General features: G+C 41.3%; 1 protein-coding gene and 1 long non-coding RNA gene across 5 annotated transcripts; one reads left to right on the top strand and one right to left on the bottom strand.

Annotated features, from left to right (window-relative positions):
- Window positions 1–26,792: 26,792 nt before the first annotated feature.
- Window positions 26,793–71,612, bottom strand: RHOH (ras homolog family member H). Of its 3 annotated transcripts, none has more exons than XM_047090966.1 (3): window positions 71,393–71,612; window positions 28,497–28,610; window positions 26,793–28,187 (listed from the first exon to the last, which is right to left on the bottom strand). In XM_047090966.1, exon 3 carries the CDS (start codon window positions 27,990–27,992, stop codon window positions 27,417–27,419), a length of 576 nt encoding a protein of 191 aa, XP_046946922.1. In that variant the 5' UTR covers window positions 27,993–28,187; window positions 28,497–28,610; window positions 71,393–71,612; the 3' UTR covers window positions 26,793–27,416. The 3 variants fall into 3 exon arrangements, with proteins under 3 accessions (XP_046946922.1, XP_046946921.1, XP_046946923.1); XM_047090965.1 differs by lacking the exon at window positions 71,393–71,612 and adding an exon at window positions 65,811–66,125; XM_047090967.1 differs by lacking the exon at window positions 71,393–71,612 and adding an exon at window positions 62,370–62,388.
- On the top strand, window positions 28,556–33,506 carry LOC124520235 (uncharacterized). Of its 2 annotated transcripts, none has more exons than XR_006964287.1 (3): window positions 28,556–28,642; window positions 28,767–28,950; window positions 32,043–33,506. It is a non-coding gene; the product is annotated as an uncharacterized LOC124520235 (long non-coding RNA). The 2 variants fall into 2 exon arrangements; XR_006964286.1 differs by having other exon boundaries at window positions 32,751–33,501.
- Window positions 71,613–72,089: the final 477 nt, after the last annotated feature.

The raw sequence follows: 72,089 nt of genomic DNA, 5'->3' as shown, positions 1-72,089 counted from the left end.
TGGCTGTGAAGATGGAGAAGAGAGCTACTATAGTTGAATTGTGTCCCAGGCTGACACTTTTTAAATGCATAAAATAAATATGGAGGATTAAAAAAGAAATTAAATGTATTGAAATAGTTACCAAAATCTTTTTAAATTGTGATATAGTAACATGTCTGTTTATTATTGCATTAAATAACAAAATCTAGCAGTGGGCCTAAGTAATACTATAACTTCCTGTTAGTGAGCAGCACAAATGATAGTTCTTTTTTTCTAATTTTTTATTTTTTTTTTATTTTTATTTTATTTTTTTTTTTTAATTTTTTTTTTCAACGTTTATTTATTTTTGGGACAGAGAGAGACAGAGCATGAACGGGGGAGGGGCAGAGAGAGAAGGAGACACAGAATCGGAAACAGGCTCCAGGCTCTGAGCCATCAGCCCAGAGCCTGACGCGGGGCTCGAACTCACAGACCGTGAGATCGTGACCTGGCTGAAGTCGGACGCTCAACCGACTGCGCCACCCAGGCGCCCCTTTTCTAATTTTTTAAATGTCTATTTATATTTGAGAGAGAGAGAGCGTGTGCAAGTGGGGGAGGGGCAAAGAGAGACGGAGACAGAATCTGAAGCAGGCTCCAAGCTCTGAGCTGTCAGTACAGAGCTTGACGTGAGGCTCAAACTCATAAGACGTGAAATCGTGACCTGAGCCTAAGTCAGATGCTTAACCGACTGAGCCACCCAGGCACCCCACAAATTATATTTCAAGATATCTGCAAAAGGATAGTGTGTGACAAAGTCTCAAGTACAGTTCATACCACTGTGGTTTGTTGCTTACACTCACAGTGGAAGGAAATGCTAAATTTCAGTTAGGTGTTAGCGAAAATTAAGGTGTCATATTTTTCTATCCAAATTCATAGAGCGCAAATTCTATCCACAGACTCCAGAGGGTCCCCAAGATCAGGTTAAATCTGGGGGATATAGTAGGAAACACAGGAGCTTACGTTCTACTTGGGGGAGGTTTCAGATTGTTGTTGAGTTGTTTAAAGACAATAAAATAATTTCAGATTATAATGAATTGTTTAAGAAAAATCAATAAAGTGATAGAGATTAACTAGCAATTAGGGTGGTTGATGAGAGTGATTGGAAAAGGCCTTCCTTTTCAGCTGAACCCCAAAGGAAGAAAAGCAGCTGATCTCATGAGAAGCCAGGGAAGAGTTCCACAAAGAGAGCCTACAGTGAGAGGCCGGCCGGCTCGGCAGCTAAGGGAGATGAAGGCAGAGAGGCATGCACACATCAGTCTTACAGGCCAGCTTAGGAAGTCCTTGAGCCCCCGCTTCAATCCCTCCCTTGAAAATCAAGATGGCACTGAGACCAGCATCTGGGAGTTATTCCAGGAGCCCTTGAGATAACGTGAGTAGAAGGACCTGGTGGACCAGCACAACCTGGAAGCTTCCCACAGGCCTCACATTTTCTCACTCAGTCCTGTGAGTGCCTGCAGTTGGGGTCCCCATTGCTCTGAGAGGTTGGTTAGATCATGTGCTCAAGGTCCCGTAGGTGGTTTATGATGAAGCTGGGATTCAGATGAAGCTATCCGACCTTTTTCTACCTTCTGTCTATGGAGAAAGCCTAAGTTCTTTCATAGCCACCTCCCCAGTGGCTCCCAGGATGCACCTGTCTGTGATCTTCCCCCACTCCCCCGCCCTTGCCAAGCAGCATCTCCCAGGAGGAGAAATTAAAAATCCAAATGCAGCAGCTAAAAGCTGCCAGACCTGAGGGAAGCCACTTAGCCCTAATTTCCTCACTGTTAAAACCAGCATAACCATGGCAACCCACTGCAGGGTTTTTATTAAAGAGTCTAACCGTGAAAATCAGCCTACGTCAATGTGAGGAAGAATGGTGCTTCATTCTCTCCATGCACCCATCAGCCACAGCACCCTGGGTGCTAAAAGCATGCCCCCTGCCGAGGGGGTGCCCAACCCACTGGGGCTTCCCATCCTTTTGTAAGAGCAAAAGCCCCAATGAGCACTTCCCAAGAGAAGTTTCTCTCCCAAAGTAGATAAGGGTCCAAATAAGGGTCAGGCGTGTGCCGTATTCACCTTCCTAAACATCCCAAATGCAGCCTGGTAGCTAGCTGTCCGGTTTCAAGAAGGTGAGAAAAAAAAGGGAGAGAATCAAGCAAAGAGAGAGTGAGGATTAAGTCAAACTTCCTCTGTTTTCATTCTCTTGTTTTCCTCTCTGTTTTGTCATTTCTCCAACAACTTGACCTCAGAGCCTTCCTCTCATGATACGTCTTGAGATCTCTTTCTGCTTGGTGTTTTGGCCTAAAGGGCTTGGAAAACACGTTCTTCTTGCTTCATCCAGGTGTGTCAGGACAGTGGGAACCCTGTCCCCACCTGCTGCCTCTGGGACGAGAAAAGACATCAGCAGCTCTGTGCCCTAGTTTGTTTTTAAGGTCTTCATCCAGTTCAGTGAGACCTTGCTGGACTGGGGAATGTTCCAGTGTCCTGTGGAGGACAAGTGCATTCCATGCACCTTGGGCAACCTAGTTTACACCAATAGGTGCATCTTCTCATCCCTTTTATTTCACTGTCATCAGCAAGCCAGGGAGTGCCCCAGAAATGACAGAGGTGAACTTTTTACTGAGTCTTCATATGGCCCACCCATGTACTAAGTTCATTACCTCATTTAAATTTAATTTCATTATGAGGTGGGTACTATTATTATCTCATCCAGGACAGACAGCTGATATTAGAAAGTTTAATAACTTGGGGCGACTGGGTGGCTCAATCGGTTAAGTGTCCTACTCTTGATCTCCGCTCAGGTCATGATCTCACGATTTTGTGAGTTCGAGCCCCACATCAGGCTCTGTGCTGACAGCATGGAGGCTGCCTGGGATTCCCTCTCACCTGTCTCTCTGCCCCTCCTCAAATTGTGCTGTACCCCCCCCAAATAAATATTTTTTAAAAAGGAAGTTTAATAGTTTGCCCAACGTCACTCAGGATTTTAAACTCAGATCATCTGACTCCATGGTTTTTACTTCCCCAGATATCGTTCCCTGGTCAAAGAATGGGACTAGATCATTACATGGTGATCAGACCAAAGTTTACTTTGGACCTAGCATTGATATGTCAACCCTAGATGACATGGGTAATGTTGTGTCATGGGGACTCTTACACATATACTGTAAAATGGTCACAGATACCTTGGTGAATGGAAAATATTAACTGCCCCTTAGCTTGCTACAGCACCTCATGGAAATGAAGGCTGTGACTGACTCATACGTACTGGAGATACCTAATGGTGGCAGCAGTCTCCTCTTTTGATGTGGCTTTCCTCTCAAACTTATCTTGCCACACTGCTAGAGAGACATAAAATTCCTTTCATGGACTAGATTTCTACTCATCTTGGCTGCAGCACACAGGGAGGAGGGAAAGCAAAGAATTTCAAAAGAGAGCAAGTGGGTGAGTTTGTAGCTGTAGCTCACAAGGAAGCTGGGCTTCCCCAACCCGCACAACCTGACAATCTGCCTCTTATGTTCAACAGATGGAAAATATGTGATGAGTTGAATGGTTCCCCTCAAGCTGTCTTCACAACACAACAGACCCTGAGCCCTACCAGGAAAAAAAGAAACACTATGAAATAAGAAATTTGTCAGAGTTTGCTTTCTCGGCCTCTCACTGAGGACCTCAGGACCTGAAGTTTTCCTCAGCCTTGGGCCCTTGGCTGCTCACTTCCCTCTCTTGGCTTCCTGTTTCCCTCAGAGATGCCAGCTCCCCATTCCCAACTCCCACCCCAGGGCAGGGATGCAGCGTCCCTTTCTGTTGTTTCCTCTGTACTCAGCACAGCACCCACCACCTAGTGGGCACCCAGGACCCTTTTGGTGCGTAAACTCCTGAAATTTTGAGACCCAGAATGCAGCCTAAGGAGTCCTTTGAAATCAAACCCATTTTCTCCTGGGAAACATAGGCCCCAGCTTAAGAAAGTACAGGTGCTGTAATGTGGGAACAGAAGCTACAGTCTGATCAGAGAAGATGATATCGAGAGAGAGGTTCCTGAAAGAAAATGTAGGTGTCAAAATATAATGGGGAATTTTGTAATGTGATAGAATGTCTTGCTTCACATTATCAACACCAGCTTTTACTTGGGTTAAGAACATTTCTGTCTCCTTTGCTTAACTATGAGACATACACCCCCACTTAGGCACACTCAGACTCAAGCCTGAGTTCTGGGAGGCAGCGTGTCGAGGTCAGGTGCTCACAGCACTGTGTGTGTGTGCGTGTGTATGTGTACAGAAGGCTGTATGCATGCATATGTGTATACTCTAATCATAATCACAGCACTGTTGAGGCCGCTGAGGCTGTTCGACAATAAATAACATTTCTCTTCCATAACCAGGCTCTGAACAAAGTTAAGAAATAAAGTAGAAGAGAAAGCCAGAGGCCAAGAGTTCACCTTTATTACTGATAAAGCTAGATAGGAAGACATAGGTTGATATGAGAGCTAAGTGGGCTTGCTTCCTGAAGCCCAGAATCAGGTATGTTTCCTATCCTTTCTCAGTGGTGCTCACCATGGGCAGGGGGTGAGAAAGGCCAGCACGGAAAGGCCTGCTCTGGCAGGCCTTCTGGCATGAAATATCAGTGAAGAACATGCTGTCCTTGGTGAGGCCTGGCCCCAAAAGAATAGAGAGAGACCCGGAGTTACACTGATCAAGTTTTCTTTACAGGAAGGGAGCATCAGGAGTGGGCAAGAAGTGTTCCCCACTAAGAAGCATCTGTAGCTTTTTATCACATGAGCTAAATGGTTTTTTACATTTTGTCTCCCTCTTGGGACCATAAGCCCCTTAAGGGAAGGGATCGTATTTGATTTATCTTCCTTTGTGGAAGCCTTATACTTAGAAGGCACACAAATGTTTGCTGGTCGAATAAGGACCTGGAGTCCAAATAGCCCTATGTGCAAATTTCCTTTTCATCCAATTATTGTGGAACCTGAGCAGATTTCTTACCCAGAAGTTGCAAACTGATGGCCCACATACTACTATGTCTAACAGCTTAGACATGAGCTGTTTGGCCAATACAGTGTTGGTCCACCAGTGTCTTAAAAGTTCATAAATTATAGTGAACAATACTTAAAACTCAGGAGATTTCATATAGACAGCTGGATTTCTGGCTTCTCCTAAAAACTTGGAAGACTTGATGTGGTAGATTGATTGCAAAAATGGCCTCAATTCTTCACCCCTCCTCTTGTCTACACATTTTTCAGTGTCACTTTTAGTTCTTCCCATAAAGAGCTGGAGTCTATATCCCCACACTTTTTTTCTGGATTAGCCTTGTGACTTACCTTGGTCATAGAATATAGCAGAAATGACAGTGTACCAGTTCTGAGTTTGGACCTAAAAGGACCTGTTTATTGCTTTTTCTTGGAAACCTGCTAAGACCACACGTGAACAAGCTTGGGCCAGCCTAGTGGAGTATGAGCAATCATACTGAACAAAGACAAGTTGTCTCAGTTGCCCCAGCCAAGACCCAAGAATGGAGACAGCCTATCCAAGGTCAGCAAAGCCAGCCCACAGCTAACCCTCCAGCTGACTGATATACATGAGTGACCCCAGCCAAGACTAGAAGAACCACCCACCTGATCCATAGATTGTGGACAATAATAAATGCTTATTATTTTAAGGTACAGAGTTTTGGAGTCCTTTGTTATATAGCAATAGCTAACTGGTATACCCGGCCACATTGGGCCTGTTGTCCCTCACGGCAACATTTGACTGGGGTGAGCAAGCCCTTAAATGAAGCACGAGTTTTGCAGCTCCCCACTGTTCCTGCCACTGTTCTTTACTGTCTCTCTGACCCAGTAGCTGAGTGATAGATGACATTAATTATCATTCTTGAGGGGTTGTTTTTCTCGTAATTGTGATAAGAGCAAACTAACATAGTTCCTACAATCATGACTATCAATAGAGATGGAGAGAGCTATATATTCTAAGCAAAATGAGAGAATAGAGAACAAAATATCCACCAACTCCATATATGAACCTCTCAGTGTAAGCCCTTCTTAACCCCTCTTGGCCTCTGTGTTCTCTGTTAAATGGAATTAAGTACTCTTGCCTCAGAGGATTCTTTAAGAATTGAGTTCAGTTTAGCAGAACAGTATAGTGGTTTAGTGCATAAACTCTGGAGCTATATTGCCAGGGTTTAAATCCCAGATTTCCCACTTACTAACTAAATCCTTGCATAGTGCCCAGATGGATGCAAAATACTTCTGACAGATACAGATAAAGCTACTTTAGTCCCTTTCCCCTGTAAAAATTATGTCTAATCTGTACAATGTTCTAGAAAGTTCCTACCAAAGAAAGCCAATTATAGAGGAGATTTTTACTTTAGAACTACCCTGAGAACTGATAGGGACCAAAACAATGTCAATTTGTGAAGTACTAAATAACAACTTTTGTCAGAATTATGAAATATTTATGCCTTTTGATCAAAGTATAAACGCCTTCTGAAAATATCCCAGAGAAATATAATGTAAAGACAAAAACACTTACATATTTACAGCATCCATTTATACAATGGAGTATTTAGCCACAGAATAAATATCACCATGGGAAAACATGGAAATTTGTTCAGAAAATTATGTTAAGTAAAAAATATATGTACACAAAATAGTATATACACATTAATTACAACTCTACAAAAATATAACTATACATTGAAAATAACTGGAAAAGAATATCGGATAAGTGCCATCCCATGTTCATAAGATTTTAACAATAATTAATCATTTTAATTACTTGTTAAAAATTAGCAAGTATACTATAATTTTTAATTTTGGAAAATGTAGATCTTTATACTACACTGTCATAAAAACTGTAAGTATTTGTAAGCCATTACTCAAGATGAAACACAATATATTATTATATTGGTATTTATCAACAAATTTAAATGATTGTTGGTAGACATAAGAACAAGTTATTATATAAGCAAATAATTTTGTTTTCTTAAAACCTGCAATCTGAATGCTTAGACTCAGGGTATTTCCCTTACTCTTACTTCCAAACCCACACTCATCCCTCATCGTTAAAAACCAAACAGAACAAAACACAATGCCAACACTTCTAGCTCCAGATCAGATTGTATCAGGGGAAATAAACACAGGTTTCATCCTTGACCCTTACTCTGCAGTGAGGGCAGGATGGTGTGTTCACCCAACCAGGCAGAACAGGATAACCCCAGTTGTCCTGGTTCTGAGTTGTGGGATAGAATATTCACAGCCAGCGTGTCTAGTCACAGTCAGCTCCCAGCATATCCCACCCTGGCTCATGTGGAAAGGAAGATCTCCCTCTTTCTGGATGCTACCATTGAGTAGAAGCCCCTCCATGCACTCTGAAATTCTTCCAAAGGAGGTTTAGAATGCTTTTGTGGTTTAACGTTATTAACTAATGGAGAAAGGAGCTACTGACTAAAGACAGCTTCATTGACGAGCTTAGTGGGACTCAGTTCTCGTCCTATATCTTGCCAGTTGCATATGAACTCTGGTTTCCCTACCTGTAAAAGAGGTTGATATTTTTTTGCCCTTTGCTACTTCACAGGTGGTGGAAGTGATGGTGGGGAGAGCGGCTAATGAATGCCTACTATGACCCAGACCCTATGCTAAGCTCTTAACACTCATTATCTCAATCCCCACAAAAACTCTTAAGAAATGTATTTGCATAACCCCAATTTATATTTGAAAAAAGAACAGGGATTCTGAGAAGCTACATAATTTGCCTTTGGTCAATAAGCTAACAAATAGCCATGAGAGAACTTAAACTCAGATCTGATGATGCTAAAACCTGGCTTTTAACTTCTATACATATGCCCTTGATGTAAATTTATAAAACATCAGACTCATAAATAGAGTCTGATAAACTCAGAACTGGTGAGTGCCAAAAGGGTGTTGGGTGGGGGATGAACAAAATAAATGAAGGGGATTAAGAGGTACAAACTTACAGTTATGAAACACAGAAGTCACAGGGCCATCTGGGTGGCTCAGTCGGTTAAGTGTCCAACTCTTGATTTTGTCTCAGGTCATGATCTCACACAATTCATGGGACTGAGTCCCACATCAGGTTCTGCACTGACAGGGGGGAGCCTGCTTGGGATTCTCTCTCTTCCTCTCTCTCTGCCACTCCACTGCTCTCTCTCTCTCTCTCAAAATAAATAAATAAACTTGAAAAAATACAGAAGTCACAGAGATGGAAAGTCCAGCATAAAGAATATAGCCAATTATATTGTAATAACATCGTATGGTGATTATACTTAATTGTGGTGAGTTTTGAATTGTGTATAGAATTGTTGGATTGGGGGCACCTGGGTGGCTTTGTTGGTTAAGCACCTGACTCTTGATTTTGGCTCAGGTCCTGAACTCAGGGTGGTGAGATCAAGTCCTGTGTGGGGCTCCAAGTTGATAGCATGCAACCTGCTTGAGAGTCTCTCTCTCTCTCTCTCTCTCTCTCTCTCTGTGCCTCCCTCACTCATTCTCTCTAAATAAACAAATAAATAAATAAACTTTAAAAAAAATCTTTAAAAATAAAGAATTATTGAATCAATATTGTACAACTGAAACTAATATCACATTGTATATCAACTATACTTCAATAGTAAAAATTTAAATATCATAGAATATCATGTTAAATATTCAAAAAGCCTAGAAGAAACATATTAGAAGAGCAATGAAAACACAGTTTCATGTTATTATCCTTTGAATGTAGTATTGGGCTCCAAAATAAACTTCACTTCTGAAATCTTCTTTCCTTCTTGTGGAGAAGAAAAACAAAAAAGGCTTAAAAAAAAAATAACTGTTCTTGGGGCACCTGGATGGCTCAGTCGGTTGAATGCCCGACTTCAGCTCAGGTCATGATCTTGCGGTTTGTGAGTTCAAGCCCCCATCCGGCTTGCTGCTGTCAGCGTGGAGCCCGCTTTTGGATCTTCCGTCTCCCTCTTTCTGCCCTCCCCCCCCCCCCCGACTTGTGCTCTCTCAAAACTAAGTAAACATTAAAAAAAAAAAAAAAGTAGTTCTCAACCCATGCAGTGGTATGATACCAGCTCAGAGCACCAGAAGGGACCTTCACCATTATGGAGACCATCACTTTATAATTGAAGACACTGCAGCTGGGAGAGCAGAGGGTCACGGCAAGGCCACATGGGGCTCCAGTTCAAGCCCAATTTTGCCTCACTCAGTTCTTCCCTGGCCCCTTCCACAGAGCTTTAATCTCTGTTCAGATAGTTCTTGGAAGCACTAAAAAATTCACCTGTCCTCTCTCCCTCCTGGTTACCCTCCCTTTCCCCCCCTACCCACCACCAACCACATCCTCAGGCCCTCGGTCATCTCAAGCCGTCTGTACTCACGGGGCTGCCTGTTTTCACAGAGCTCTGCAGGCAGGTGCAGGAAGGGCTGCAGGTGTGAGCTTTGATTACATGGTGAGAGACTCCCCCAGACCCCAGTTATTCTTAGCTCCCCACACTCAAGGCAGTCTTATCACTTTGCCACAGAGTGCTCCCCCCATATGAAGAGAACCGCATCTCCAGCCTTTGCCTAGATTCATGCAGTAGCAAAGGACAGAACTATAATTGAATAAAAATAGACATCTATGGAAATATAGCTGAAGAAGGCCCCATTCTTTAGCATTTCAGCTAGACCCAAATGGAAAATCCTCTATGGAACACACTCTAGTCAAGCTTTTGCCAACACCCTTTGGATGAAACTGCTCTTAATAAGGTCACTACTACATTAATACATCCAATGGACAATTGTCAGTTCTTTTCCACTCGAATATCAGTAGCATTTGAAACAACTGAAGAAGGATCAGTACCCAGATAATTATGTCGTTTGTCTGAGAGATTCATCAATGCCCTAATGACAAAGGTTTGGTAGTTAATGCCAAAGTAGAACAGCATTCTTTGAACCTGTTGAATATATATTTGTGGGTTTTTTTTAATTTTCTTTTGTGTTTATTTATTTCTGAGAGAGAGAGAGAGAGAGAGAGAGAGAGCAGGGGAGGAGCAGGGAGAGAGGCAAACATAGAATCCAAAGCAGGCTCCAGGCTCCGAGCTGTCAGCACAGACCCTGATGTTGGGCTCATACTCACGAACCATAAGACCATGACCTGAGTCAATGTTGGATGCTCAACTGACTGAGCCATCTGGGCACCCATATGTTTTAAAGTTAACTGTGTATAGGTTCCTCTATGAAATTGGTTTTGTTCCTCTCAACTTACCTTTTTTTAAAAAAAAAATTTATTTTTAAGTGATCTCTACACCCAACGTGAGGCTTGAAACTCACAACCCTGAGATCAAGAGTTGCACACTCTACCAACTGAGCCAGCCAGGTACCCCTCAGCTTAGCTTTTTTATTGTCTTTAGTAAGTACCAAATCTGTCAAATCTGTATAAATCTGTCAGAAAGCCGTTAGCCCTAAGAGGATGTAATATTATCAACTGCTGTCCACATCCCTGCCACTTGGTGGGTCCACTATGCAGCAGGAATTGCATAATCTAGTGGTTAAGGTTACAGACTTACTGGAGCCTTTTGGCAGTAAGTCACTGACCAGGTTCAAATTCTGGCTTTGAGGCTTCCAGCTTAGAAAACAAGAGAAATAGAAGACATGCAAAGCTATCAGGAGCAATCGTGTAAGTTTCTCATTGCATGAAAGTGCTCAGCTGAGTGAGGAGTGGCTGCAATTCTGCCCGTGCAGCTCTCACCAAGCCCTGTGTCCAAGGCAGGGTTACGTTCACCTGAAGGAAGGCACTCTACTTGCAGAAGTGTGTGCCCAAGACATGCGTCTTTTCAGAGCGAGTGACTTTTTCTAATTTGTACAAAGACGCCAAATGGCCCCACATCAGCCCTGAAACTGGATTCTCTAGAGGCAACTCTGAAATTGAGCCTCTGCCTTCAATATAATTTGGTCATGAGATCAGTTAGATGCAGAACCCCAATGCTTAGAACACCACCTGGCACATAGCACTCAATAAGTATTTGTCAAGTAAATGAATATAAAGCAATCTGAGATCAAGATATGAATGCTGCACGTTATGGAATATAGCAGTGTTTCTCAAAATGTGGTCTAGGAAGCCCAGGAGCTTTCCAAGGCACTTTCAGGGGACCAGGAGGTCAAAACTGTTTTCATAATACTACTAAAGCCTTACTTGCCTATTTCACACATTCTTTATAAGTGTACAGAGTTCACTGATATGGTTTCAGATTTCACATTGCAACTAACCTTTAAGAAACTATGACATCCATTTTTAGAGGACTACCAAAGGAAAATATCCACAGTTATCTAAAAAGGCTAGTAAAGTACTTCCCTTTATTCTAACCTCATATATGTGTGAGGCTGAATTTTTTGCATACAATGCATCCAAAGTTACACATTGCAAATTGCACCAGACTGAATGCAGAAGCTGATACGAAATCTAGTCAAGTTAGACATTAGAGCCATTTTCAAAACGGTAAAACAATGGTACTCTCCTCATTACAATTTTTTTTTAGGAAAATATAGTGAGTTTTCATTTAAGAATGTGTCGTTTACAAAGTTAACATTTAATGTATATGTTATTTTTACTTTGAATGAATTAATAAATGTTTTGTCATTTATCCATTATAATTTTAATTTGGTTAATATTAATAGCTACCACTCACATCAACAAAAACTCTTTTGGTTTTTCAATGATTTTTAAGAGTGTAAAATGGTCCTAAGGCCAGAAAGTTTGAGAACTGCAGATATAAAGCAAACTAGATTATCAGAATCACTTGAGGAAATTTGTGAAAATACAGATTCTAGGCTCAAGCCTCCTAGATTCTGATTCAGCTAAGTTGGGAAAGAGCTCTGGGAATCTGTATTTTGTAAGAACTTCCCTGGTAATTGTGATCACTGTCACTGGTGGAAATAATACACAGAATAGAAGTTTGGGGAAATACGGCCCCTTGGCTGGGTCTGTGCAACAGTTGTCAGAAAAGGCTCCAGTTATCCATCAAACATTTATCTAGCACACGTCAGATTCCAGGCAACATTGGGAACATTGGCCGGACACAGGTCCTGTCCTGAAGAAACTCATGAACCAGTGGGGGAGACAGACAGGGCAGGGAGGAGTCCCGGCACACAATCATGGAGTTTATGATGGGGCGAATGGGGTACTGTGACAGGAACACGGAGGCAAAGCACTCCCCTTCAGAGAGCTAACCTTCCATGTTGGAAAGGTTCTGGAAAACTGGGGGGAAAAGGTGAAAAGGATCTAGATTATGAGTGATGATCTGGAGGCAGATGGTGATAATGCCAATGTGGTGGGGCAGGAAGTTGACCAGCATGGCTGGTTTGAGGGCTAATTAAAGAACAGAGCAAGATGAGGTCAGAGAGTTTGGTTGGGCCAGACAATGGAGAAGGTTAACCCCAATTTGCCGCTTGGAGTCTGGTGAGAGATGACGCAAGACAGGCTTTAGGATTACAACTCTGGTGACATCATGGAGGGTGAGGGACTGGAGAATGGCATGCCTGCTAGTTGACAATTAGAATAATGTGATTCTGGGGCCATCCAAGCCAAGAAAAATAAGCAACAGTGCTCATGACCATGGTCCCAAAGAAATTAGATAATTCGCTGAAAATCAGACAGTGGAATGAAGTAAGTTCAATAAACCCTCCCTGAACATTCTCTGCCCTTTTTGTTTGGATTTCATGAATCATCTTATAACAGCAGCTCTTGAAATTTTAGGGTCATGGACTCTTTTTCAAATATGATGAAAGCGTTAGACATTCTCCAGGTAGAAAAAAATGAAATAAAGCAAAAAAATGCATGTGACTAAGCAGGATTTTCTCTACTCTCATGTTTCTTTACCCTCTCGTTTTCTCCTTCTTTCTAAAAATAGCTGTCATTTGGTAAGAGGAAAAAAAGAATGCTTTCATCAGAATAAGGCACCAGAGCTTTCCTCAAAGAGGTAGTGAACAGTAGCAGCAGGAGGCTAGGGGTAGAAATTCCACTCTGAAGTCCAGGGAGCCTCCTCCTGGGGAGCCCAAAGGAAGCAATCCAGGGGGAAACAGGGATAGAGTCCAAGCTTGGTGGAAGAGGAGGGGCTGAACAAGGTCATGCAGTGTTTGACCAATGGCTCAATGGAGAAAGTGAAGAGCCATACTCAATGAGTAGGAGTGGTTGCCTAGAAATAAGGCTTTCTTTCTGGAAATGCACTCTACCTTTACACCCACCAGATATTGTAACCATTACCAAGTGCAGGTTTTGGTTTCACTTATCTCAGTTCCTTGTGAGCCCTCACCTTCCACACCACTGGGACTGGTCTTCCCACCATCAGGGCTGCTCGTCACAGTTGTGAAGCCTGTTCACTGAACAAGGCTCTAGGCAAAGGAGATAGGAGAGACAGAAACCAGCCTGTGCTGAGCTTGCCGGGCTCTGTGGGCTGGCACGGGTCCATGTGCACCCAGAGCAAGAGCTGTTTCTAATTCTCACAAGGGTGCCCTCCAGGCTATCAGCACTTTCTATTCTTCTGCTTCCTCCTCTTCCCTTTACTGTAGAGGCCATGGCAGAGAACTGTTAGTTATTGTCTCCACAATATAATGTGAGCTGGGAGCACAGACTCCTTTCTCCCCTCCTCCTTCTCCTTACTCTGCTCCTCCATCCCTCCCTTACCTGTCTCCCAGAGCCTCTTACACATGGACTTCACTTGCTCAAGAAAGTAGATTGAGGTAGAAGGAGAAAAATGACTCACTACTTGACAAGTGTGTTTCCACCAAGCACAGAAAGAAGAAAATCGACCCAGACAGAATACAGCAGCCTCCCTCCTCCCCTTGGCCAAAGCCTTGAGCTAAGAGAAGAGTTGTGAAAAAAAGGCAGCCCGTAAATGGTACCTGAGTAACAGCCACAGAATTGAAACCACAGAAGAGCTCTGTGTTCTCCCACTGCTGTGGGGTGAACACACTTGGCTGGGTTCCAGATCACACACCTGCTGTGGGGTAAGTTTCTTGGCTGGAATCAGCCCCAAGCTCAGCATAGCTTAATTCCCTCCCCTCTATCTTGGGGAGGGGGGGAGCTTTGAAAGTGTGGGAAATGCAAATGTTACTCCACATGCAAGCCCAGATGACTTACCCACTTCAGGCAGCCCTTTCCTCCTCCCAGGGGACTAGGCTCCTGCTGCCACAGATGGTCCCTTTCCTGAGGCCCATAGTGGCTCTGCTCCTCCTCCTCTCATTCCTGTGGGAGCAAGCCAAGACCCGGAGCTTGATTTGGAGCCAAGAAGTAACCTGGTCTTACAAAGCTTTTCACTTCAAGCCTTGACCAAGGTCCATAGTCATCATCATAATAACGGTGAGTATTTATGGTGCACATATTACGTACCAAGCCTTTTCCTTTCCATTCCATCCCTCACCTAGTTTACAGGAATTATTCTTTCCATTTCATAGATGAGAAAACTGAGACTCAGAAATATTGTAAAGTTTGCAAGGGTCACTAGCTCCCACACACTCTACCAATCCAACCAAAATGGGACCTCCTCCTTCCTCTTTAGATATAGACATCTGTCAAACTGTATTGCAGCCTTTCTCCAAAGGCCAGGGCCATTTCAAAGATCTACACTTGATAAAATGGCCAGATAACCATTATTAGACTAGACACAAAGAAAAGAATGTCTGGTTAAAAGTCAACTAGACTGTTGTCTGACAGTCAACTGGGGATGGAAGGGGAGGGTATACAAGAGTGACTGGTTTCTCAGAACAAGTCAATTCCATTAGAACTCCATCAGAAAATTGCATAAGTGTTTTATCATGAGTACCTATTTTCTTTCCAGGAGGAGGCTTTGAATTACATCACACACAGAAAGGGTCTTGGACATGGTCTGGGACAATTTTTCTTTCAATGCTCTTATGGTGAACATCACATTATATTGATTTGGTACATGACTGCTGCAATCTAATTATGTAGTAATAACACATAAGCATGATGTCACAGTAATCTCAAAAAAGCATCAACCTGTGTGCCTGGCTTATAACTGGCACTTACTGAGTGTTTATTCAGAGAATGAATAAGTGAAAGAATGAACTTTTGCAAACAGAGAATAAATTAGTGAACTAAATCAACCCTGCTCAAAGTGTAATCCAAAGACCAGGCAGGGTAGGTCTACAAACTATTACCAGACCATGGCCAGATAAGCACAGAAATCCAGATGACATATTCAAGGGGTATCTGGGTGGCTCAGTCCATTAAGCCTCTGACTCTTGGTTTCAGCTCAGGCCATGATCTTAAGGTTTGTGGGATTGAGCCCCACATCAAGCCCCACGTTGAGCCACATGCTAACAGCATGTAGCCTGCTTGGGATTCTCTCTCTCTCTCTCTCTCTCTCTCTGTGTCCCCCCCCCCACTCACTTGTGCCCACATTCTCTCTCTCTCTCTCTCAAAATAGATAAATAAACTTAAAAAAAAAAAGAAAGAGGATATATTTGAAGTTTTTTTAGCAATTGGATAATGTCTATTGAATCTAATAATAAAAAATGGGACTTACATTTTATATGTCCCTTTATGTTTCATTTTTTCCTATTAATTCTTTGTCTTTTCTTCTAGGAATTCAATGTGCTTTTAAACATTATTGGTCTGCAACGATTGGAAGTTTAAAAAATAGTAATAGAGATCTTTTACTACAGCAGTTTAATCAGACGATCACAGACAGACCCGTTGGAAAAGCCAGATGACTCTATCACATGATAAGTTCCATTCTGAAAAAAATACCCTGGCAGAGAAAGAGACCATGAGTCTGCCTTACACAAACCTTCAGCCAGTGAGGTCTAACATCAGCCTTAACTAAGATGACTAGTCATTTTTTGGAGAGAGAGAAATAGAAGTGTCATTCTACCTCCTCAACTACAGCTTCTTAGAGCCATGCCATAGCATGGCGACTCAGCAGCGATCACTGTCTCCTCCTTACCCTACCCCCAAACTTCAGACCCAACCAGGGAGAATCAGAGACATTAGCATCAAAGCAGAGCAAAATCGGAGACTCTGTGTTGTGGCAGGATGGGGGTTTTCTTCCTCCACCCCACCTCCCTCTTTTCCTTCCTCTCTAGTCCCCCTCCAGCCCTTCCTGGGCAGAAGTCTGGTGAAATAGAGGAAAGTGACCATGAAAGCCTGACAATGTATACAGGTTCTGTCTGATGGGTGTCAATACTAACAATAGAAATGTGTGTTTGTTTCATAGCTCTTCTGCTCTGAAGGGGTTAAGCCACCTCCAGAGAGCTTCTACATGGATCTCAGCCCTGTGGGAAGGGCAAAGAAGATATAAAAAATTGAGGGACACTGGGAGGAAAATACAGGAGAAAAGACCAGAGAGAGAAGAACTGGATGGATGCCTGTTAATAACAAGACTGTGATGAACTAGACAGGTGACTCTCTAGGAAAGAAATCTCTGGAATTCACATCTGTCATACCAAGACTTTTCTTTTTGGTTCCAGGTGTTCCCATAGGCCTTTCCAGGTATGTGACCTAAGAGCTAGAGTGTGGAACCACTGTTGAAAGTGAGGTGGTCGGGAGATGGGCTAGAGCCAGATGCCTGGACTGAAGCTTAACTCAGTGTCTGACCTTGGGTAAGTTTCCTTATCTGTAAATGGAAATAATAACAGTGACTTTATCTTGGTTATTTACAAGTAAATAAATTAATATATGTAAAGCACATAGGGCTGGATATATCTGTGGTTGTTACTATGACATTACCCACCCCCCCCAACACACACACATACTCACACTCTCTTACCTTTCCAGTGCAAAGTTCAAAAGACAACCACAGATGCAATGAACAAGCATGTGGTTATAGGTTCCTCGGAAAAATCTGGGATAGTTAACACACTGCCTTTATACACAACGTAGGAGTATGTATATTCATTAGTATGCTGACACTGAAAGCTGTTTGCAATATAGTAAGTGCAAAAAAGCAGATTGGAAATCCGATTATACCATACAATCCTTGTATGGTAAAAATACACACATATGTGTGTAAGAAAAATTCTGGAAGGATAAATATAAAAGATGATGTAATGCTGATTATCAGAGTGATTTTTATTATTGCCTTTTTGCTTTGCTGGTTTTTTTTAATCTTTTCAACAGTAGGCATACATTTGTGGGGGAATATATATAATATTCATATAGAATATATATAATAATATTTTTTTACATTTATTTTTATTTGTTTGGAGAGAGATAGAGAGCAAGCAGGGGAGGGGCAGAGAAAGAGAGAAGGGGAGAGAGAATCCCAAGTAGGCTCCATGCTGTCAGCACAGAGTCCAATGCAGGGCCCCAACTCAGGAACCATGACATCATGACCTGAGCTGAAGTCAAGAGATGCTTAACTGACTGAGCCACCCAGATGCCCCTATAATAATCTTTATATATATTCCATTATATCTAAATAGATAGATAGATAAACAGATGTAAAGAATTTGTTTCCTTTATGTTCCTTTAACCTGCCCCAGCCAGCAGGCTGGCTTGCAGATTGCCCTTCTGAGCTTTTGTGTAGAGGGTTGGGAGAACACCTTCAGGTTTCCCCTGAACCCTTCAAGCCTCAGCCCTGAATTGTGGGCCTGTATTTCTGGCTGTTGATCTTGTTAATAACAAGCAAGACAGTGCTGCTGGCAGGTTGTTGTGTCCTGTGTCTTCCTGCTTCTATTGTTGCTGGTTTCATGGCGGTGGGGAGGCTCTCTGTCTCTGACCTTTTCTTTTTTTTTTTTTAATCACCTGCCAATGCCCCTGACATTTAAAATAAAGGGTAAATCTTTAAATGTCCATAATTGCGACCTGAAACAAATAGACACAGAGTCCATAGCTCAAAGGTAGAGGCTGGAAGGTCGGAGGCCTGACAGAAGAGGCACAAGCTCCCAGGACCAAGTACTCAAGCCCCAACTTTGCCTGAAACAAGTTGTATATCCTTGGACAACTAGGAGAGTCAGTCTCCTCAACTGTAAAGTGATGAAGTTGGGCTCACTCCTCCCTGACATCCCTTTCAACTCCAAAAGTGTGAGTCTGATAATATAACAATAGTAATACTATATAACATAATATATTACAAATATTACATAAATAGTATAATATATACTATATAATAACATATATTACATTATATATTATTATATATTATATTATATATTATATATTAATATATTATATATTATATTATATGTATTATACACACACACACACACACACACACACATATGTAAGGCCCGGACACATCCTCACCTTCCTGGGCCTCATCTCTCTCACGTCTACTTTACAGAGTCACCTTGAGCCCCAGATGAAAGCCTGCTAGAGTGGAAAATGGGAAGTTTGTGACAAGAGACCTAAGTACAATTCCGATTCTGCCAAGCATCAGTTAAGTGTGTGTAGATGAGGCATTAGCTTTCCCAAACCTTAGCTTCTTTGTCTATAAAATGAGCCCAGCAATAACCCACGGCATTGCTGTGAGGTCATGCGAGACAATGTCCACAAGGTACTTAATAACCTATAAAGTGCTAGGTAAATACTGGTGATTATTACTGTTAAGATATGGGAAAGCAGCCTGGACGCTTTTTAAGCGCTACGTGAATGAATATGTGAGATAATGGCAGTGAGGACTGACCCACTCAAGGAATGGAATTCAGTCTCCTATGGCCATGGCACCGTTCCAGATGCTGGAGCACTCAGGGATGGGAGGCGGGTACCCGGCTGCAGAGAGAAAATGACGAAGGGGAGGAGGAGGAAGAGAAGAGAAAGGGGATGTATTCTAGAAGTACATCTGAACAGTGATTATTGGGACTCTGTGAAACCTTTTTTGAAAAACATGTTCAGTCAAAACCCTCAGTGAATCTCCAGTTCCCTGAGACCACAGCTCTACCATCTAACAACTGTAGGTCGTGGGTTAACTCCGGTGAGTCACTGGTAAATTGTACCCTTGCCTGTTTGCATCAGTGTAGTAGCTCCACAGGCAGGTTGGGGCACCTGACTCTGTTCTTTCTAAAAGGGCAATCACGTGCGGCTGTATCAGCAGATGGGCTCCGGTGTGCTGGGACCTTGCTGCTTCTCAGGCCCATGCTGCGTGTACATGCAGATTCTTGGAATCGCTCCAAAGGGCCCCGCAGGAAGGCTCTAGGCTCTACTTTGAGTCCTATCTACACCCTGCGGTCTAGTCATTTCCTTCCTTGTTTTCAGGATCTGTGGGAAACTTCTTGCCTGTGTAAGCCCCAACACTACCCCGCTTCTGTAAATCATGTCATTTTCCGTTCCAGCCTATGTGCCAATCCAGCCCTTGGAACAGTCCTAAGCCAACAGGCGATGGTCTGGAATCCCCAGCGAAGTCAGTCACTTCTGAAGAAAGCTGGGTAGTGAACACTGATTATTGTGAAAAGCATGTGCGTCCCTTTCTTGGGGACAGCAGAGAAAAAGTGAAGTCTGCTTCCTTTTTCAGAGGAATCGTTTATCGTTAAATGATGTGGTATGTCTATATCATCCTGGCTTCTTCTCGATTAAAAACATAGACTACTGAATATTCTCTCTCCCTCTTCCTAATTTATTTTATTTATAGCACCGATTGCCCATCCAATTTACCTGATTTGTTTACATAATAATTATCCACACATACATACCTATCCCTACCCAGCTAGATTCTAAACTCCACAAAAGCAGGAACTTGGGCTGTTTGCAGTCGTGGTGCTAAGAAGGTCATGGTCCAATGGGAGGTTGGAAACATAAACATGTAATTATGAAACATGGTGACTCCAGTGATGGAGGTGTGCTTGGCCGTTACCTCCTTTAGTGACTGAGTCCACCACTTCCTGTGAATCACCCCCAACAGAGAGCCTAAGGAGTTTAGTAAATGCTGAATGAATAAATAAATGAAGAGAGATCTGTTTCCACTTGGGGAACTGAGCTTCTGTTGATCCCTTCTGTAAGACTCGAAAGGCGCCTGCTTTGTGTTGAGAAATAATACTACCAATTATTAAGTACCGGAAACCCGGATTGAAAAGCAAACTTACAAAAAGTAAACAGGTGAAAAAACAAAACAAAACAAAACAAACTCTCTACTCATGAAGCTTAGAAAAAGAGTACCCAAAAGGGTGGTAGGAAGAGTGAGGTGATCTGGTGGTCTGGGTTTGCCACCAATTTGTGGAGCTTTGGCAAGTCACTTAACCGTCCCAAGATCTTAGTGTCTTCATCCGCAAAACAGCAGCGTCGTCCCAGCTCTAAAGTATATAATGTGACAGTTAAATGATACAGCTGTCCTTCGCTGAGCATTTACTATGTGCCACACATTGTACAGCCTTTACCCATATTTTTTTTTAGTAATGTTTTGTTTATTTAAGTAATCTCTAGGCCCCATGTGGGGCTCATACTCACAACCCCAAGATAAAGAGTCGGATGCTCTTCTGACTAAGCCAGCCAGGTGCCCTCAGCATTTACCTATATTAATTCCTTTAATCCTCCCTACCTTAAGATACTATTGTCTCCATTTTACAGATGAGGAAACTGATGTCCAGACAGGTTAGTTAACTTGCAGGTGGCTGGGAAGCTGGTGAGTGGCAGAACTGGAATTCAAGTACAAGCAATTTGTAGAATCTGAACTTTTAAAAAACTTTTTAAAAATTATTTTTGAAGCTTATTTATTTATTTTGAGAGACAGAGATCACAAGCAGGGGAGGGGCAGAAAAAGAGGGGGAGAGAAGATCGTAAGCAGGTTCTACACTGTCAGCATGGAGCCCAACATGGGGCTCGAACCCACAAACCGTGAGATCATGACCTGAGCCAAAACCTAGAGTTGGATATTCAACTGACTGAGGCACCCAGGCACCCCTAAAAAACTTTTTAAATTATGAATAATATCAGGCACACAAAACAGTGTGTAAAACACATAAGAATATTTTTTGAAGATTAAATAAAAGAAAAAATTTAATGATCACTCATGTACCAACTTCTCAGACTTAAGAAATGGAACATTACTGGGGCGCCTGGGTGGCGCAGTCGGTTAAGTGTCCGACTTCAGCCAGGTCACGATCTCGCGGTCCGTGAGTTCGAGCCCCGCGTCGGGCTCTGGGCTGATGGCTCGGAGCCTGGAGCCTGTTTCCGATTCTGTGTTTCCCTCTCTCTCTGCCCCTCCCCCGTTCATGCTCTGTCTCTCTCTGTCCCAAAAATAAATAAACGTTGAAAAAAAAATTAAAAAAAAAAAAGAAATTAAAAAAAAAAAAAAAAGAAATGGAACATCACTAATGCCTGTGACACTCCTGGATGATGCTGCTCAACTGTGTTTCCTACCCTGCCCAGAAGAGGTAACCACTTATTTAAATGCTGTGTTAATCATTCCCACGCTTTAAATTTGTTTTTCACTTTAAAGATTATACTGTTAAGTTTTGCTTGCATTTGAATTTCACTAAATGGAACCATATTGTATATATTATTTTGCTGCTTGCTTTTTTTCAACATTCATCAATATTGATGAATTGATGAATTTCTATATTCATCAATATTGATATATACACCTACAGTTCATTCATTTTTATTGTTGCATAGTATTCTGCGTGTGATATACCAAAATTTTATTTAGCCACTTTCTGTTGATGACATTGGGTTATTTCTAGTTTTTGCTATTACCTACAGTAATAAGAACATTCTCATACATGCTTCCCAGGAAATCTAAGCATGTGTATTTTTAGGGCATGGAATTTCTGGGTCAAGGATACAGGCTATGCATCACTACTGAGTGTTGCCAAATGTTATACCAATTGACACCCCCACGAACATCATATAAGATTTCCAATAGTTTCATATCCCTGCCAGGCTTAATACTGATACTTTTCAGTTATTTGTCAATGTAGTGGTATGAAAATGATATCTCAATGTGGATTTTGTTTTCATTTCCCTGACTACTCATGAAACTTAACACCTTTTCTATTGTTTATTGGTCATATCATGCATGTTTCCTCTTCTGAGAAATGCCCATTTTTACATTAGGCTGTTTTTCTTATTGATTTGTAGTAGTTTTTTATATATTGTGGATAATAGCAGGGCTTCTTAAATGTAAATATGTCATTAGAAGACACACAATCCTTGAACATTGCTATCTCAAAACTATTCTTTTGCTTATTCAGATTAGTCAACATACTTTTTGTTTCTCTTTCAAGCAAATAGATGTTGAGAGTGATATTTCCTGGGCTTTGAGGCTTACGACAGGGCAGTTAGCCAGCTACCAAATCCATACCCTTCAGTAGAGGTTTCAGTACTCTATGTTAGAACATACAGATGACTTAAAATTTAGTGAGTGTATATTAGAATCCCACAGGAAACCAAATTTATCCCAGGTCATTCAGATGAAGAAACTTGAATGAGGCATAACTTGCAGGTCTGAGTTAAAAGAACATAACGGACGATGTTGCTGCATCCTCAAACTAGCACCAGCAGGAAGCCATTACTTCCTTTAGGGCTGAGAGGCAAAGTGAGGAAATGTTGTCTTGGAGCCCACTGAAAGCTGGAAATGTGGAGGAGAGGCTGCCCAGAGCTGTAGCCATGAAAGGACTTACAGCTATTGACAAGTATCACCGAAGCTGGAAAGGAGCAGGGGAAAGAAAACATCCAACCACTTTTTCCTCCTATCCTCTGAGTTCCAACCAGAGTCTCCCGTTGGCCACATCCAAGTGGAAGCCAGTCAGGAAGAGGTCCTGGGTTATACAGTCCAAAGGGTTAGCCTTCAGGCTCAGAGGAGGGCAACAAGAATGGAAAATGGAACTGGGGGGAGTAAAGACAGCCAACAGCAACCACCAGGACGGTGGGATATAAACCACCTGAGACTTTGTCACAGGAAAAATGACAAAAGGAAGCTCACACAGAAAGGCAGCAGAGTCCTAATCATCAGTGTGCCCCTACAGTGTGTAACAGGGATCATTCTCACTGTCTTAGCTAAATTAACAAGTGTAATGGACATTAAATACAGTTTATCATAACTGGTTGAGTTTAACACACCAAAATTACATGGTAAAACTGAGACATTTTGAAAAGTAACTGTACAAGGGAAATGTCTCCATATATCTGTCTGAGCCTCAGGTTCTTGTCAACAGAAAGAGAATAATACCTAATATGAGCGTTGGATGAGGATTAAATGAGATGATGCATGTAAAGTGCCTAGCTCAGGGCCTGGAACCAGTAGGCATTCAAATGTAGTTTGTTGCTTTTATCATCGTGTGTCATTTACTCATCTTGCTCTAGTTAACATTGCTACAAATGGCTCCTAATTCTGCATAGCTTTCCCATCATGTGACCCACTATTGACAAGTTCTAGAATATTCTAATCTGATCTAGAATATTCAGCCTATGTATCTGCATAGGAATCCACCAAAAACATAATGACACCACCATGTGAACAATAGTTTACAACATAAAGCACTTCCACAATCACTGTTGTGTTAGTTCTTAAAGTAACCCAGGAATAAATATCTTTTTTAAGACAAGGAAACTGAGACTGAAAGACACATGATGCAGACTTTCTAACTCCAAAATAAGTCTGGCTTCTTACTCCCTCCCAATGGCTCTTTATCTACCATTAAGTATTAAGTTCCACGTTAGGATATATTTTAGAATCAACCAAAAAAGTTAATGTGGACTTTAGGTTGAATCAAGTACTTTTAATGAACTTATATCACAAGTAAATTCTAGCGTTCATTTGATCTCTAATGGTGAAAAGCTACTCAACATCTTGATTATGTTTTACTGTAGTAGCAGGAGAGATACAGCCTGAGCAAAAATAAGGCCCTACCCTTGAGTTGTTCTGATGTGACTCAACCAATAGGGTTGTCTTCTTGGCAGTGAGGATGAATACTCACAGATACCCTGTCCCCTATGTCCTATCATAACCCTACAGATCTCATGCTGGATAGATGCCCTTCCTTGGTACCAAATCCTTAAAAGGAAAGAACCAGGCTTTCCAAATTAACAATGAAATTATCCTTAAAAACCAAGAATTGGAGCAGGGACCTTTTTGTGAATGACGGTGCTCTGTGACTTTGGGGGATCTCGTTCTCATTAGCAGAAAGAAAGATAAAAAGGGAGGAGTAAGATCAGATTGCAATATTTTATTAAAAAGAATTTTTAAAATATAAGCCGCTAGACTGGTGGGGGTGGGGTCTACAAGGCTGCCTGAGATCGGATGTGGCAAAACCATACATACAACTGGGCTGCTCTGAGAGGAAGTGGAGCACAGTGGTTTTGAGCAGAGCTTTGGAGTCATACAGACCTGCTCAAGACTCCTGGTGTTGGCACTCACCTGCGGTCTGACCTAAGATTTGTCACATCAGCAGGCTGAGCCTGGTTCCTCGTGCAAGATGTACTTACTAGTGTGCTTACTAGTGTCGACATCTACACACACCATGCGGTAAGATAATGCACACTCAAGTGCTTAGCGCAGTGCGTGGACATCCGGGCACTCCGTGAACTTTAACCATTAGGATGCTTTGGGCTTTCTCATTGCTCAGCCTCAGTTCATCACACTAGATTCTGCTGCCCCATTCAGATAGTCAGTATTAAGTAAGACTGAATGGGATGAATTACTCAAGCACTCAAATCAATTCTTTAATATAAACAAGAGCATACTTAATGTTGCTACTTAGAATAGCTAAGGATCAACATACAGTAGTCTACCAAATGGTACCATGAGTTTTGAAATGCAAGAAACATATGCCTGAATTTAGGCAGGCAAAACAAATATACACACACATAGAACATACACTGCAGGGACTCCAACAAAATGACCTATTTTCACTTCTTACCCCCTAGGCTAGCAAGGATCTGCTTCCTTCTCATAACCACCTTGCACCATAGCAACCCAATTCTTGTCTCTCTTTCCAAGTCAGCTCAACACAACCTTGTTTAGCGACGGTTCCTCCCCTGTGCTGGGCCCTGGGGATACTAAGATGCAGAGGAGTTCCCTCTGCCTTCAAGAACTCACAGTCTAGCAGGGAAGACAGACACTAATTGGCTTCAAGTTCTGCCAGCTCTCTGGGGAGGGCTTATACATGGATTCCTGTTCTCAAGTGTGAGCATACCCACAGGGAGCCCTTGAGCTTGGTTCCTGCCAATAGGCAGAGGGCTTATTATCTGTGCATGTGCCCGGGTGAAGGCAAAGCCATCTGAGTGCCGTCTCTGACTTTCCCTTCTTCCTCCCCTTCCACCATGGAATCACCTCCTCTTCCTTCACTTGGCATCAGGTACCTGGGCCCTCCCATTTTCAGACAACCCTCCCACCTCCCTTCAACAAGAAAAAAATGAAAAGCCTGGGGACAGCCAATCTTAGGGAGTAGAAATTCATTCCTGCTAACATGTTAAATACCCCTTTACCCTAAAGCCTGTCCCTGAAAAAACACCTGAATGAGTGATTTTAAACTGTTTGTATGTTGGAGGTGCCTGGGTGGCTCAGTTGGTTAAGTATCTGACTCTTGATTTCAGCTTAGGTCATGATCAGCTCAGTCATGATCAGGTTGAGAGACCGAACCAGCATCAGGCTCTGCACTGAGCATGGAGCCTGCTTGGGATTCTCTCTCTCCTTCTCTCTCTCTCTAAAAAAAAATAAAAAATAAAAAATACTGTTTGTATGTTGGAGGAGAGGGTCAGAATCAACAGGGAAATCAGAGGTGAGCTGTGCTCGTCTTCCCTGCCCTAGTCAGCTTTCAAGCACTCCAACCCTCTGGACACACAGTGCAGAGAGCTGGATATAGGTGCTCTCAAGCCAGGCACACGGGAGACACAGAGGTGAGGACAAGCCACAGGACTGGAGGACTGGGGATGTCTGGGTGAAGACAGACCAGGGAACTCCGGTCTCCAGAGACTAAGCTCCAGGTCCTGGGCCTTTCCTGGATGTGAATGAGAGAAGAGAAGGAGAAAGGAATCTGGGGACGAGCACAAACCTGATTTTGGTACTGAGCATAGCCGCAGAGGACTGAGCACATAAGGAAACCAGAAGGTTAGGTTGGGTATACCAATATAAGTTAATCATAGTCATTTATGTCAACTCTCTTACCGTTTGTATGCAGTGGCCATGTTGTACTAAAACAATGGTGTACTTTAACAAACGTGGTTAGGTGAGCAAATGATATACCTGGGTGTCTGCAGTCACAAGTTCTCTCTCAAGTTACATAGACCTCTATTCCCAACTTCAACAGCCGAATGAGATCATTGCTTTTAAGCCGTTAGATAGAATGGGGAGTGGGGGTGGGGTGGGGAAGTATCCTCCTGTATTCAGTACTTCCCCTGATAACTTTTTATTATCGTAACAATTGCTATGCAGTTTGTTCCCTATGCTTGGATTCTGCAAATTTTTTTTTTCACACGGGTGCTTCATATTCATGAAATAGTAAAAATTATAAGTTCTTCCATTTTTCCCCTTACCCACATGCACATATAGGTCAACACCTTCCCAATTGCTTGGATTGGGTCCTAAAATTAATACATGATGTTGCCATGCCACCTCACGTTAGCACTCAAATAACGAATTTGCAAAATTACCATCACACGGAAATTTGGGCCTGCTCTTCTTCCCAAGACCTACAGCCAGCTAGGAACCATGGTGTTGGAAAAAGCAGGCACCAGTTCCTGAAACGAAAGTGTGATTTCCTCACTTCTGCTCCATGTGAGCCGTCTGATTCCCTACCTGGAAGGTTTTCCTCCCACCTCTTTTGGCAAATGAGGGAGGAATGCTTAGTGCATAACTGGAGTTCTTTGGGTGAAAGGTAGTATCATAAATAAGAAATGCTTTTTTATATAATTACAGAGAAATCGAGTGACAGCTACTTCAAATGTTAATTTTTAATTAGGCAGTATTGAAGAATCTTATGTTATTGAACGGTATTTTATACACAACGCTGAGTGGATGGAAAATTAATCGCAAGGATAAGGCTATGGTCACTTCAAAATTTGATTACCTGGTAATATCCAGCAGGCAAGTGGTGTTAACAAAATTACTACTTCAGGTGAAAACACTACAGACCTTTGGCAGAGCCCCATAGGGTTACAATTGTGTGTGGGAGCACGTAGGGAAAGACTTTCCAAACGTAAAAACTAATTATACACAAGAGATATACATTTTACTATTATTTAAATAGAATGTGTCTTTAAATATGGAATTCTTTGAAAAACTCACTTCATTGTCCAAAATTATGGAGGCTATTTTGGCTTTTTAATCGAAGAGAGAGTCTTCATTATAGGACCTTCTATTTGGACTGGGCAAGCGGTCCATTTCTAGAGTGTATTTCATAAAAACAGCCAGTGGCCAAGTCTCATCAACAACTGTATCCGAAAGGAAGTGCTGTGCAGTATGTATCTAGAAAGAGCATCAGTCCTTGCCGGCTTGTCTGCTCTCCCTGTCCCTTTAGTCTTTGGGGTGAGTAAATGAGTGTGGGCGAAGTCTCCGGGAAGTTAGAAAATCTTGCACTCATTAATGGAGAAGAACCTCCTTCTGTTGCGTCTCCTGGCTTGGTTGACAGCAGTTCGGACAGCACACTCAAATACCTGCTGAACCCCTCGGTTGCTAAGGGCTGAGCACTCTAGATAGCCCTTTGCTCTCACTTCCTGGGCCAGTTTCTTTCCTTCTATGGCATTGACGCAGGAGGCCCTGTGGGGCCCCATCTCACGCTGGTCAGTCTGAGTAGCCACCACCAGCACAGGTGTGCAGGGCAAGTTGCTCCTGATTTCACCAATCCACTTGTTCTTCAGGTTCAGGAAAGACGTATGGTTGGCTACAGAATAGCACATCAGCACCACGTCTGCCTGCTGGTAGGACAGGGGACGGATGCTTCTGAAGGCATCGTTGCCCGCTGTGTCCCAAAGGCCCAGGCTTATCTGGATGCCATCCATGAAGACGTCCACACCTGTGTTCTCATACACCGTGGGCTTGTAGGCCTCCGGGAAGGTCTCTGAAGTGAAGCGCACCAGCAGAGAAGTTTTCCCCACAGCAGAATCTCCCACCAACACACACTTGATGGAACTCAGCATCTTCCCAGCCTGGATTCTGGGTTACAAGTTCAGAATCCCAAGTAAAAGGGCCCTCAGTGGGCTGCTGAAGCAAATGCCATTCAACACAAGGAATGAAAACCAGATGGGGTTTCTCAGGACCCCTGACAGCAATTCTCCTCGTCCATCCGAGGGAGACACAATCTACGTTGAAAACCTTCAACGGCTAGTCTTCAACTGCAACAGAGAAAACAAGGGGGGGGGGGTGAGGGGTGGAGGGAATTGAGTCTTTCTTTTTCCCTTTTCAATGACGGGGAACTTCCTCATTGGCAAACTGATTAAACACGCCCACCTCCGTGTAGCCAGTCCAACCCACTGTCCACTCACTCTTCCCTTTGGCAAGAAAAGCTGGGCACATACCCCAGCACAGACACCCACAACCCCACCCAGTAAGAAGCAGAAGCTGATTTTATCTCTAAATCAGGCTAATGATAAAAATACCAGCAACTGCTCCGATATCAACACGAAAAAGACCTCAATAGCAACCTGATGTGTGAACGTGGCGTCTTCAAACAGCTCTCTCTTGGCTTCTGCTCCAAGAAGTGGAGAAGGCAGCAGACAGCAGCTTCAGTTTCTAACGGACCCCAGCCACTTGGGGAACTACAAGAAAGAGAAATGTAATGAGTGACAATGTAGGCACTTCTCTTCATTTATTGATTAATCCGCCAGTCCTTGGTTTACGTGGGAATTCATGCTGAGGTCAGAGAAAAGAAATCCACCAGAACTCTAAAATTTTGCTGTGGTTCTTCTTTTCAGGTTTTGTCAAAAACTGGCTACAGATGTAATAGAGAGAGCACTGTCCTTGGCGTTTTCTGCATCTGAAATCAAGCTCCGTAACCAATACGACGACATAGCTTTGAGCATGTGACTTCATCTCCAAGCCTCTGTGTACACATCTGCAAGAATGCGATAAACTGAGGAACCACTTCTCAGAGATGTGGTGAGGATTAAATTAGTTCTTTCTTTCCAACGTTTCGAAACAGCTACGTATGCACCAGGAACACCACTGGGCCCTAGTCATATAAAATAACTGGCTTAAAAGCAAACATATTCAGTGCCTGTCTCTTAAACAGGACTGTACAAATATGACAGCATCTGAATTTCGAGAAAGGGTCAAATAAATTCTCATTCACTGCAGGTGTAAGAGCTCCAGACAATGAGATCAGCTTTGGAGACGGTGTCCCTTCTGCTCAGGGACATCATCACAGGACAGACCAGCTTCAGACGAAGGAAAAATCTTTCAGACCAAAATTCAGACTAAAGGTTATTAATGCAATATGGGCTTATAACCTCCCCCACAGGCTGTCTTCCTGACTTGTTATATGTAAAGCAATGTAAAACAGACCCATAGGTCTGCTTCAAAACGTAACTTTTTTTCTTAATTTTTTTTTTACATTTATTTATTTTTGAGAAACAGTGAGACAAAGCTTGAGCGGGGGAGGGGCAGAGAGTGAAGGAGACACAGAATCTGAAGCAGGCTCCAGGCTCTGAGCAAGCGGTCAGCACAGAGCCTGATGCAGGGCTCAAACCCACGAACTGTGAGATCATGACCTGAGCCAAAGTCGGACGCTCAACCGACTGAGCCCCCCAGGCACCCCAAAACATAATTTTTAAAAAAATCACTCCTCTAAATCCTGACATTCCCTTCCGGGAAATTTTTGTTCTTATCAACCCGTAGTTTCTGTTTGTTTCATTAGACATAACAGCATTTGCAAATAAGTTAATCAAATACATAATTCACATGATTTTCGCATTTTCACTTTTTTAACGATATGTGAGCTGGGTGACCTTGGCCAAATTACTTAAACTCTCAGAGTCCTGGTTTCTTCATAAAAATGAGAATAAGAAAATTACCTCTTCATGAAATTATTGTGAGTATGCAGTTTGTGGAGAGGCTGTCTTAGCATAGAACCTGGCATGTGGGACCTATAGGGAACCGTCATGTTATGTATTTCCACTACAATTTATTTAAAATGCCAAATATTGAATGTCTGTGGCATGGGGACTGGGATGTCAAATGTTCAGCTGGACTCTGTCTGAAGACTCACACTGGGTCACTCATGCACTATGGTCCTTGACCTCTTTGTCACCAGACCTTTGAGCAAAGTCTCCCCTGGGGGGCTCTCTGTCAGGTCTCAGACCTTAGCTCTTTAGAACTATAGATGACTTAAATATACGCGTTTGTGATCCTCTCATTACTTGGTCCAGAGCCAAGACCTTTTAAGACATTTTTGAGTTTCATTTTGATGCCAATGAAGCAGAACTGGAGCTAGGAAAAAATGTGCATGTGTCAGGCTTTTGGTTATTAAATAAAATCTTTCTGATAGATTGATTGAGTAAAAGCCAAATTTCCTAAGTAAGTATCTGCAAAAAGAAGTAGATGAGGCGAAATTGTTGAGAACACCACTTTAAAGTTGGGCGGATCTGGAGTTGAATCCGAGCTCCCAACTGACCACCCATGCAACAACTTTAGCAGCGTTTCTTAATGTCCCTCAGCCTCCATTTCCTCCTCTGAAAATTGTTGTAATAATATCTACATCATGGGGTTGCTGAAAGAATTAAGTGTGCTTAGATGTATACACTCCTTAGCACAGAGCAGGACTCCTGGGTGGAGGTTGAGTGTCTGACTCCAGATTTTGACTCAGGTCATGATATCACAGTTTATGAGATCGAGCCCCACCTTGGGCTTTGTGCTAATTGCAAGGAACCTGTTGGGATTCTCTCTTTCCCTCTCTCTCTGCTCCTCCCCTACTTGAGCTTTCTCTCTCTCTCTCTCAAAATAAATAAGCATTTGAAAGAATCCTTAGCAGGGGCGCCTGGGTGGCTCAGTCGGTTAAGTGGCCGACTTCGGCTCAGGTCACGATCTCGCAGCCCGTGGGTTCGAGCCCCGCGTCGGGCTCTGGGCTGACCACTCAGAACCTGGAGCCTGTTTCGGATTCTGTGTCTCCCTCTCTCTGACCCTCCCCCATTCATGCTCTGTCTCAAAAATAAATAAACGTTAAAAAATTAAAAAAAAAAAAAAAGAATCCTTAGCAAATGTAAACATATTATATGTACATAGTCAACACATAGCAAACATACAATAAGTAGTCCTTACTACTAATAGCATTGTTAAATAATAATTACTAAATGTAATGCTAAACAAATATTAATTATAAGTGAGGAATTTGAAGTGGCACTATAGAGTTTTCTCTGCCAAAGAGTGCCCTGTGTATCTTATACCAAGCCATCGTGACCAAAAAGAGGGGGATTTCTTCTTGTAGCATGAAAACAAAAATATCATGTGAACAAAGAAATTCCTGTCTGAGCTGTTCCACCTAGCAAGAGTCAGTGACCTTCATTCTTAGCCAGTTCTAACACCCCGAGGCACATCAAATCAGTTCTCAGGGCCTCAGTTTCCCAAATTATAAAGTAATTTGACAAAATGAGCTTTCTCTGTGGTTCTATTAGAAGGGAGGCCACGAGGGAAAATGTTATTACCTGCCTCGGTGAAAACAAGAACGTAAACCTCTGTATTACTCCATAGCAGTAAAGGCAGATGATAAACTTTGATGACACACATAGCCTTCAGCAGATGGCTAAATATGGAGCTGGGAGAGGGGAGGGGAGGGGCTCCAGTCCATGTTAGAGCAATACCCTATATAGACATGAGAGATCATCTCCAGTCGGCGTGTCACATGTACCCACAAAAGAGCCGTTGTGGGTCCCATAGTCAGTGTGGAAGGCTGATGGGCTTGATTTCAGTGGAATTTCTCCCTTTAGGAGAAACTAATGGACCTGTAGGTGAAAAATAGATGTGGGTTTCAGTGGTACTGCACAAGTGGCCAACCAGCAGGGATGACCCACTTATGTGTCCCTCCACACAGAAGAGTAACTGAGAGCGAATTCAGATGGCATCCTGAGTAACGCCACCAAGTGACCCTTTGAGGACTTAAGTCACACTGGAATCCACAACCTTTTAATCTCAGAAGCTCTCAGTTCTCAGTAACTTGATTTTTGCCCCCTTTCTCTTTTTTTTCACCATTTTCACAGAAAGTACACCTTCCACAGGCCCGGATGTTCACACATACAGAGGAAAGAGGGGAGTGAGGCTTCCCCTCACAAGGGCAAGTGGAAGGATCTTCTGTCTACTGCAGCAAAAGAACAAAAGCAGACAAAAAGGAGGGCATAGGGACGAGGTGTCCTAATTCGCCTCATCTCCTGGAAAGCTGAGGGACATCCAGTAGGAAATCCTGGTTTCACTTGGGCCTCAATTCCCATCCCAACTAACGGGTACCTGCTCTTCCGTACTGATGCTTCTTCAGACAAACTCAGTGCGTCTCTATTTGCCTGCAAAGACCTGCCCCTCACTCACCCCCCAGCTCCCACCTCTTCTTGAAAACGGTTTCTGATGATCTGACCTACTGCTGGATCAGGCGTTCCCCTCTGTCTTCTCATAATCTGTCCCCATGAACCTCTCACGTAACCTTCGTCACACCCCGATAAAGATGTTGGTCCTCTTACGCTTATCCCTCCTCTATAAAACCAGAATAAGATCTGCCTGACCTTCCCTGCAGGAAGCTGATATGCATCAGGTGGAAATTATAACAACACAGCAACAATTCGTGCTTGTACTTCTACACAACTGTGCATTTAGAAGTCTTCTCTCCTTTATTCTGTGAGACAGCCCCTTAGAACAACAGAGCACTAGATAAAACTAAGGTGAAATCAGGACCATCATTAACTAATGCCAACTTCTAGGTTACCTGGGCTTGGATTGAGGCGGCTTACTTCAAAATGCTGATGGAATCATCAACTATCTTTTTTGCCAAATGTGAACCAGGGCTGCCATCAGCCAAGAATGGCCTGTCGATTACAGAGAATACGTCTAAATGTCATCCTCCTCAGAAGAGCTTTGGGCAAAGGACCTGCTCTAGCGGCAGCCAATTCATTCATTAAGGAAATTGATTCTACCACGAATCTAACACACTTAGGTGATTAAGAAAGCATCATGTTCTTCAGCAACACATCTCCTGCCAGGGCCTTCCATCAGCGGCCCATCCCTGCCTAGCAGGGACACCACAGCAAGAACAGGCCTTGCCCTGTATGGGTGAACCCACGGAGAGCTCCTCATCTGGCAACGGGGCTGCGTGCTTCATTTCCTTTCTTTTCCTTGGCAGGGGTGGGGGATGGGGGGCTCAATTCAAAAAGTCTTAAGCAACTTAATAGAAAAAAAAAGTGTAATTATCTCTAAGTTTTATCACTCCAAATTCTTACTCATTGTCTAATAAATATACACTCGTATCTATGTCTTCTAAACATTTTCTCAGATTTTTTTAAAATGCTGATTTTCAATATAGTCTACACACTTGCCAGGTTTTAGCTAAATTGCTTCCCATTGTTTCAACAATTCATAATTGCACTGCCATTCTCCGTTGTTAGCAGAGCCTTTGAGTTAGTTCCCCAGTATTTCACTATAACTCACATCTGTGCTTTTTTTTTTTAATGTTTATTTATTGGAGAGAGAGAGAGAGAGAGAGAGAGTGCAAGCAGGGCAGGGGCAGAGAGAGAGGGAGACACAGAATCTGAAACAGGCTCCAGGCTCCGAGCTGGCAGTACAGAGCCCCATGCGGGGCTCGAACCCACTAGCTATGGGTCATGACCCGAGCCGAAGTCGGACATTTAACCTACTGAGCCACCCAGGTGCCCCACATCTGTCCTATTTTACATATAAAAAGTATATATGCACATATACATATATATAAGTTACTTTTACATGGGATGATTTCTTAGGAGATATATTCACAAACATGGTATTACTGGGTCATTGGGTCATTTCGTGGCTTTTATTTACATTATTGAACATCTTTCAGGGACCGTACCAAGCAATTTGTATTATTGATTAGTTGTTTTATTCATTTAAAAAAATTTTTGTTTGGGGTTTCCTGTGTGGCAGACACCATAGTACGTCCCAAGAGCACCCCGGTAAACAAGATCGTTGCTGTCTGCACAGAGACTCATGTTTCACAACCGTAGAGACTTGCCCACAGCCACACAGCAAGCACATGGCAGAGGCAAAGTGAGCCCTAGCTAGAGTCTGACTCCAAGCCACAGCAGCTCCACGTGTCACCCTTCACCCATCATTCCGACCAGCCTGAGCCAAAGGATCTCAGATAAAACTATGCTTTCGACAAAACCCAGTTTCAAGACACTTTTCTTTAGCCACCTCTTCCAATCAGATCCCTATTCTCATCCTACAAATGAACCAGTTTGGTATTTTACAAGTGTGCTGTGTTTTGATTTGGAAGCTAGTTGCCCAAGTGTGTTCACTTTGTGAAAATTCATCAAGCTGTAGATCTACAATGTGTTCATTTCTCTGTATGTAGATTAAACTTCAAGAAAAAGTATATTTTAAAATAAGGTTACTGCCTTTGCAATGAACATCTTTTCAAGTAGTATTTTATCTTAAGTCTTATCTTGCGAGAGTTCGTTTCACTCATTCTCGGCCCTGCATTAGTAATTCCCCTTGACATGTTTCTAATTGCTACAAATAATGATTAAATTCCCCTTAAAAATCACAGAAGAAAATCGTTTTTTTTTTAAGATTTTATTTTTAAGTAATCTCTACGCCCAATGTAGGCTCAAACTTACAACCTCGAGATCAAGAATCGCATGCTCTACCGACTGAGCCAGCCAGGCACCCCTCGGTTTATTTTGATACAAAAATCATCTGTCTCAAATGGATTTTTTTTCTGAAACTTTGCTTGCAAGATGCTGGTTTGCAAGGTTTTTTTTTAAAGCTTATTTATTTATTGTCAGAGAAAGAAAGAGAAAGCAAGGGAGGGGCAGAGAGAAGGAGAGAGAGAATCTCAAGCAGACTCTGCACTGTCAACATGGAGCCCAATGTGGGGCTCTATCCCATGAACCACGAGATCATAACCTGAGCCAAAATCAGGAGTCAGACGCTTAACTGACTGAGCCGCCACCCAGGCACCTGGTTTGCAACTCTTAACACTTGTTCTCCAAAGTCAAGTTTCTAAGCAGTATTTATGTGTCTAAGCCTAAACCCTATTCCATCTCACCATAACTGAGTTAAAACGGAGCACCACCAAGCACTGAGACTTCCCATTATCTCAGTGCCCTGAGCCTCAAAGCCTCTGAGCCAAGAGCCCTGCTCCTCTGACCCTCAGGCCAAGCAGGGAGCATGGCACCCTTCCTCTCCTCTGTTCCAGCCACCCTGCCCAGACTGGTCTCTTCCATCCCCAGGAGCACAATAATCAGATTGCCACCACTGGTCTAGAGTTCTCAGCTTGATCCAAGTAAAGCACAAGGCCAGCCAGCCAGCCAGCTGCCCGGAGCACCATTAGGGAACACCAGAACCTCATCTCAAAACTACAGTGGTGGGAAAATGTAGTTAATGGCTTTTCTCAAAGTAATAGAAGGCATATTCTGAAAAACTGCTTGGAACTCGGTGTGCAATCCACATGGGGCACACTCAAAGAAGGTCACATGCTCTCCTAATGTCTAAGGAACGTGAATTTCGTTTACCAAAGGACTCATATTTTCTCAATTGGGCATGCATGTTTGGGGCCCAGTTTGAATTGTTTGAGGAAAGAGTGAGCAAAGAGGCAGATACATGCATATGTAACCACCCTATGATGTAATGTTGCCTTCAAACAAGACTGTCAAACTATGGCTCCCCTACAGGTCAAACCCACTATCTGTTTGTGTATGACCCATGAATTAAGAATGGTTTTTACATTTTTTAATGATTAAAAAAAATCAAAAGATTATTTCATGACATGTGAAAATTATATGAAAATCAAACTTAAGTGTCCATAAATAACATTTTATTGGAACACAGTCATGCTCTTTCATTTATGTATGGTCTATGACTGCTCTCTTGCTACAACATAAAGTTGCAACAGAGACCTTATGGCTCACAAGGCCTAAATTATTTACTATTCGGTCCTTTACAGAAAAAGTTTGACAACCTTTGCTATAAAGAGAGGCAGTTCAGAGTAAGAAGAGAGCAAGACAAGTAAGAAGAAGAGGAAGACTCTGGGGTCAGGCAAGCTTGAGTTTGGCTCCAACATCTGACACTGCGTGGCTTAGGGGAAATTACTTAACTTCTCTGAGCTTTAGTTGCTTTCTCAATAGAGGCAGTATAGCATAATGACTAAGAGTATGGATTTGGGAAACATATTGCCTCCCGGCTCCACTATCTACTGGCTGTTTGATCTCATGAAAGTTACTTAATCCCTCTAAGCCTTAGTTTCTTCAATTGTAAATAGGCAATAATGAGAGTATCTACCTAACAAAGGTTGTTGTATGGGATTAAATGGGTTAGTGAAGGCAAAGCACACAACATGGTACCTGGCACAGAGTGAGTATTATAGAAGTATCTACTGTTATAGTTATTGACCTAGGAGGGTTGTTGTAAGATTATTATAACTAGTATACATCATGAGCCTAAAACAGTGCCTGGAACAAAATAAGCACTCACAAATAGTAACTGCTGTGATGATGTTGATATGAACCAGTTCAATAAAACCCAGAAGAAGGAGCAATTAATTCTCTGGAGGTGGGAGAAAAGAGTGGTGAGAATGTTTCAAAGGTGACGTCTGATGTGTAGGATGAATAAGATTTTGACAAAGAAGAAGAAAGGGCATGGGAAGGAGGGAGGGAAGCACGTACAAAGGCCCAGCAGCATGAAAGTACATGTCTGGTTTGGGGAAGTGGAAAGTAGTTCCAGGAGGCTGCCCTGTGGGTTGCTAGGTGGGGAGAGAGGAGAGGACAGCAGAGGGAATTATGGGAAATGCTCCTGTATTTGTTTTCATATAATCCAAAATTGTTTCAGGCCTGTCAGCACCAACAGCATGTACTATGAGCTCTATAGCCAACTAAAATCCCTGGGGCTTTTTGCATATATACTCTTACTAATCCATCCTCTTTTGATTTTTTTTTTTAATTTTTTTTTCCTCCGTTTTTATTTATTTTTGGGACAGAGAGAGACAGAGCATGAACGGGGGAGGGGCAGAGAGAGAGGGAGACACAGAATCGGAAACAGGCTCCAGGCTCCGAGCCATCAGCCCAGAGCCTGACGCGGGGCTCGAACTCACGGACCGCGAGATCGTGACCTGGCTGAAGTCGGACGCTTAACCGACTGCGCCACCCAGGCGCCCCTCTCTTTTGATTTAAATAGTACCTATTCACTAGACTTCGAGTACCCATTATGTGTCGGGCATTGTGCCATACCAAGAGGCAGATTCTAAATTGAATAACACACATTCCTTGCCCTCACAAAACTTAGAATCTAAAGGCAGTACAAGCCATAAACCTCCACAGTGCCTAAAGAAGCGCCAGATGCCAACAAAGGAAAAAGTGCTGCTTACAATGGGCAGGAATCCAGAAAGGCTTTGTAGAGGCCAGGATATTAGAACATGACCCTTAAAACAATTGAGTTGAGATGCACAAAGATGAAAGAGAAAGAGAAACATGACCAGTGAAAGAAAGAAACTTCCGGCATGTAGAGCTAGGAGGCCAGAAAGGAGGAGAGACACCCCAGCACATCCCTGAGGCAGAACTGACACACCCAGGCCCACAGTGAGAAGACTCTGAAGCCCCAGGCCTGGGGGCCTGGGAGGAAGCCATTGGCAAACAGGTCTCTGAGACCAGGAAGAGTTCGGTATTTCAGATGATGGTGCCTGCTGATAAGCCAGAGAGATTTCCAGAGAGCCCAGGGGGCTGTGGCCACATGACAAGGGATGAGAACGACTGGGAAGGGAACAAGTGATGGCAGAAGAATAGTTCTTACACTTCCATGAACTTTGGGGTGAAATATTCAGTTACACACATGTTCTTGTCTACGTAGTTTATAATGGAGGAGAATTACGTAGGAACAGGCGGTTCTTGGATGAATAAGCTAATTCATCAATATCCTTTAAAATAGCAGTGCGCAAGTATGTTGACTGGCCAAGGAAAAGTCTTTCTAAATTGAATGGGGCGGGGGGGGGGGGGGAAGCAGATTTAAAAACGGTATATACAGCATGATTCCACAGGTATGAAAATTCCAGAACACTATATAACAACATGGTAAGGTGGATTGTCTGCAGTCCTAGGATTGTAGGACTCTCATTTTCTGGTCCTTGTTTATGTGCACCGTAAAACATTTCCACAATATGCTGGTGTTACCTGAGCAATTTTGAAGTGTTTTGTATGTATGACTTTGGTGTTTGTTTGTTTGTTAAATTTATTTATTTATTCTGAGATAGAGGTAGAGAGAGAGAGAGGGAGAAAATTAATCTCAAACAGGCTCCACACTATCAGCACAGAACCCGACGCAGGGCTCTATCTCACAGACTGTGAGATCATGACCTAAACCTAAATCAAGAGTCAGGTGCTTAACTGACTGAGCCACCTAGGCGCCCCTATATGGTTTTGTTTTTTACATTTGGCTTGGAAGGGAAAGAAAAGGCTGATCTGAGTTCCCTTGAGGCTACAGAGAATTTCTCTGAGTCCCCATCAGCGTCCAAAGACAAAACTTTTCTCTATCTAGACAGTTTAAATTGTTTAACATTACTTCTAGGAATGGCTTCTGGTTCCTTTTTAAAGGTCTATCTTGGAGAGAAGACAAGCAAAACTGAGTAATTCAACCTTCTCTCACTGTCTCAAGCCTATCTCTCTTCTTGCTCATGAGAGTTTTTAAGTCCTTTTTTTCTGTTTTTTATATGTTCAAAGAAGTTTGAATATGGCCTGGGTATTAGAGGACATTAAGGAACTACTGCTAATTTTGTTAGGCGATAATCATATTGTGGTCATACATATTTTTAAAGTCCTTATCTGACAGGTGAATTGAATATGTTGTCTGGGATTTTAGACTATTCCATAAAAGACAACAACAACAAGAAGTAAGGATGATGGATGAAATAAGAGTGGGAAAATGTTGACAGCTGTTGAATGATGGTTACATGGCAGGTGTGTTAGTCTATTTTCTCTACATTAACGTATTTTCAAAAATTTTATGATGAAAGTTTTAAACGGTGGAATCTTTTATTTTCTATAGCATTTTGTCCAAGCTGTAGTTTTATTCTCATCTTTAGTTACAGAGAAAATGCAAAAAAAGTATCACCCAAAATTAAAAAGTACAGTTTATGCTACAATGGCTTTTTCAAGTATTTTAAAGAATGTTGGTGCATCGAATAACAAGTGACCTAAAGGTAGACAGAGCAAAGTCTTGGAGCCCGCCTCCCTTTGGGATGGATCTAGAGGAGGAAAAGCCATGGTCCTGGATTAGGATTCCCAGGCAAGTCTTTAAAAGAAAAATGTTAGCTTCAAGTACAAGCTCTACCTGCATCTCAATATATCATCTCTGTCCCTGAGAAGTAAGGGCAACTTCTGGAAAATACGCTACCCAAAGGATACTCTTGAAGTTACTTTGAGATTACCTGAAGTCTTAACTTTCTAAACAGCATAATTACAGTCTCTGACTTGCTTTGGTCTTCCTTACCCCAATTCTGCAGAATTAGCTCTTTGCAAAAAAGCAAAAAAGTCATAATGAAAATTTGAAAGAAACTCAAGAGTGAAAATGTATTACCCACACAAAACCAGATCCCAAACCAAAGTGACTCTGAGAGTCAGGGAGACCGTCTGCCCTGGGAGTCTTTTTTGTCTGCAAAGGTGAGGGGGCAGGCAATGGGAAGTTTATGCTTTAAGATGTTATGTTCTCCCCTTGGACCTAAAGTAGCTCTCTTTCGGATGTTTACTTACTGTGAAAATATGAATTCTGCATGACATCTGGATAGACCTCCACCAAGCCCAAGCCTCCCAGCTCTAAAGCAGCATCTATGATGAAGAAAACCATCACACCCCAGGGTTTCCCCAGCACCCCAGTGCCGGCACCTCCACTACCGTAACTGAACACACATAGCCACGCCATGGGTGGTGACCAGCAGCTCTCTTTTTCTTTGCTGATCCAATCAGACTGGAGATGGCCTCACTCTAACTTCTCTCCTCACTTTCTCTGGATCGTTTCTGTAGGCCGTTTTTTTGTTTTGTTTTGTTTTCTGAGTAGTACATACACCTTCTAGAACATTTCAAAATACTGAATAATCTAAAAGACCCAAAGGAGAAAAGGAAAAAAACCAACTGCCAACTAGAACCAAAAGCTACACGATATTAGCGTACCTTTTCCTGTTTCTTTTTTTCAGTGCATCTTTTTTTTTCTTCTGAAACTAATGCCATACTTTATATGGAGCTTAGTATCTTGCTTTTTAAATTTAATATCTACATCATAAATATTTCCTGTATCATTAAGATTCTCCAAACATATTTTAATGACTACATAATGTTTCATTATATGAATGTAGCATTGCTTATTTAATTAATTGCCTGTTGTTAGACGTTTAAACTGCTTCTGATTTTTACTGTAATAACACTGGGTGAACATTCTAAAAATAAATTTGTATAAATACACAATTATTTCTTTAGTATAAATAGATATGAGTGCAACTACTGAAACAAAAGAGAAAAAATCAGCCAATGAAACTCCATAAGCAGTGTATGAGAGTATTCATTTCATCACACTACCAACTGCCACTGGGCATAGCATTGGCCGATTTGATTTGTTCTCATTTGCATTTCATATATGACCAGTGAAAATAAAAATTCGCTCATGTGTTTGTCGACCACTTCTACTTTTTCTTCTAGAAGTCGTCTGTTTTACCAACTTCTCTAGCAAGGTAGCCATTATTTCTTAACAATGTCTTAAAATCTCTTTAGATATTAATCCTTTTGATTAAGTAAGCTTGCAAACTTTTTAAAATATATTTTGTGCCCATGTATTCTGCGAATTCCCCTAAATTCCTGGCACTCCCCCATCATTGGACAACCACTAAACAAAATGTAAAGTAACATATCCCCTGATGGATAAAGAAACTTAGCATGATTAGATGCCCAAAAGGTCATCTAGTTCAACCCACTCATTTCCCCCATGAGGAAGCCAAGGCCGAGAACAGTGGTTTAGCCCCTGGTGGCTGACTCGAGGCCCGGAAACTTGGATCAGCTGACTCAGCACTGTTTCAGTTCACACATATATATGATGTCTGCATTTTACAGCCCATACTTAATTTCCTTAATATTAAAAAAAAATTTTTAGTGTTTATTTTTGAGAGACAGAGACACAGAGCACGAGGGGCAGAGAGAGAGACACACACACAGAATCTGAAACAGGCTCCAGGCTCTGAGCTGTTAGCACAGAGCCCAATGTGGGACTTGAACCCAGGAACTGTGAAATCATGACCTGAGCGGAAGTCAGACGCTTAACGGACAGAGACACTCATGCACCCCAGTATTTTAAATGCAAAGTGCATATAGATGGCTTATAGATAGATATTCCAAATGAGTGGCTTTTTACTCAACATATAGCTCCCGGTTTTAATATAAACATCCTTTTTAAACAGATGTTGCCCTTCTCATTAACTTCCTTCGAGATAGATCATCTCTTTAGGGGCAACCACTAATTCTAATTCTCTAGAATTAGGATAAACCCTTAATTTACAAATTGCTAAAACTATAAAAGAAGTCAAGGTATTTTGTTCTGAGTATTTAGCCAAGAGCATGGAATGAAGTGGAGATGATTTAGTTTCAGGTTCAACAGAAGAAATTGCTGATTTTTAATTGTTTGCAAAGAGGTGAGATTGCAGTCAGGGTCTCAGATCCTCATCCCCATTGCTGATTAGCAGTATCCTTAGGCAAATCGCATAACCAGAACAACAAAATATGGATGTTGATGCATAGTTCCTAGGATTTTTAAGGTGATTAAAAAGAATCTATCTCCCGTGCTTAGTGGGGTGTCTGACTCTTTGTAGAAAAGGATACCAATAAATACTCATGTGGTACTTAACAACAGCCAGACACTATTTGACATGCTTTATGAAAATTAGCCCATCAATCATGAAACAACACTATATGGTTAATACCTTTGTTCTCACATTTTACAGCTGGGGAAACCAAGGCACAGAGAAATAAAGTAATTTTCCCAAGATGACAAGCTAGTAAGGAGGGCTGCAGGCACTGGAACCTGGTGGTCTGGCCTCTGAGCCCACTCATAGTGCTGTGTACTTCCCCTCCCACTGCCTCTAATTTGGGGGAAGCCTACCTACCACTGCAATTTTGATGAAACAAAGCAATCTTCTATGGTCTGAATGTTTGTGCCTCCCTATAATTCATATACTGAAACCTAAACCCCAGGGTGATGGTATTAGGAGGTAGAGACTTTGGAGGTGATAGGCCATGAGGTTGGGGCCCTCATGAATGGATTAATGCCCTTATAAAAGAGACCCCAGAGAGTTCCTTCACCCCTTCCACCATGTGAGGACACAGTGAGACAGTGCTCTCTATGAGCCAGGAAGCAGGACCTCACCAGACACCAAGCCTGCTACCCCCAGGATCTTGGACTTCCAGGCCTCCAAAACTGCAAGAAATAAAATACTGCGGTATTTTGTCACAGCAGCCTAAACAGACTAAGACATAATCCTAAAATAAAGGTAAAAGAGGAGGAGAAATAGCTGGCAAAACACTTTTCAGCTGGTAAATGACTTCTTTCTTACTACAATCCTCATTTCTAACAACATTTGAAAGATTTCTCCCTTAAGCGGGCATTCTCACCATTGGGAGATGTGCCAAAGAGCGATACCTTTGTGGAGGACGACCTGACAGGATCCAGTGCCTGCTCAGGCTATTCGTCATGTGAGGCTGATCCCTTTTTTTTTTTTTTTTCAACGTTTATTTATTTATTTTTGGGACAGAGAGAGACAGAGCATGAACGGGGGAGGGGCAGAGAGAGAGGGAGGCACAGAATCGGAAACAGGCTCCAGGCTCTGAGCCATCAGCCCAGAGCCCGACGCGGGGCTCGAACTCACGGACCGCGAGATCGTGACCTGGCTGAAGTCGGACGCTTAACCGACTGCGCCACCCAGGCGCCCCGAGGCTGATCCCTTTATAACCTCTCTAGTCTATATGACAAAATTGGTGTCAGTAATAATGTGTAAGAGTTAGGAACAATCATTATTTTCTTGATCCATTCTTCAGCTTTAACAAAAGTAACGATTCAAAGAAAAACCTATTTCAATTTTTAAATTATTCAAATGCAGTGAAGTGTTTCATGTATGAAGTAAAACTTGCATTTATTTTTTTAATGTTTATTTACTTTTGAGAGAGAGAGAGAGTGAGCAGGAGAGGGGCAGAGAGAGAGAGAGAGATTGAGAGAGAGACTCCCAAGCAGGCTCCGTGCTGTCAGCACAGAGCCTGGTGCAGGGCTCAGTCCTACAAACCATGAGATCAGGACCGGAGTCGAAATCAAGAGTTGGACGTTCAACTTACTGAGCCACCCAGGTGCCCCTAAAACTTGCACTTCTTGATCAAAAATATTATACTTTGCAGTTTGTGCTCTGCCTCACTGCTTTAAATTTAAACACAAAACTCCAAGAGGTCACATAGAATGACACAATTGAAGTAAGCCGAGTACTATTTCAGAATCTCTGTAATCATTGTGCAATCATTCTTTATTCCTCATCTACTATGTAAACTCAGGATTACACAGTGCCATAAAAGTGAGAATCGCAATCTGCCTAATGGACTCCATACACACCCCTAAGGACTTACTCTGACTCTATCACTGCCAGCGCATCATGATAATTAAGTTCAGACCTACACTGGTTTTATTGCTGTTTTTAAATTCTCTACAGGTGATGATCTCCCTTATTACCTGCCCCTGGGGTAGAGCCCTTCCACCATCCTGCCTTTGGTATGCCCTGCCACTAGCTACCAAAATTTTAAACACATATACCTTTGAACCTGGCAATTCCAATTCTTTAAATACATTATCCTGTTGTACCTATACAAGTAGTCAAGACGTATGTGCAAGAACTTGCATTGATGCATTATTCATAACAGCAAGAAAAGAACTGGGAATAACTGAACAGTCAGTCAAAAGGCAGTGGTTAAGTTAATTCTGCCATATCCATGCAGCACAATCCACTACAGCATTAAAAAGAATTAGGTCATCCTGTATGTATTGAGAAGGAGGCCTATGATACGTTCGTAACTGAAAAAAGCAAACAGTTGAAAAATTTGGTAAAGGGTCCCATTTATGCAGAAAAGTAAATGTACAAGCTTGTTCTCGTGCCCCTAAATGCCCAGAATGCTCAGAAGGGCATTGGTCCAGGCAGCGACAAGGTATCTGTGCAACAAGGAGCAAACCCCGGCTCGCCATGAATTCTCAGCTCCTGTTATACATGACCCTCTATAGACAAAGAGCAGCTATTCCTTAATTATCTAAGGGAGAAAAGGAACAAAGAGGAATAACCTAAGAACACAAGTTTGTATAGCTTTTCCAAAGTGTTTTAAATCCCCCTTTGTAATACAGACGCATGCACTTTTATACGAATTATATTGCAGACATAATATATAATAGCAGGATTAAATATCTCCCCAGATGCTCAAGTTCTGATCAAGGAATTACAGACAATGGGAGAAACAAGCTTATAATGACCCTGAAACTGTCAGGATACTCCAGAGCAAAATTCTTTTTCACCTGTTCAATTCATCACTTATGCATATATAATGTTCTATTAACATTAAGTTCCAAATTCACAGAAGTCTGAAAAAAATGACAGGATATCTGCCTTTAATTGCCTTTAAACTGGCTACTTTTAAAGAGCCTACTGGGGCCAAAGATAATAAAGAAAATGTTAATATCGTTTAGGCCTAGAGGTTTTTTTAAAAAAACTTTTTTCTTACTTAGTTAATAACGTCTCTGACCCTCCCTTTTTTTTCTCTATAGAAGAAATGACTTCATGGAAAAAGGTAATGTGTTAGCCATGCAAAGGCAGAATGCTATGGCTGTGCTTCATCATAATAAGGTCCCATAAAACTGAGACCTTAGAGAATAAAATCCTACATTAGAGAGAAAAGAAGCAACATCCTGCATACATACGACCTCATGCTCAGCTTCATCCCACAGAAAAATTAAAACTTAAGTGGACAAGTGCTATAATAAAGGTAAATTCAAAATGCCAAGAGAGACTGAGGACAGAGCACTTACATCCTCAAGGGTGGTGGGGATGGAGGGAATGGAGAGGAGTGACATTTGAAATGGTCTTGGAGGAGGCAAAGAAAATAGGATGGGAAGACCTGAACCACACAGAGGAAGTAGCTGGTGCCCAGTTATGCATGGGGGAAAGGTCTGTGCGTTTGGAGTGTAGACAGTTGACTTTTGTGGCTGAAACACAGGTGGGAGGTGAGGTGAGGAGGGACCCTGGGGCCAATTTACTCCACATTAAGTATAAAATAACCTCCATCCAGCCGTCTCTCTCTCATTACCTTTTTCCTTGTCACTATCACCATGTCCCCTAGCCATTTCTGTAATCTCTCCAGACTATGTAGCATCCCCCAAACTCTTCCTGCCTTCCCTGCCTCAATAACCTTAAGCATCCTGTTCTCATCTCCTAAAATATGATCTCTCCTGTTCTGACTTTTCCTGGTCAAGTTCTACCTGACCCAGAGCCCAGCTCAAATGCCACCTCTCCATAAAGGCTTCCAGAAACTCCCGTAGCTTTTCCCTTATTTGAGCTCACATATCATCTTTAAATGTGTTTACATTTTACTTTTTTGAACAGTTAATACATGCCTGTAGTAAAATTCAAAGAGTACAAAAGTGAAAAATATGTCTCCCTCCTATGCCTGCCCTCCATGGCCCTGGGCCATTTTCCCAGAGGCAACCAGCGTATTACGTTTCTCATGCATTTTTCCAAAACTATTAAATTACGACAGGTATTCACCTGCACACATGCATGAATGCATATGTGTAATTATTCTATAGACACATTCTTTTTTTAATATGCAAACTACAGTCTACTATACTATACTCCCTGCTGCTCTTCTCACCCAATAATATATCATGAAACTTTGTCCTTATCAGCAGGTTTTGAGTTGCCTGATTCTAAATACCTTTAGTAGAGGACTAAGCAGTTCTTCCTCAGCTATGGATCAATCTGAAGACATAAGTGTATACTAAATATAAATGGAGAATCAGTGTGGGGATTTAGACTTTTTCTCACTGTGTTGTATGTAGAGGCTGCTTGCAGCAGACAGAGCCTTGGACTATGAGTCAGGCTCAAATCCTGGCTGTACCACTAACTATGCGACCTTGGTCACACCAGCTAGCGTCTCCAGACTTCAGCTTCTTTCATCTGTAAAATTAGGCATTGGACTTAAAATGGGCCTCACCAGTACTCCTATTTCACGTTTCTATGAAAGCACTGATAACATATGGTGCTTGGAGAGCAGATGTTACCAGAGAAGAAGACAAAGGGGCAGATAGCTCAAAGTTCTTGCCATGATGATCTTTTCCTGTTCCCAGGATTTTCCTTTTATGTTGCTTTGCTCGTCCTTCCTCCTCTACCCTCCAACCTTGACCCAGAGGCATGCATGCTCATAAGGCCTCTCAGCATGGGCACATCGGCCAAGCTAAGCACAAAGAGCTCCAATTATCTGATTTCAGGACCGTGTTCAGCAGCAACTATCTTGGATTTACACAAAATACAAACAGAATTTGAACCTCTTTTCCTGGAAATATGTCCCAGGAAAATTTAGAGTTCACTGGCCTAGTTTGTGACAGAGAGAACTTGCAAACACTGAGTGCCTTGGAGAGTTTTCAGAGACTGGAGAGAGCACCCAGACCATTTACAGACCTCAGCAGCAGAACAACTAGGTGTCCGGGGTGGCCAAAGGCCCAAAGGTGAGGGTCATTTGAGCCCCCCAAAACTCCCTCAGTTCTCTAAGTTATCCACAGGGCTTTCCTGAACAAAACAAAAACAAAATGTCCCTCCCAAATGTCCATACCAAGGACAAAAATTCTCAAGCCTTATAAAATCATTCCCTAGAACCTTAAAACAATCAAACACTGAGGACCAGATGTCCATGGAGGAGCAACTAGCACAAGTCCTAGCAGGGAGAGAGATGCTGGAAAATCATCTGCTCTTGGCAAGGGACTTGCAGCTCTTTCTAGATCATCCATGGTTCCTACCTGGAGTTCGATGTTCACCCTTTGTGACAACTCTCGTGTCTGTACACATCTATCATCGACGTCTTTGAAACCAAAAGGCATGATCCTAAATCTGTTTGTAGCAGCAGGGACTTTCAGAAAACACACCGATTTCTTATTTCTGCTCATTTTTGCCCTCATTTGTCTCTACTTGTTAAATATATGACAACTTGTCACATAGAATAACTTATCAAAGGGGGAGGGGAAAGGCATACATTCTTATGATCGAGTTCCTTACTATTTCAGAAAATACGTAATATAGAAAAAGGCATATGACAACATTGTTACATTTTTTAAAAAGTAAGTTCAAAACACTATGTGCAGCATGACCTTGATTTTTCAATAAAAATAGAATGAAAAGTAATTAACTATATCAAGATGTTAACAATATTCTTATTGGTGCAATTATAGATTTTTTTCCCTTTTTTTGTGCTTATCTGTAGTTTCCAAATTTCCTTCACAAACATATATTGCTTCTGTCACAACAAGGAGGTGTAAAATTAGCTCATGATCCTTTGTAAAAGAAAATGTAAATGTGTCCTGCAGTTCCTTCCTGGGTAGAAGTAGCATTTGCTAGTATCACTGGATAGTCACTTTTAAGAAAATGTGACACAGGATCAGGATCAACCTTGGATTAATGAAATGATCAAAATACAGAAAGTCAATTAGCCAAGATTTTCTCTCTCGACAGTGCACATATGGGCACTGCCTAAGTACAATTCTCAAACATGCTTGTTTTCTGTTTCCATGGATGACCAACCATTTTCTTTCTGATTACTATCTCTTCATATAAATCCAGCTTCTTAGGAGATGATCCTCTAGTCACCTTCATGTACTAGATTACCCTAGTCTTGTCTTAGTAGTACAAACCCACCTGAAATTAGTTTCAGGAGACAATAGTAAGACACCGAAAGGAACCACTCTGGAAATCATCATTCGCCATCCTTTTTAAATCCGTAATCCCAAAATCAACTGAAATGCACCAGAAGGTAATCCCCTAACCTCATTTCCATCTTCCTCTAACCACCTCTTCTCTTGCACGTTATGTGATATCTTGTAACACAAATAGGATGCAGACATCCATCAGAAAGCTTCCTTCTACTTTATCACCCTACAAGTGCTTACCTGGTAAGAATACATTTGAAAACCTCCCAGTGAACTCTTCAGTGTTCCATATCCCATGAAACTTTACTAGACTGTCCCAAGGGGTGTGTGTGTGTGTATGTGTGTGTGTGTGTGTAATCAGGAATCAAGAAGGAGACTCACACTCGCTATTTTTCTAAAATATGATCCCAAGAAACTTCACTACCATAGAGTCAACCATCAGTGGATAAACCATGTACCCCTCCTTTTTGTATCACTGGGCATATAATGAGATGAGAGCTCCCCTTATCTATCACATGAAAAGTCTGTATCTCATCTTATCTCTTTAATGATATTCTCCTGCCTGAATTCCAGTGTCACTGTTACTCATGCACAGAACTGAGTATTCTGGATGCTTCATTTTGAAGGACTGTAGTTCAGAAGCATCTGATAAGATCCCCAGAGCACAACTTTCAATCTGGGAGACTGAAGACACAGCTCAGGGGAACCTTTCCCACAGGAAGATGGCAAAGGAAGTAGCTCCCCAACCTATAGCAGCAGCTGTCACCCCTGCTGATAAGAATCCCCTGCAAAAACATCAACCCTCAGGATTTCCAGCAAGCTGGCACAGGAGGCATCCAGCAAGTTCTCTTCAAGGGACAGTCTTACCAGAAGGTACTTACCTACTTGGGGTGACACGACATCATGGTGATGAGAAGTCCCCTCCCTACTGAAACATCTCTCCCACCATTGGAACAGCCCTTTCTTTAGAAGCTTGGTGCTTTGGTAAAATGTGAATATCCTTGGAAGGTAAAGCCCTTTTTACCATTTCCACATTTATATGAATGTGTTTCCAGTCTCATTGTCTCCTCAAAGCCAGTTTTGATTGGAAGAAGAGGAAGTTTTACAAGACACAAAAACTGCATATAAAGAAAGGTAAGACACTGGAAGATACATATTATTGGGCATAAATCCCATTTTCTGGGTCTTACCCATCTAAGTCTGGACACCTCCTAAATCAGAATAACACTGGTGGCTAACTAGTTTTCTATATTGTCGGTGGATGGGTAATCTGAAGGGTCATTGATCTGAATTCTCAATAATATCATTCATGTGTTCATTCCTCTAATATGTACTGCCCTCCAACTGTGTGCTGGGCACCATACTAGATGTTACACAGGGAACAACATGTGCTGAGGAATTCTAATCCATCCCAAAGTCAAGTGTCCAATGTATGGAAGAGGATCACCTGAAATAATAATACTGATCATGAGTAAGGAGTTAAGGAAGCATTTGGTGTTTATTTGCTGTGTTTGTTATCCACCCACAACACTGTAACATACCATTAGCCCTGGGACGTATCATTATTCACAATTTGTAGAGAAAGCAATCAAGGTGCAGGGAGGTAAGGTCAGTGATCCCCATATTTGATCATCATCACAATTACCCTGAGAGGTTGTTTTAAATGTTTCTCTTGGACCTTCATGAGGATATTCTCATTCAGTAGGTCTGGGAAGAACCGGAGAAACTATTTTTAAAACCCTAGATGACTCAGAAGCACAGTCAGATTGGAGAAATGCTGTACCACAGCTAAACACAGCTTCCTCAGATTGCTAGCTTTTCATTTGACCTTCACAATCTAGGAAGTAAGGATTATTATGTTATTATCTCCAGTTACATATGAATCAGCTTCAACACACAAAACACAATCAACCCAAAAGACAAAATCCCTCTCCATTTTCTTTCTTTTTCATCTATTATAAACAAAGCAATAGAACTATCATAATTGGCCATCTTATAAACAATCATTTATGACATCCCTATTTACAAAACCTCTTTTGGTTTTTCCATCTACATAAGAGCAATATAACAACTTACTGTCAGCCTAATAGAATTACCCCAATACATCAACCAATGTGTTTCTTCATCAGTTCATTTGTGTGACTAAAAATAATGAATATTAAAGATACTTCAGGGGCGCCTGGGTGACTCGGTCGGTTAAGCGTCCGACTTCGGCTCAGGTCATGATCTCATGGTCCGGGAGTTCGAGCCCCGTGTCGGGCTCTGTGCTGACAGCTCAGAGCCTGGAGCCTGTTTCAGATTCTGTGTCTCCCTCTCTCTCTGCCCCTCCCCTGTTCATGCTCTGTCTCTCTCTGTCTCAAAAATAAATAAACGTTAAAAAAATTAAAAAAAAAAAGATACTTCAGAGACATAATACCTGTATAATGGATGAACTCTGTTTGCATACTGAATTATATAAACCAATTGTTAAAAGGTATTTTTAAGACAATCAGGGAAATGTGATTATAAATTGGGTTTTAGAAAATTCCAAAGGATTACTACTAATTTTGTTAGGTGGGATAATGACAGCATTGTAGTGTAAGAAAATACTCTTGATTTTAGAGATGCATACCATAGGTGGGGAAAGTGACATGATGTCTGAGATTTACTTTAAACTACATCAGCAAAGAGGGGAAAGAGGATGAAACAAATATGGCAGTATCTTAACAATTGTTGAATTTGGGTGATTGGCATAGGGACTCTTAGATGTATTTAAATTTTTATAATAAAATAGTATAACTTAAAAAAAAAACATTTTCATTCCCCTAATGTGCCATTCTTCCCTCCAAAAGGTAAAGTCTCAATGCCTATTAAAACATCTTCTCAGGGGTGCCTGGGTGGTTCAGTCAGTTGGATGCTTAACTCCAACTGACTGAGATCATGACCTCATAATTTAAGGGTTCAAGCCCCAAGTCAGGCTCTGTGCTGATAGTGTGGAACCTGCTTGGGATTCTTTCTCTCCCCCACCCCACCGCTGCCCCTCCCCTGCTTGCACATGCCTGCATACACATATGGGCTCTCTCTCAAAAATAAATAAACTTTAAAAAATAACATTTAAAAAAATCTTTTTTAAAAATTTATTTATTTTGAGAGAGAGAAAGCGTGAGCAGGGGAGAAGCAGAGAGAGAGGAAGAGAGGGAAAGAATCCCAAGAGAGGGGGAATCCCAAGAATCCCTCTGCCAGCACAGAGCCCGCTGGGCAGCTTGAACTCACAAACCGTGAGATCACGACCTGAACAGAAATCAAGAGTCGGTGGCCCAACCGACAGTTACCCAAGTGCCCCCCAAAATAACATTATTAAGAAAAAAAATCTTGCCAATAAGCATAATTATGTATCAGATATCCCCTGCACATCTATTTTTTTCTCATTTGTTCTCTAAACAGGTATGGTTTTTATTTGGTTTAAGTGATGGGGTCATGGAGCTTCTAGCTCCTAAGTAAGGCCTTTAGATTTTTCCCTTATGAATGGATCCCAATGATGCTGGGTATACTTATGTTAAAACACAAATACAGTGGGTTTTAGAACAGGAGGAAACAGAATTGCCAACTGCTTATTGGCTCTCATTTTATTTATTGATATTTATCGATTATATCTATTATTCAACCAAGTTTTATTTATTGTTTCCTGGATGCACAGCACTACACCAGACACTGTAGGAGTTTCCTTGATGTCTTGGAATTTAGCCTATCGTGGAGACAGGATTCAGGTGCTTGAGTCAGGCAACAAGACATCACGTACACCAAATTATTTAATTAGGCACACCCCAGAAAGACACAGACCAGAAACACAATAGGATTTAAATGCATGTGGGCTGGGGGCACTGTCAAGAACCAGTGTGGGGGGTGCCGAACTTAAATGAGGCTGTGAAGGGAAGGGTTTGAAAAAGTTGGAGAGGGAGGGAAAGGCCTTCCACGCAAGTCGAACACCCTCAGGACTCCCAGAGGAAGGGACTTCGAATAGAGTCTTGAGGGAAAAGGAGTTTGATGGGTAACAAGAGAGGGAACCACATGTGCAAAAACACAAATGAGTGAGGGGCCCTGGATGGTTCAGTCAGTTAAGCATCCAACTTCGGTTCAGGTCATGATCTCGTGGTTTGTGGGCTCCAGCCCCGTGTCGGGCTCTGTGCTGACAGCTAAGAGCCTAGAGCCTGCTTTGGATTCTGTGTCTCCCTCTCTCTCTGCCCCTCCCCCACTTGCACTCTGTGTGTTTCTCTCTCAAGAATGAATATACATTTAAAAAAAAATTTTTTTTTTTAAAACACAGATGAGCGAGACCAAAGATGTGTTTAGGGACCAAGCAGATCAATGTGCAGGGAAGTTGAGATAATAGTTGAGAAAGTGGCAGGAAATGAGAGTGAGAAGGCAGACCCATTCCTGTAAGGAATTAGAAGCTGCTGAAGGCTGCTGGGTAAGGAGATATGTTCAAATTAATGTTTGGGGGTAACTGGTCCAGCTGTAAAACATATGTTAGGTTTCATTCAATCTACAAAATACATGTATTGAGGGTCCGGTGTATTAATATACAAAGATAATAAGACAGTTCCTACTCTTAAGAAATTCACAGTTCAGGGGCATCTGGGTGGCTCAGTTGGTTAAGTGCCCAACTCTTGATTTCAGCTCAGGTCATGGTCTCACAGTTCATCTGTTCGAGCTCCATGTTGGACCCTGTGCTGACAGTGTAGATCCTGCTTGGGGTTTTCTCTCTTCTTCTCTGCCCCACACTCTCAAAATAAATATTTTTTTAAAAAAAGGAATTCGCAGTTTAATTACAAGATGGTGTAAGTTGTTCATTAATTTAATTTATGACATTGTGGCAGGCATTGTTAGTTTTCTATTCAATATCTATGCCTTTCTTTTTCATTAGTAATAGAATCCAATTTTGTCTGTAAGACTATGTGCAAAGCCTCAGGAATGGATCATTTTTGGTCTAGGCCAGTATTCCTCAACCTTTTTTTCATGATCATTCCCCAGAGCATTTTTAGACACTTTTTTCCTAATCGCCTCACCCATGAAATTTTAATACCATGTATATGTCTGTTTATGTATTATATGTATATTGGTGTGTATCTGTATATCTTTATACATAAAAAGAGTAAGAATTTTCTCATCCTCTTCTTTCCACCAAAAAGTCTTATCTTCCACTTTAGAGATGATATCATTAGCACCACCCTATCCCACCCTTACCCTTTCCCCCACCCCCCAACCTGTCCCTCCTTCCCCATTATGAATGCATGGTCTAAGGCAATGATAACAATTCTATTTCCTGTTTCTACACCTGCCTTGAAGTTGGGCTGGCCATGTAACCCAGCAATATCACAGAAGGATACCTATTTGAGAGGTCTCTGAACTACTTTTTACTCTCTTAGAACAAGAGATAGCCACTGCCAAGTTAGCTTCCTTTCATCTCCACCCAGCCCTACACCTCTGGATGGATGACGAATACACAGGGCTCAAAGCGGCAGCAAGGATCTGCATCCATGATGGAAGAGAAGAGAACTGCAGAGACAGTGACACGGAGCCACTGAGCCATTGAGCCCGTGACAGAGAGAGAGACATCTAGACTTCTTGTTATATGGGAGAAATTAATCAGGATTGTTTTTAAGTCACTGTTAGTCAGGTATTGTATAACTTGCAGCTGAAATCATTACTAAGGACAATAGCTGTCCTCACAAGACCATGACTTATTGTTAAACCAAAGCCACAGACAATCACAGACAAAAACAAATGAAAAATGTAATTAAGAATATTACACAAATCAAACACAAAACCTGGCTCATGTTTAAAAGGAAAATTCTCTTTCTTTGCTAAATTAATCAACTTTGAAATAATGTAAAAATATTTCAAGTAATATTTGGCATTTAAAACAAATAAACTTTTATTAGATATATTATTGTGTAGAAAATGGCCATGGAAAGCAACAAGGTAATTTTCTTATACCAGAATGAATACATCTATGATTTGCCTAGTAAGGTATGCCTTTCAAGATATTTAAAAGTCAATTATTTCTAAATATTTAGATGCATTAGGAAAATGTGCTTCTTAAAGGATACCTTTAGGAATCTTCTCACATAAAAATTTTTAAATAGTCATCTGTATTCATCAATTAAATGTTTTATACTTTGCTTAAATTATTCTAGCTAAAGTTCATTCTCTTATTTTAAAACATAAACCACTCACAAACCCATTTAATAACTCCAACATCTCTCTTTAAAAATGATTTTCTATAGCTTATCAAGTTTCAAGATATAAGAGACTTGAGATCCCTCTAAGTCTTAAAAGATAAAATGTAATTATAGGTTTAGGACTCTCAAAGCATTGAGTTGCCTTCAAAATGTCAAAATAATTTTCACATCAAAATCATTTTACTAGTTTCATTATTAATATAACACCACAAATTGACTTTATTTTAATAAGGAATTTGGGCCTTTTATTATAAAAATAATACGTACTAATTATAGAAACTACAAGAAAAATGAAAAACATTTTAAAATTATATGTAATCTTACCATACACTAGATGACAATTTTTAACATATTGGCTTATTTTCACATTCTGAATTCATGTATAAAAACTATATATAGGCCTTTTTAAACAAAAATATATGCTATATCCTCTAATTTTTTACTTGTCATTATTCTTCAAAAAATATTTTAGGGGTGCCTGGGTACTCAGTCAATTAAGTGTCCAACTCTTGATTTTGGCTCAGGTAATGATCTCACAGTTTGTGGGATCAAGCCCTTCATCAGGCTTTGCAGTGACAGCAGAGATCCTGCTTGGGATTATCTCTCTCCTTCTCTTTCTATCCCTCCCCCACCCACATCCATACTCTCTTTCTCAAAATAAATAAACTTTAAAAAAATTTTAATAAATATTTAATAGGCTTAAATATAATTCATTTCTGTTGGACATTTAAATTGATTTTTAGGTTCCTCTATTGTAAAAAAAAAAACTTTGCGTTGAAAAGCTTTTATTTTATAATAAAATACTTATTGTTTTCTTAGGGATAATTCTTAGAAGGGGCAAAAGGCTATAGACATTTTGAAGCTATTCATTCCTACTGCCCAGTTACTTGCCATTTTTCTGAAAAAAGACCTTTCTATAGCCGTCTAAAATAACTGAAAATAATAATTTAGAACAGAGCCTACTAAATGGTGAGAAGAAAGGATCATTCTACTCTTTTCCCTGACCAGCTGGTGATATTGTTTATAAATTGTATTTTGGCCAATATTTTATAGGAAAAGAGAAAACTTGATAATAATTTAGAAGTTCCTGATCAAACTCAAAAAGAGTTTGTAAAGGCAACTAAGTTTGTTTTTGTTATTTATCCTGCATTTTACCTTAGTAATTTATTTGTTAAACATCAAGTATTTAAGAATTGTTAAACATTCTCAAAACCGGCAAAAGAAAGAAAAGTAATCACAGTTAGCAGATAAAATAATGAGTTACGTACCTGTTGAGAAATAAAACCAGTCATGACCAAATATATAAAGGAAGGAGCACTAACATTTAAATTCCAAGTAGCATGAATAAATGTAGGAAAAAATTTAAAATATGATCGTTTAAGCACTCCAAAGAAAGGACTAGCTAACCAGGGAAGCTTTAAAATAATATAACTTCAAAAAAATTAAAATAAAATAACTTCGTAAGTTTGGCTGGTCACAGTTCAAAAACAAAATTTAGCATAAACTAAAGCTGAAAGTGCTGGTGATTTTTTTCTTATGAATACAATTGCACAATCTAGTTTCTAAACTGAAAACCACAGGAGCCTAGCCCCTGTTGGAAGAGAAACTTTTATTTTTCCTTCCATATATATGTGTGTTGGGTCTTTCCTGGATGACATACATGTCAAACGGGTAGCCCTTGGGGAAATCCAAAACTACTGGTTTGGGTTTTGAACTTTTGATCCAAGTTTTACATAGAACTCCCCTGCCGTCTTGCAAAAACTATCCATGTGTTCTTATGGCTCTAAAATTTAATAGAAACATTGCCACAATTCACATTTAGAAATTGCCTTTCCTGAGACAGAGAGGATGGAAACAAAGAAAAGACAGCTATAGGACTCAGCAAAGATACCCTAGTTACTTGCCCTTCATTAATTCAAATGATCCATTTAAGCATCAGCTGTATTCTTATTACACTAGGTATACAATGTTTACACTAGGTAAATGCTTCCTATACACTAGGAAGCGATGTTCACTTTTGAGCTTCTTTCTACATATTGTGCACATTTTGGAGGGAAAGTACTAGCATGATGGCATTTTTAAAATGTAAAAACTAAACTAAATGCTTACAAGTAAAGTACATACACATATATTTAAAGTAAAAGTTATATGCCACATTTACTATAATGAACATTATTACCATTATATTTTTTAAAGCCCACATTACTACAGATACTTCTCTGATATTACCAGACATTCTGTGTGTAGGGATAGAGTGACAATATTATTCTAGAAGATGTAGGAAATTGTGGTACTGTCAACATGTAAGATTTTTCTGCCTTTTCCCCTCCTATTTCCTGTATGTACATCCAACACCCTCTTCTACTCCCTTATCACAAGCAGAAGAAGAGGGAGAGACTACTGATATAAATTTCGGCAAGTTGCTGACCAAAGATATTGGAGCTTAAAGAAAAATCAGGTTTTATCCGAAATAAGTATGCCAAAGGGGATTTCTAAATCCTTTAAAGGTTTTTGTAGTTGATGGCAATGGTTTTACATCATTTAAATTTGAATTCAAATATATGGCTTTCTTTTTCCTTGTTACAAGGAACAATCACAGACATTCTTATACTTCTCGATCATGGCTGTGATCATTTTCAGTTGGAACAAAGACAGAAAAAAATTTCTGTGGCAGCTGAGAAGAAGGTTCACATTCGGATTTATGTGTTCAGGAGGGCTTAAGGAGACGACAGCTGGAATACCAATGGGGAAAGCAAGGGAAGAGTAGGGGTCCTGCTGCAAAGAATGGATCCTCTGAAAGAAAGCAAAAGCATCAAGGAAGACATGTGTGCCAGTCAGTTCCCTGCATCAGCAACTAGGTTGCTAGGCATGCGGACATAGCAGTGAGAGCAGTCTCCAGGAGACAGGAGAGGTAGAGCGTTTGCTATAAGCCTTTGGCGTACATGACTATTTCTGTTTTGAGGGCTGTAACTGAGTATTCCATGATGCAGTATTACTATTAAAATGCATTAAATGTACTAAATTACAGTAAATTGACTACATTGACTACATTGAATTGAAATTGGCAGGAGACCCAGTCATGGGTGTACAATACTTAAACTGGTTGTAGACGTTGAATTGCACTAATTACTTGAATATATTTGTCATAGATTTTCTTTTTCTACCTGGAAAAAGATGAATAATCCTTACACTATGCTAGACCAAGAGAAGTCTGACTCTATTTCACAATTAATCTAGCCAATTGCACATACTTTTCCTCTGGACGGTTGAAGATGGTGTGCGTTTTCGCTCCCCGTCCTTTATCTGCCCACTCTACGAACATGACACAATAACATGGTCTTATCGCTTTCAGCAGAATTGGCTAATTTAAACAGTTGGGTTTCGGGTAAATCTCCAGACCCTGCCTGAGCCTCTATCACAGTCCAAGCGGACAAGAGATTAACAAAGGCACGACCTTTCCTCCGAAAACACCCAGTTCCCCAAATTGCAAGTGAGGTACCCACTAACAAAAGACAGCCAACTGGGCTTCTGTGGTTTAAGGCTGTACAGGGAAAGGACTTATCTCCAAAGTCATCAGGGCCCAGATGTTCAGCTTCAGATAGGAAAACCTACATTTTACACTCGGAACCAAGCATATTACACACTCACTACTGTCTTTCACCCCAAAAAACAGCCTGACTGGGCATCCAGTATTCACTGAGGGGCATCAGTTGGCCCCACACCAGTAACCATACTCTGGAGTTGGCCATATCAGTATTTACAACCGGCCTGCATTTCTCGTACCGTGAAAGGAAACACATGACTATAAACAAGTATTAAAGTAGAATTTTGAGAGACTGCTTTCCCAAATGGGAACTAACTCTGGCTTCACTTAAGAGAATGCAGCATTAAGGACTTAGAACAGGAGTCATATATACTCTCCAGCCGCACACGTTTACTCAAGCTGAGGATTCAGTACTATAAAACTACACGCATCTCTGCCATCTTGCCCTCATTTTACCGATCAACTGGAGAGTCAGCATTTCTCTTTGGCAGCTAAATCCAGCATCAGCAAGAATCAGAACTTTCTCAACCTCTGCAGGGCCTCCTCTACTGTACTGACAACTTCAGAGGCAAGAGTTCTTAATATGAGGACTCTGGACTACTAGGAGGCCATGGGTGGGTTTTAGAGGGCCCCCAAATCCTCTAAAATTATATGGCAAATGTACACGTTCCTGTATTTCTGTGCTTTTTCTCAAGAAGGCTTTTGGTTCTCAACAGATTCTCAAAGGAATTTGTGAGCAAAAAAATGATTAGGAAACACTGCTCTGAAGTGTAAGCCAATCAGTCCATGAAAAAACCCTGTTAAGTGGGGAATAGGATAGTTGGCAGGTGCACCCTTACACATCCAATAGACCCTGAGTTGTGCCTCCAGTGCTAAGAAGAGTTGTGATTTATTCTTGGTTTATCCTGCTATGTCCCAAGAGACTAGTGACCCTGGTGATAGGGAATGTGAAACATTTTTAAAGTAAAAGAATCACCTTCAGTATAAAGAGGGGGCACCTGGCTCACTCAATAGGTTAAGCATCTGACTTTGGCTCAGGTCATGACCTTGCTGTTCTGGAGTTCGAGTCCCGGGTCGGGCTCTGTGCTGACAGCTCAGAGCCTGTAGCCTATTTCAGATTCTGTGTCTCGCTCTTTCTGCCCCTCTCCAACTCACTCTCTCTCTCTCTTTCAAAAATGAATAAGCATTTAAAAAAATTTTAAGTTGGAAGAACTCAAGATATTAAAGGCTATTTGAGAGCTTCCTACAATCACTAAAGTCCTTCTAAAGCCAGGTGAAACAGATAATCTCAGTACCATAGCTCCTGTCCCTGTAATATCATTTACTTTTAATATGTTTATTTTGTGATATGTTGTTGTTAATGGTACATGTCTAAGTGTTATTACTATTTTGAGTGATAAAGTCCTATATATAGAGTACTACATTGCATCAAAAATCAGACTTTCTTTCTTTCTGTAATGTAATGTTATCATACACTGGGGCCCAAAATATTTTCTGGACACAGCCCCACTTATTCTACTCACATTTATTCTTAGTTACCACCTTCCAGTGGTCTGAAATCGAATGTTTGTGGGTCCTAGACTCTCCCTATGACCATTCCTCTCTGTACCACCTGCTTGTAGTTCTCTTGTTCACAGCTGCTTCCAGTTGGTCCAAATGCCTGACAAAAGTTGTTTCACAGTGGAAGGGAATTCGGTGGTACAAACTGTATTTCTGTAAGGAGTAACATAAGTACACCTCCTGTTTTTAGTTTGTTTCTACAGATTCAGTAAATAACTTGTCTCTTCTGGGCTTTCTCTGTTGTCATACCCCTTTATGTCATAAGCCCTTAGATCCTAAGCCTCAAGGTAATAGCCTCACTGCCCCCCCCAACACACACACACACACACACACACACACACACACACACATTGGTATACATTCCCTCGGCCAATCCAAACTATTACCTTTAATCTGGCAGTGTTGTTCAAAGTATGATCTGCAGACCATTTGTGTCAGAAGCTTTATGGCGTGGTAAGACTTGTTAAAAATGCATATTCCTGCCAACCCCAGACCAACTGAATCAGAATCCATGGAGGTGGAACCTAGGAAGTTGCATTTGTTAACATGACCCCCACATCCATCCAAGTGACCCTTAAATGAACTACAATTTGAGAACCCATGATTTAGAAGAATCATTTCCTCTCTGACTGGAGCGCTCTTGTTTTCAGATCTAAACAGAACTGTTTTCACATCCATCATGTTCATCTCTGAAATCAGCATCTCCCTGTCTTTACCTAAGAAATGCCCTCTCCTCTCTCTCTTGCCTTTGCCAGTTGGGTTTTTTTCCTCTGGGTTATTTCTCAGCTTCTGCAGTCTATGTTAGCAAGTCTTTAGTACCCATCCAGCCATTCCTTCCTCCTTCATGAGCTGCCCCAAAGAAACACCCTTAGGGGCGCCGGGGTGGCTCAGTCTGTTAAGCATCTGACTTCAGCTCAGGTCCTGATCTCATGGTTCGTGGGTTCAAGTCCTGTGCTGGGCTCTGTGCTGACAGCTCAGAGGCTGGAGCCTGCTTTGGATTCTGTGTCTCCCTCTCTCTCTGCCCCTTCCCTACTTGCATGCTCTCTCCCTCTCTCTCCCTCTCTCTCTCTCTCTCCCTCTCAAAAATAAATAAACATTAAAAATTTTTTAAATAAAAAAAAGAAAGCACTTTAGCATCTACCACTCCAGACTGCCTCATCCAAACTCCCTTTACAATACCCTGCCCAGAGAATCATAGTACACATCTGCATGTCAAAGCCAAACCTCATCTGGTCCACACAACTGCTCAATCTTCCAGTTAAATGTTAAAACTACTTAAGATCACTTATTTACAGGCTTTCTCCACATTTTTAAAATGCACACACACCACTACTCCAATAAACAAAATAAAAACAAAATTCTATCATTTCACCATACTAACACACCAAATGCTTACACTGTTTTACACTCACATTTAATCTTCATTCATAACAAAATCAGAATGTAAGTGAGATTTTTCATCCTGTTTTTTTTAGTCCTGTTTTTCTAATTTAACACTATACCAAATATATTTTCATATAACTACCATAGGTATTACCTTTAATGACTACAAAGTATTCCATGGGGTTAACGCTACCAGAACCATTATTGCTTAGTTAGGTTATTTTCCGATTCTGCTGTTATAAATGGTAATACAGTGAATGTGTTCCTGCATGTTATTTTTTCCTTCTTTGAATTATTTATTTAGAATAAATTCCCAGGGATAGAATTAAGAGATCAAAGTGTATGCGCATTTTAATGGCTCTTGACACATTGCCAAGTTGCCATATTTGTATTTTACACAGTTCCTTGATGGCATGCTGATAAAATGTTTAACAGCCTCTCCTCAAAAAAAAAAGGTATGAGGAGCCTGATTTATGGTGTTCGCCAATTTTCATGGTGTAAATATTCCTACCATGGCCAGTTTCAAGCTACGAATTTGAATGCAGAGTTGGAAAGAGATCCTCAGTGGCACACTATTATTGAAATAAGTTCAAGGACATAAATAATAGTAAAATGTAGTAAATAAAAAGGAAGTAATGAGTTTTGAGTATTTATTGCCTTTATTTTTAACATAACTTGTTTAACTGTGAGTTATAGAATTTAATTTTTCCTGGTGTCTGTGTTCAACAACTGGCTTGCAAAATTTCTGGAAATATTACAGGCAGCTCTTGCAAACAAATGCAGGCAGGCTCCCGCACACAGCTACAAATATCTCACTTGATATTTTGTAAGAGCACGGCTTTTTCTTTTCATTGAAGCCATTGAAAATTCACCCTATTCCCATCTGTTGTCACAAACAATAACCATGCTTTTAGGTTAGCAAGTTATGCAAATATATGATGAATAAAGCATAATGCAAAAAAAAAAATAGAGCAGGAGGTCTATCTGAGTCAATTAATTCCACCCACCCTCCCCCAATTGGGACAATACTCTCTTTGTGGACTCATTTACTAGTGTTTTTTCACGGGGTCACCTATAGCAACTACTCAATTATTTATTAACTCGAACAATGACTGAGTAGATGACTATACTCAGTTCTCATGGCAAATGTGATGAGAACCATACTGCATGTTACTTAACCACTCTCTTCCTTGGTTTTCTTTTCTACGAAATGGGGAAGAGGTCATTGCTGACTACAGTTTTACAAGAAACTAAATGTAGAGATAAGAAGACTCCAATTTATGCTCTAAGAAGCAATTGAGCGTTCTGTAATACTTTGAAATTTTCTTCCAAACGTAATTCATTAGTGTTGTCTCACTGGAAAAGAGAAATGGAAGAATGATTTGGCACTTTCTCCCTTGAAAGCAAATTCCTTTCTTTGGGCTGTCCCTGAGTAATAATGAACAGCCTCCATGTGTATTTAACACTATAGAATTTTGAAAGTGGCACCCTACCACTTGAGCGTTAAAAATGTAAATATGGTTGATGAAAACTCTAAACATGCTCACACTTTTAACTCCGTCAACCCATCCCCAGGAATTCTCCTAAGAAATAAATTCAAAACAACAGAAATTACTTGTGTCGAGATTAATCACAACAGTGGGAGGATCATTTTGCACCATTTCAGCACTTACGTAACTTACCATCTTGGTGCCTGGTGCCCTAGTAGAAGAGTTCTGGATTAATGACTCTCAGATGCTCACCTATAGAGCAACTGCCTCCAGGCCACCTGGGGGAAAGGGTTTGTATTGATTATCACACAGATTCCTGGACTAAATCTCAGGGCTTCTATGTGATACCTGGGAAGTGCTAGTTTTTTAAAAACTCCCCAAGTGGTTTTGATGTCCAGCCAGCTTTAGGAACTATAATTCCAGGCCACAACCAAACAAATCACATTATCTCTGAACAACTGTCCACATCCAGGGAACAGTACATCTTCTTAAGCAAAATACCAAGAGGTTGCTTGGGACTTCAAGCAGCTGTTTGAGTCAAATGATTTAAAAGCCACGTAGGAGGAACCTTTGTTTCTGGCACGAACCTGCCTCTATTCACCCTTTCCATCTCAGATGCCCTCCTTTGCACTCCCCATCCCAGCACCCACCACTGTCATGTTCCCCTTTCGCACCCTATCTTGACTTGGGCCCACCCCTTTGCATACACAAAACCCCAAATCTTCCTCCCTTTTGTTATTAGTGGGGCTCTAGAAGGGAAACAATATTACTATTTGACCAAGATAATCTGCACATATAATTGAGAAATCCCTTGCATAATGAACATATTGGCCATATTTGCATTTTTTAAAAGGGGGCTTACTAACCTCACCCCCCCCCAAAAAAAAACTCTCTAGTTTGGAGAGTGGAACGAGCAAGCAAGACGTTTTTCAATCTTAGCTTTCCCCCAGACCCAAGCATCTAGAATCCAGATAAGTACTTTGGGTACTCCTTGTCAAAATGGTCACAACTTTTGAATAGAAATGGTTTTTGGCTATGTCTTGCTAGCACTAAAATTAGAATACAATAAAATTAAAAATAATTTAATTTAAGCTGGCCAAGGAAGGAGAGTCACTCTCTGCCTCTAATGCCAAACACCTCTAAAATTCCACCCAAAGCATTCAGGAAGCAACATCAGCCACAGATGCCCACAAATAACACAGCAGTCACTCAGATAGTTGTCCTATAAGTCTGACAATCAGATATGGAACGGCTTAAAAGATCAGTTTCTGGGGCACCTGGGTGGCTCAGTCGGTTGAGCATCCGACCTAGGCTCAGGTTCATGATCTCACGGTCTGCGGGTTCAAGCCCCGCATCAGGCTCTGTGCTGACAGCTCAGAGCCTGGAGCCTGCTTCGGATTCTGTGTCTCCCTCTCTCTCTGCCCCTCCCCAGTGCTCACACTCTGTCTCTCTCTGTCTCTCAAAAATAAATGAAAACATCAAAAATTTTTTTAAAAAAATCAGTTTCAAATCTTGTTTTCCTTTTTTCATATATATTATTGCTATAAAACAGACTACCCCATGCCTATTCCATACTTGGTGCTCAAAAGATATTAATTTCCAGCCTTCACCCATCAGCCTCATTTTCCTTTGAAAGGAGCACCGGCATTAAAAGAGTTACTTTACAGTTATCTCGTTCCCAGCCAGACACCATATCATCTTCACTCTCGTGTCCCCAGCCAAGTCTTAGTAACAATCATAATAGCTACATTTCTTCAGAGTTTATTTTATGCCAGGCACTAAGCTAAATGCTGCACACATTTATATTTCATTTTTATCCTTACAACAACTCTGACATAGGTATTTTCAGTTATTGGAGCTACTTTACAGATTTTTGTTTTTAATCTGAGGATTGAAGAAGTGAAGTAATGTGTCCTAGGTTCCCACAGCTCAGAAGCAATAGCACCAGGTTCAGCACAAGATAATCTGGCTCCAAAAGTCTGGATTCTTATTCACCATACTGTAGTTTTGTTATTATATGGATGCAAATATTTCACACTTCAGAAGAAAAAAAAAAGTGCTCCAAATCATTAGGAAAAAAACACCAGCAGATCCATAGCATCTCAGTCAGACATGTGAAGGAAGTAACACATATTTCATGGAGTTTTTGGGTTGGCTTTTGAAGACTACAGGCTTGCTTGGTCAACCAAATCATTCTCCTAAGAGGAAGGCCACTTTAATACTTGATGATTGACCTGTAGTAACCAGAAATGGAGGTCTTACAGGATCCCTGAGCCACACAAACCTTTCCTAGCATAAATGGTATGGTAAAGGAAGACAGTAAAGGGAAGGCAAGTAGAAGATAAAAAGTAGTCCCAAAATGAAAAGACTCAGGGATCTCTGGGCTCCCACTCACCTGGAATTCTGTGAGTGCTATGAAAGCTCAGAAAAGGAGCCTAATGGCATAAGAAGACTAGAAAACTATTGAATGGAGTCAGTTCTGTTCAGCAGCCTCTCAAGGTCCTCTATAACTTGTCTACACCTGAATTTTCCAAGCTTATTTCCTGCCAATATGTTAAACAAATTTTCCTCTTTTGAGGGCCAGTCTCCTCAACTGGACTGCTCATCTCGTCAGTCTCACCTCTGTGCCTTTGCCCACACAATCCTCCCATGTGAATTAACCTCCACATTCTCCATCTACTCAAATCTCATGTTTTTCCAAAGCCATGTCTTCCAGACCATTCTTGCTTACCCTCAAACCCCCTTTCTTGGAACTCTTATAACTTACCACCCATGTAACCCCAGTCATCACTCAATTCCCCTCTGAATTTTACCTCTTCCTGAATTTTACCTCTTGCCATGACTACTAGATTATATGTTCCTTTGTATAGAGGCTTCCTTAATTTTTCTTATATCCTCCACAGCACCAGCTCGGAACCAATAAATGATTATTGACTAGTTGTTGCTTGCTTGAATATTTCATTGGCAACTTTAATTTAGTGAAGTACCTTAAACTAGTGATTTCTCTACCTTCATTTAGCTATAACCCAGGCTATTGATGGTACCTCATAGCATGTCCCCAAATCAAACCACCTCAAAAACTAAATTTAATTTAATTCAATTTAATTTAAAAATAAATACTTATGCTTCATATACCACTTGTAGGAAGAGGACTCAAGCATTGACAATAGGTGAAACAGACAAGCTAGAAATTCCAGCTCCAAATCCACATCATCTGGATTTGGGTTGGTTTCTTTTTTGATTTAGAACATTTTAAAGCTCTTATTTATACAACTGAGAGGATCTTTAAGTTTACTTATCAAACATAGGGTGATATTTCAACTACCCAAATATTTGAACTCAGTCATAGTCAATAACAAACATATGAATTCTCTAAGAGAATATCTGAATAACCAAAAACCAACTATTATAACTTGTAAAGTTTCAAAAATGATACGCATCTTTTTAGGATGGTGCGTGGCGGGGCGGGGGGACTGGATACCAGGGCAAGTCCCCGTTCCCCCATAATATGGTACCATACTTTACAACTATAGAAAAAGGTAATTACTGTGTTTAGCCTAGAGTAAAGCTAAATACATTGGAGAGATTTCTTTTGACACTGAGGAACTATTTTTAAAGAAGCAAAAGTCTTACCTGTTGTAGAATGCCAAAGAAATTTCTTGACACCAAAATGACTGACTCCGGAAGTTAATCTGTTCAGTGCAGGTAAGTAAAAGCAAAAGCTGCCCAAGCGCTGTTATAAATTCCTCTGGGATCAACTTTTCCTTCCTCCCCAAGGATATAGCTGATTCACACTGGAAGAACCAAAACTATAAGAGTTGAGCTGGTAGAGAATCCAACCCAAGATGGTTGGGTTTAGTGTGCGTGGTGACTGAGGTGGCAGGAACAATCCGAATGTGACAATAGAGATTAGCAAGTTCCTGTGCATAAGTCAATTTCCTGTAGCTGGCTCCTCTGAAGAGGGGATTTCATTTGTGTGGGTTTATGAGCGTGTGTGTGTGTGTACACGTGTGCGCGTGCGCGCACATGCATTTTTCTCCATGACAATATGAAAACTTTCCCAGATAAGAGGCTTTTCCATTTCCCACCAACACAACACCTACGTAAAACTGAGGAAAGGAAGAGTGAAAAACCAAGATGATTCCTTAAGGAAATGAAATAAAGCAGAAGAAAGGAGAAAAAAAATGTCCACTCCTCTAACCGGTCTTAGTTAATTTAAGCTTAGGAAAAAAGTACCTTAGAACATAAACGTCAACTTGGTGAACATACTAACTGTGGAGGGAAAACAGTAGGTGGATGGTTTGCTTTGATTTATTAATAACTATCAAATAATAATTTAGAAAGAACTGACTCAGCCATATCGAAAGCTCAAGCAGCCCCACAATGAATTTATCCTTTTTTGGACCAGCACCTGTGTTATGAGGTAGGTGACTGAGTTGTTTTCAGACTCCTCACAGTTTCATTATCTGCCTCCAAACACAAATTTACTTGTTTTGTCCTTCTGTGCAATCCAGGTGTAGAGACCATCTGCATTTAGATTATGGTGAAGTTGCCTAGACCAACAAATTTAACTTTCATGATGTGCTCACGATCCCCCATGCCTCAAATCTCTGGATAGTCATAAATGCTACTGCCCAGGGTGAAATCTTGGTCAGAATATCTACATGCCATAAAGATAAAGTCAACTCCATTCAAGTCAACAAATAGCTATGGAGCCCCGCTATGTGTAAGATTCAGTGCCGGGTGCTGGAGTAGGGTGGGAACACAAAGATGAACAAGTTGGAATCTCTCACTCACAATGGTCAAAATCAAATAAAGGAGGACACAGACATAAAAGAGATGCTCCAAATGAGGATTTATTTGTAGATCTCACTTGAAAAAATCCTGGCACACAGGGGTCAGGGAAGAGGAAAGTGTGTGGAACCATTTGGGCAGTAAAATAGCCACTGAGCATCGATATGGATTCTCTCATAATATTCCAGGGAGCCTCACTGGCTTCCAGGAGGCCCCACAGAACAGTAGTATTATTTGAGGGTCATCCTCATCATTGTAGACTCAGAATCCTGTTATGCACCTGACACTGTACAAAGACCAAGAAGAAAAGCACAAAGACCAAGACAGATATATTTTCTGTCCTCACAGCACCTATGTCTTAATTGAGGGGTGGAGGATGAGGGACAAAAACATTCAAATATATGCAACAGTTACAAATTGTAGTGATTATTACAAAGGAATCAGGGAAGAAGGTGAGCTGGAGAGCGTGACAATGTCTGTGTCCTAGAGGTGGCCAAGGAGGGCCTCTGTAAGAAGCTAACATTTAAGCTGAGACCTACAGCCGTGATTCTCCGTCCTGGCTAAAAATTAGAATCATCTGAGAAGCTTTTAAAAAATACCAGTACCTAGGCTCCACCCCTGGAGATTTCAGTTTAATTTGTCTCATTTGGAGCCTGGGTATTAATAACACACACACACACACACACACACACACACACACACACCCTCAATCATTCTAATGTGCCGCTACTGCTCTAATGATGAGAAAGAGGGGTGTGGAGAGAAAAGGAGGAAGGACATTCCGAGCAGAGATAATTTATATGTGCAAAGTCCCTGATGAAGGAAAGAGTTTGCTGTGTTCAAGGGAGTGGAAGAGGATTAATATGTCTAGTGTTCAGCAGTGGCAGGAATAAACAGTGCAAGATGGGCATTCTCAGACAGGGACACACCATCACTAAGCCCATAAGAGACCCTTACATGAACGCAAGTGTCCATTTATTAATGTGCACTAAGAACTCAATCTGCCGGGTGAGATCCTTGAGCTCTCTGATGAGTATATTATCTCCTTCTAGAAAATTCTCCGTGGAAAGCCAGATCACCGCCATGATATTATTAGATAAGTAGAACATATAACTTGTGGATACCTTAGTTATTTACCTCTGGTTTTGTTCATCGAAAGATTTAGGGCAACTTGTAAGGATACATATACCTTAGCAAGATAAAACCAATTGAAAACAAGAAATGAAAAGATGAGGCCAAGAGAAATGAAGACAAAGATTCTAAAACCAGAGGTGAGGTTGATACAGAAAAGATATGCCATGTGGTGCTAAGCTTTTAAGCAACCATATGAAATAACAAATTCTTCCACAAAGAAATTGAGTGCCCCTCAATAAAAATGACTATTTCTGAGACTAAAGAGAAATGCAGCCCCTGAATTCTCATAGAGAGGACATAATGGCTGAAATGAAACACCGTCTTTACGCTAAACACAGCCAGTGACAAGTTTTGCAAGGTGGTTCCTTACATTGCTTCTCAGTGCAGGCTGATTTCATCTCCTGAAACACTTGACTAAAAGCAATCCCAGGGTGCAAGTAGGGGAGGGTGTGCCGGAAGGGGGTGGTTAATACAGGGTGTGCTATCCCCGGGCACTGCTATGAGGTGCCAAATTAGTGCAGGGATGAAGATCAATTTCAGATTTCCTTCAGAAAATTGGGGATAGAAGAGTTTTCTCATCCAAGCTTCTAAAAGAATTGGGCAGCAGTGACTTCAAAATTGGTCATACTTGCAGCAAGAGACCTAGGGGTTTTCTGTGTCCCAATTTCCTTTGAGAAAGTGGAGGAGTCGGGCAGGGATAGTGGCCTGCATGGACAACCCCCCTCCACCTGCAGGAGAAGGTGAGGCAAGACTCTGCCTTTGAGACACAAAGCAAGAGGTGCCATAAGCATGAGGCCTCAGGCCTTGTGCATTTTTCCACAAAAGGGCACGCATACTCCCAGGGTCAGGCCACGTGGGGTGTGTCTGAGGGTCCAAGCACTCCCGTCGCATCCTGGACGGTGCTGGGAAGGGCATTGCTGGGTCTGGCTGCAAGACTGCCCTTTCCCGCTTGGCTCCCTGGCTGACCCCTCTTCTTCTGATGGACTGGCTCACTCCGTGTGTGTAATTTGTCGTTTCCGGGGTTCTCATATAGGCGTTGTGCTTTCTCCTGTTCTTGACGTGAGAAACAGTTTCTCCTCATGTCTCTCCCACACCTCTAATCTTCACATAGAGTTTAATCCCAGATGGTATTTTCATGGTAAGGGTGGGAGGGGGTTAGGGAGAGCTATCTAACTTTCTTCCTTTCCTGGAAATCTCTCTTTTTGGTTCTGTCCCAATCTCTCTTTTTCTCTCTTTCTCCCCCTCATTCTGTTAATAGACAGGGATACTGTTGGGGGTGGAAGCAAATGACTTAAAATACACATATATACCACACATCCACAGACACACACACATCCAAACCTCTCAGGGTGTCAGTTCTGATGCCTTGGGCCCAAGGTGGGGGAAATCCTGGGGAATTCAGCTATGGGTATGGGCCTCCTAGCAGGGAACAGACCCTATTATAAGCCATATTCCAGGAACCCACCTCCCATGAGCTCCCATACCACCCATGTTGACATTGCCAGAGTCCTCACCAACAGTCTTATAAAGTCTACTACTGAGGCCCTTGAGCCCTATGGCCTGGCCTTGCGCACTGGTGTATCTTAGGCACTGAAAAGTCATGCAAGAACCATTTGCTGAACGATAGACTGATTCTCTCATCTAATCCTCACGATGACTCTATGTGGTAAACATTTTAAAATATGTTTTACAGACAAGGAGAGCTCAGCTGGCTAAATGAAACTCTATGGCCTATGAAAAGGTGATGAAAGTTTTACCCCATCCAGCTGTCCTGGCTCTTTATGCCACCGTGTCCCAATAGAGAGAGCTGGGCCGCTGAGGGAAGGGAGATTCAGCCAGAGCCCCCAGGCCACAGGTCCATTTTTCCTCTCTTGGGTACCCCTCCTCTGAGATTCCCAGGCAAACACAATCCGCTTAAGGTCAAGACTTGCTTTCTCAAAACACCTTCATTTGAAATGCCCTCTGATATGGCAGAAGAACAGTTTATTTCCTCTTTAACAGTCTCCTAAGAACAAGGGCCTCTTTTATTGAGGATTTTTAAATAATAAGACAAATGTCTGTATACCCTGAACTCAGGCATAAGTGGTATTCTTGCCCATTGCAAACACGTTTTGCCATTTATTCCCAAGAGGACTCTTAATCACAATGGTAATCGTAATGTATAGTAAAATCTTGGAGACCTTGCGATATCAATCATTTACTAAATTATTTCTGCCCTTGGTTAGTAAGATGCCTCTCCTTCTTCTTACTATTAGCTTATTAACTGAAATGATTTAGATTTAGTGGGTAGCTTTTAATGTTTACACAGACCCTCATCTGTGATATGCCACCTAATAAGATAAAATATTTCAGTGGGTTCTGAAGATGGATATAGGTACTAAAACCTTGTCTGAATGCTTTGAAACCCAGGGCATTGGTCATACTGTAATTATTTTTACCCAGCTCCCCACTGCATGATAACTGTATTAAACCAAAACACGTATCCTTCTGATTGAGAGATTTCATGATGAGGATTGCAAAATGTTAGCCCTTCATAAAATAAAGAGGTTAATTCTGATGTATAATACATCAGTGTAAAATACATTCATAGAAAATACCCTGTAAAATTCTACATATTAAAATATCTTAGGAACGCCACAGGCTAGAAATCACATGAACAATTTCTTCCTTGCACATTTTAACTCGTTATAAACAACAGCCACCTTAACCAGATAAGAATATCGTTTCAAACATCTTCTAGCTTCTCTCTTATTGCCATAACCATAAAGACTATCATTTCCCCCGCCGTTCTTCCCATCATCTATCTTCTCTTTAACTGTTTTAATGCAACATGCGGCTTTTTGTGTTAGTGAATATTAGGTTCTCCAGATTCTCAACTGCCATTTTTATCCTGGTCTGTTTGCCCTGTGTAACTGTGTTTATCTAGCAAACATTTACATCCTGGTTCTTTTTATTGCAAAGCCATAATTCATAACAATGCAGGGTCTTGTTGCAGAAGATGATAGCACCCAAAGTAATCATTCAAGCTGTGGCTCTAAAGTTATGGTACTTTTTTTTTTTAACTGTTGGAACAGAGCTAATGTAGTCAAATGACCATTATCCTGCAAAGCAGTCACTTGGTAGTTGATGCACTTTTCCGACATTGCAGGCATTAGTCAAAGCGCTTTTAGAAACGTTTACAATATCCTCCTGACACGGTTTAACAAACTACAAAAGAAAACCAAAATCACTACCCTCTGTTCACAACGTGTTTTTAACTCCAAATATAATCTGGCTTGGTCACCCACCTTTATCCACTGGCTGAAGCTCCAAAGGGCTGTCTCCCAAAATCAAATCCACCTGAAAAGGACAAAGATTTGCTATCATTGAAGAAACTTAAAAGAATGTGCCTCGGGTTCAGAGCAAATCCATAAGAGGAGCTTGAGACATGATGTAAGAGCAGTGTCTTTGGGTCAAGTGCATAAACTCCCATGGGACCCCTGCAAAGGGCGCAACATTCACTCTGATGCAGAAATTCTGGTTTGTTTAAAAAAGAGGAAGAAGGCCATCACTGCTTCTCACATTCATATTTTACTCGTTGCCTTGATAGGGATCTTCAGTTTGGGCACAAACATCACAGGGTAACTGCAACTCAGCACACCTGCTCGGAGCGGGGGTTGCAAACGTTTCAGTTATAAAGCAGAGACCAGTGAGTGCTAACTTGCCATCTCTTCAAAATAACAGATCTCCTGCACAGTTCTGGAGGGAACAGGTTGAAGTCTGTACCCGAAGGTAATCTGACATTTTGAAGAAAGTATAAATTTGAATTAAGACAAAGCAAGATTCAAATTCCATCTCCATTTAATTGCAAGGATACGGCCCTAGTTGTCCCATCTGGAAAATAGGTGTAATAAGAACTATCTTGGAAGGATTTTTGTAAAAAAGCTGTAAAGTCCTTGAAATGTAGGAGACACAAGTTAACATGGTGGCTATTATTTTTTTTTT

Source organism: Lynx rufus, unplaced genomic scaffold (assembly GCF_022079265.1).
Source record: "Lynx rufus isolate CCGP_SWC_20201006 ecotype Redwood Valley unplaced genomic scaffold, mLynRuf1.p SCAF_3, whole genome shotgun sequence".
In the NCBI taxonomy this organism is placed as follows: domain Eukaryota; kingdom Metazoa; phylum Chordata; class Mammalia; order Carnivora; family Felidae; genus Lynx; species Lynx rufus.
Note: the sequence above shows the minus strand (reverse complement) of the source record. Positions and strands in the feature narration are given on the sequence as shown.

Bases quoted from the DNA above. Each gene is read 5' to 3' on its own strand.
- RHOH (XM_047090966.1), bottom strand. From the start codon at position 27,992: ATGCTGAGTTCCATCAAGTGTGTGTTGGTGGGAGATTCTGCTGTGGGG.